This window comes from Humulus lupulus, chromosome 1 (genome assembly GCF_963169125.1).
Source record: "Humulus lupulus chromosome 1, drHumLupu1.1, whole genome shotgun sequence".
Taxonomy (NCBI): Eukaryota; Viridiplantae; Streptophyta; class Magnoliopsida; order Rosales; family Cannabaceae; genus Humulus; species Humulus lupulus.
The window spans coordinates 12,554,259-12,626,347 of NC_084793.1; the positions used below are offsets into that span (position 1 = coordinate 12,554,259).

Consider the following 72,089-nt stretch of genomic DNA (forward strand, 5'->3'; position numbering starts at 1 on the left):
ATTTTGGAAAATTTTACAGCAAGCCATGGGTACTAAGTTAAATCTTAAAATAGCTTTTCATCCTCAGATAGACGGGCAGCCGAGCGTATGATTCAGAATTTAGAGGATATGTTACACGCTTGTGTACTTGATTTCGGAGGATCATGGAATAAGTACTTGCCGCTGATAGAGTTCTCTTACAACAATAGCTACCAGTAAACGATAGGCATGGCACCTTATGAGTTGCTTTATGGAAGAAGGTGCCGATCACCGTTGCATTGGGACGAAGTAGGAGAAAGGCAGCTTCTCGGTCCTAAAGCTGTTAGAAAAGCTCAAGAAGCAATAGTGCTAATTAGAAAGTGTATGCTTGCTGCTCAAAGCCGTCCGAAAAGCTATGCGGATGCCAAGCGACGTGATGTGGAATTCAAGGTCGGAGATCAAGTCTTCTTGAAGATATCTCCTATGAAAGGTGCGAAGCAGTTTGGGAAGAAAGGAAAACTTAGTCCCCGATTATAGGTCCTTTTGAGATATTAGACAAAGTGGGAGCAATTGCGTATAGATTAGCCCTACCGCCAGCCTTAGCAGATAGCCACAATGTGTTCCACATCTAAATGCTACGCAAGTATGTGTCAGACCCATCTCACGTCCTCAAGTACGATACGATAACACTCCAGAAAGACTTGAGTTATGAGGAACGATCGGTTAGCATCCTTGATAGAGGGATGAAGCAGTTACGGTCCAAGAGTTTTCCGATAGTCAAAGTCCTATGGAGTAATAGTTCTGAACGAGAGGCAACGTGGGAGTTGGAGGAAGACATGCAAGGGCGATATCCGGAATTATTTGGTAAGTAAATTTTGAGGACGAAATTCTTTTTAGTAGGGGAGAATTGTAGAGTCCAAGAACTTTACTTAGCTAGTTAGATAGTATTAGTAATAGTGAAAACTAGTACTAGTTGTAGTATGTTTTTTACTATGGATTTTGGTTCAAGACGGGACTTAGTTGGACACTCGTAGTGACATTTGTAGATTTTATAAGTTTAACCTATAGTTTAAGAATATTAATTATAACCTAAGGTTTGATTAATATGACTGATTATGGAGATGATATTTATTATACTATAAGGTTTAGATAGACCCAATAAGATAACAACACTTGTCAAGTGTATATTTAATGAGAAATTAAGTATTTTTGAGGAATAGTTTATTAAGAGTAATATTTGAAAATCCTAGAGTCTGCCAGCAGCTTTGAAATCGTCAAAGGACTTAGTCAAGGTTGTTTACTCAATTCAAATTAAGCTGAAAAAGTGTAATTACGTGTATAATATTTCAGCGTATGCCGATATATCGCAGCTCTAGGGGGCGATATATTGCCATACGGGGATACGAAAAACGCGTAGCTTCGCACGACCACCTCGACGAGCCTCGGGCATATGAGCCCAGGCGATATATCACCTATGGTAGGCGATATATCGGCTCTAGGGCTGTATTTTCAAATGATTTTGAAACCGAGCTCATTTTAATCCTTAACCTCTTGATAAGTCCAGAATCTTTTTTACCGAGTCTTCAGCCTCTACTGAACGATTATTCAAATGTTTTTCAATTAAAAAGCCATTATTTTATTCAAGCTAAATAAAGATCTTTTCATTCTTGAACTCTATAAATAACCCAGCCATTTATTCATTCATCAAGCTGAGTTCAGAGTCTACAAGCTGCTAGATTTACATAGGAGTGCTAAACACTTGGGTTGGGGTTATAAGCTTAATAAATACTTGGGAAGTAAGGTTTATAGTGTATTTTGGTTTCGAGGTGTAGTTCGGTCATAGAAGCATTCAAGGTATTCCTAATTCTAGTTTCTTTCTGTATTATTCTTATAGTTTTTCTATTCAATTCCTAACTCGTCTTCTCTATTCTTGGTTAGGCATCTAAGTTCTTCGAACTTGAGATTTCTTATTGGTAAGTAGCTTTTCGATGGTGTAGTTCATTCTTTTTATCTATTTTCTTTAGTATACTCACCTCTTTATTATGGTTTTTAGGAGTGTTCCAAAGTCCCGATCTTGTTCTCACATTCCGGTTTTTGGTAAGGAAAATAGGGTAGATTTGTATGCTTTTATGTTGTTGACATATGTCTATGTTATAAGTATGATATGTTTTTAGTTGTTTTAGTATATGAATTGTTTAGATAACAAATCACATAATTTGTTTAGATAACAAATATATATAACTTGTTTAGATAACAAGCCCCAATAGTAGATTCCTTGGGCATATGATTGTTTAGATAACGAGCCCCATAAATTTATATGACTTGTTTAGATAACTAGCCCCGTAAATTTATGGGCATATGATTGCTTAGCTAGCAAGTCCCAAGAAGTATGATGGCCATTGTAATAGATGTTGTATTTATATAGTCATATGATTATAGTTTACAGTTTATAGTTTATAGTTCATGTGTATGTATATGTTTCATGCTTGTAGTAGATTTTCCTTGTTGTGCATTAGGCTCATTCCTTTATGTTTTAATATGTGCAGGAAAATAGTTATGGCGGCGGGAAGGTTCTTGGCAGCTTGGGGATGTGTATTGAGGGAGAATGGAAATCGGTGGACTGCGCGTACGATTCGAGGATGAAGTTGCTTAAGTATTTTAATCATATTTTCTATGTATTTTCCGCATTTAATTTTGTAACAAATTTATTTAAGTTATGTTTTGTTTTATTTTCAAAACAATGGGATCCCATATCCTAACTGAATTTTTATGTATTTAACCTTTGCTTTACATTTTTTAATAATGTTATGGTTATTTCATATGTATGTCTTCTTAAGGTTAGTGTTTATGTATAGTAGTTATTAATGGTCTAAAGTCTAGAATAGTTGGGTTGTTACAAGTTGGAACCATTTCTGGTGCGAACTTAGCAAAACGGTCGAACTGCCGAGCATACTTTGCCACTGATAAACTTCCTTGCTTCAGGCCAGCGAACTCCTCAACTCTTGAAGCGAGTACAGCCAAATTATAGTACTTCTTGTGGAACAGCTCCACAAATCGGGTCCAAGTCATGGTGCCAACATCATGCGTCTGCTGGACTAAGTCCCACCATATCCTGGCATCTTTCTTGAGCAAGGACGAAACACAGGATATGCGGTCCGCGTTGCTGAGGTTCATGTGCGTCAGGATTGGCTCCACGTTTCTTAGCCACTCTTCTGCCTCGAAGGGGTCTGTAGTCCCTTCCAAGTTTGGAGCGTGTTACTTATGGAACCGCTCATAAACTAGCTCCATGTGCTGTACTGGATACGGCGCATAATTCGCACTGGCCATCCCCCATATGGACCAACTTGTTGGGGTGCTAAGGCCATTTGCTGTGGCTGTGGCTGCTGCAGAGGCGAAGGCTGAGTCTGGGGCTGAGTCTGTTGTCGTTGTTTCTGCAACAGTTCCTCAACTTGCTGTCGCATTCTAGCGATCTCCGCAGTGTTGTCAACTAGTGGCGGCGGCACGTTGCGGCTGGCAGTAGCACGCACTCCCCTTCTGCAAACCGGAGGGGCTTCATTGTTCACCGAAGCAGCGTTGGAGGCGTTTCTGTTGGTGTGAGCAAATCTTTGGAGCGACATCGCAACAGAGTTCTAACAGTTGAGAGAAACATGTCAGAACTTCACCCTAATAGGATCTAAGGCAACAACTTAATCTAAAAAACATAAATCGGACCTATTAATTATGTCTTCTTATGAAAAATTATATAAGTCATCTTTATTATTAGAGTGGGTTTCTATACTTAGAAAAACAAGCCATCTTTATTATTTCTAAGTCTATTTCTAATCATCCTATATGACTTAATTCTTAGGCTCGAAACTTATCTTTGTTCCAAAGTTAACCATATTGAGGGAGGGCTGAGATCAGTAAAATCGTTCCCATTACTATGGCCCCCTAACTCTCAATATAGAAACTTGGTTCATTGATTTGTATCCACCCTCACCGAACTTAGTCATTATTTATTTTATTTATTATTTATTATGATTGCAAAAGAAAAATCAAACTCATACATGATAACAAAATAACCATGATATTAATTTGGAAAAATAAAATTTGCACTATTTACAACCATAAATTAAAACAAATAATGAAACTAATTATTCTAAAAATCGGGATCTTCTATATCCGATCCTTCATCTAGCATATCATCATTTAACTCCTCTAGTCCTCATTATCATGTGCCTCAAAATGCCCTCGAGGAAGGTTCGTAAAAATTCTATGCTTTTGCTCATTTGTAAACTGAAATTCCATTTTTGAAGTGAACCTAATTAAGAGAAAATAATATCTCATTGCTACCGGCAATTCATCTTCATCATCCATTGTTTCCCACATTTCCTCTAAGGCTGCAATTACAGTATGATAATCTCTAAATAGTCTAATTACTAAAACGTATTGCTCCATTGCTCTCATCATGATCTGCTTAGATTCTTGGAGGTGACCTATTTCTCTGTGGAACAAAAGCAGCCTCCGAGTGATTCTTTCTAGCACTCCTACGGTGTTTCTCGGTCTCTAATTATTTTTATAGCCTTAATGGCTCAGATATCCTCATAAGTTAATACTCCGTTCATTCTTAACTGAAAACATAAAGACTAAAATCGATAGCTATACATATAAACATAATAACTACAACTTAAACACTTACTTGGCGATCAGATTCAGAGCTTTGAGTGTGTGTATCGAGGAGAACTTCATGCGATTGAACAGTTGCTCTGATACCAACTGTAACGACCCAACTTATTCTAGACTTTGGACCATTAATAACTATTATTCATAGATACTAACCTTAAGAAAAATTACATACAAAATAGTCGTAACTTTATTAAAAACTGAAAAAAACTAGGGTTAAGATACATAAAAATTCATAAGTAGGATATGGGATCCCATTGTTTTGAAAATATTATAATAATCATAACTTGAATAATTTGGTTACAAACTTAAATGCGGAAAAATACATATAAATCATATTTAAAAGACTTAAACAACTTCATCCTCGAATCGTTCGTGCAGTCCACTGGTTCCATTATCCCTCAATACACATTCCCAAGCTGCCAAGAACCTTCCCGCCGCCATAACTATTTTCCTGCACATATAAACATAAAGGAATGAGCCTAATGCCCAGCAAGGAAAATCTACTACAAGCATGAACATAATCATACACATTATGAATATATATCATATACTATAACACATAATATCACAATTCTAACCCATGTACATGGTGACTATTTGGGGTTTGCGAACTACGCAACTATAAGCCTCGAACTATAATGAGGTTTGCTAGTTAAGCAACTATAAGCCCCAAACATACATATATCATAACACATAGAAACATACTATAGCATAATCATAACACTTTTTATATAAACATATATCTCACAAGAACTACCCTATTTTCCTTACTAAAATACTGGGATGATGAGAACAAGGCCGGGATTTTGGAACACTCCTAAAAACCATTAATAGAGAGGTGAGTTTTCTAAAGAAAAGAGATGAAAAGAATGAACTACACCATTGAAAATATACTTACCAACAAGAAGCTCAACTTCAAAGAACTTAGATGCCTAATCAAGAATAAAGAATACTAAGTTATGATTCGAGTAGAGAAAAACTATAAGAACTTAATGAAACAATACAGAAAGGAACTAAGAATAGGAATACCTTTGCAATTGCTATGACCGAACTACACCTCGAAACCGAAATACACTATAAACCTTACTTCCCAAGTGTTTGATAAGCTTAAGATGATAAAGCTTATAACCCCAACCCAAGTGTTTAACACTTTAAAGTAATCCTAGCAGCTTGTAGGCTCTGAGCTCAGCTTGAAGAATGAAGAAATGGCTGGGTACTAGGTCCTATTTATAGAGTTCAAGAATGAAAAGATCTTCATTTAGCTTGAATAAAATAATGGCTTTTTAATTGAAAAACATTTGAATAATCATTCAGCAGAGGCTGAAGACTCGGTTAAAAAGATTCTGGACTTATCAAGAGGTTAAGATTAAAATGAGCTCGGTTTCAAAATCATTCAAAATTTATGCCCTAAGGCCGATATATCGCCTACCAATTGCGATATATCGCCTGGGCTTATATGCCCGAGGTTTGTCGAGGTGGTCGTGCGAAGTTACGTATTTTTCGTATCCCCGTGTGGCGATATATCGCCCCTAGAGCTGTGATATATCGGCATACGCTGAAATATTATACACGTAATTACACTTTTTCAGCCTAATTTGAATTGAGTAGACAGCCTTGACTAAGTCCTTTAACAATTTCAAAGCTGCTGGCAGACTCCAGGATTTTCAAATATTACTCTTAATAAACTATTCCTCAAAAATACTTAATTTCTCATTAAACCTACACCTGACAAGTGTTAATATCTTATTGGGTCTATCTAAACTTTATAGTATAATAAATATCATCTCCATAATTTGTCATATTAATCAAACCTTAGGTTATAATTAATATTCTTAAACTATAGGTTAAACTTATAAAATCTTCAAGTGTTACTACGAGTGTCCAACTAAGTCCCGTCTTGAACCAAAATCCACAGTAATGAACATACTACAACTACTACTAGCTATTACTATTACTACTACTATCTAACTAGCTAAGTAAAGTTCTTGGACTCTACAGCAAAGCCAACCTATAAGCCACCTGACCAATCCTCTCTAGGATCTCAAATGGACCTACAAATCTAGGGCTTAACTTGCCCTTCTTCCCAAACCATCTCACCCATTTCCATGGCGAGACTCTAAGGAAGACATAGTCTCCCACTTAGAACTCCACGTTCCTGCGCTTGGGATCTGCATAGCTCTTCTGTCTGCTTTGAGAAGCGAGCATCCTAGCTCTAATCTTTTCAATGGCCTCACTGGTCCTCTGAACTGCCTCAAGACCCAAGTATCTCCTTTCACCTGTCTCATCCCAACAGATGGGAGACCTACACTTCCTACCATACAACATCCCATAAGGTGCAACTCCAATGGTAAACTGATAACTGTTGTTGTAGGAGAACTCTATCAAAGGTAGATACTTACTCCAAGATCCACCAAAGTCCAGCACACATGCCTACAGCATGTCTTCCAATATCTGGATCGTCCTCTCAGATTGCCCATCTGTCTGAGGATGATAAGCAGTACTGAACTTCAACTGTGTACCCATGGCCTTCTGTAAACTTCCCCATAACTTGGAAGTAAAAGTAGGGTCCCGATCTGACACGATCGACCTAGGCGCTCCATGGAGGTGCACGATCTCTCTCACATAGAGATCTGCATTCTGTTCAATTGTATAAGTAGTCCTCACTGGCAAGAAGTGAGCTGACTTGGTGTAGCGATCCACTATCACCCAAATAGAATCATGCTGACCAACAGTCTTGGGTAAGCCTACCACGAAATCCATCGTGATGTCCTCCCACTTCCACTCTGGGATATCTAGAGGTTGTAATAACCCCGCTGGCCTCTGATGCTCAGCCTTGACCTGCTGACATGTCAAGCACTTAGCCACATATTCCACTACATCTCTCTTCGTCCCCGGCCACCAATACAACGATCTCACATCTTGATACATCTTCGTGGTGCCTGGATGCAAAGAGTAAGGTGTAGTGTGAGATTCATCCAGAATCTCTCACCTCAAAGCAATGTCTAACGGAACACATATCCGCCCCTTGTACCTCAACAATCCAAACTCAGACACTGTATAATCTCTGGATGCTCCAGGCAAAACATTCTCTCTGATCTTGATCAGTTGTGGATCACCCAACTGACCCTTCTTAATTCTCTCTAACAGTGTAGACTATAGTGTAATATTATCCAACTGGCCCACCAGCAACTCTATACCAGCTCTGGTCATATCATTTGCTAACTCTCTGGCTATCAGCCTCGCACCATAAATCTGTCCCGGACCCTTCCGACTCAAAGCATCAGCTACCACGTTGGCTTTTCCTGGATGATACAGAATCTCACAATCATAATCTTTTACTAACTCCAGCCAACGCCTTTGTCTCATAGTCAAGTCATTCTGGGTGAAGAAGTATTTCAGGCTCTTGTGGTCAGTATAGATCTCACACTTCTCTCCATAAAGATAATGCCTCCATATCTTTAAAGCAAAGACCACTGCCGCCAACTCTAAATCATGCGTGGGATATCTCTTTTCATACTCCTTCAACTGGCGAGAAGCATAAGCAATTACCTTCTCTGACTGCATCAGAACACAGCCCAAACCCTGATGAGAAGCATCACAATAAATCACAAACTTCTCCTGATCTGTTGGAAGGCCCAGAATCGGAGCTGTAATCAATCTCTGCTTCAGTTCCTGGAAGCTGTTCTCACATTTATCAGACCACACAAATATCTAACTCTTGCATGTCAGCTCAGTCAATGCAGTAGCAATCCTTGAGAACCCTTCCACAAAACGCCTATAATAACCTACCAATCCAAGGAAACTTCTAACCTTAGAAGCATTCTTTGGCCTTGGCCAGTCTCTAACCGCTTCAATCTTCGCTGGATCTACCTTAATCCCCTCCTTACTAACAATGTGCCTAAGAAAGGATACCTGAGATAACCAGAACTCACATTTCTTGAACTTTGCAAACAATCTGTGTTCCCTCAATCTCTGTAGAACCAACCTCAGATGCTGCTCATGCTCTGACTCAGACTAAGAATATACCAGAATATCATCGATGAAGATGATCACAAATTAGTCTAGATAATCCTTGAACACTCTGTTCATCAGATCCATAAAAGCAGCAGGGGCATTTGTCAATCCAAAAGACATGACTAAGAACTCATAATGCCCATACCTGGTACGAAAAGCAGTCTTCGGTATGTCTCCCTCCTTGACCCTCAACTGATGATAACCAGAACGAAGGTCGATCTTTGAGAATACCATCTTACCTTGCAACTGATCGAACAAATCATCTATCCTTGGAAAAGGATACTTGTTTTTTATTGTTAGCTTATTCAGTTCTCTATAATCAATACACATCCTTAGAGAACCATCCTTCTTTTTCACAAACAGAACTGGCGCACCCCAAGGTGAGAAACTAGGTCTGATAATACCCAAATCCAACAGCTCTTGAAACTGTACTTTTAATTCTTTCAACTAAGTTGGGGCTATTCTGTAAGGTGCTCTAGACACTGGCTCCGTCCCTGGTGCCAGTTCTATCACGAACTTAATTTCTCTGTGCGGTGGCAACCTTGCAAATCTTCTGGAAACACATCCAGGAATTCACAGACAAATCTGGTCTCTTCTGGTCTCACTGGCACAACCTGTGTGGTGTCAACCACACTGGCCAAGAATCCAATACAACCTCCTTGCAATAGACCCCTAGCCCTCGATACAGAAATCATAGGTATGCGAGGTCCATGCATAGTACCAACAAACACAAAATGATCCTCACCTTCAGGCTCAAAGGTGACCATCTTCCTTCTACAATCAATGGTTGCTTTATACTTCGCCAACCAATCCATACCCAATATCATGTCGAAGTCAGTCATAACCAACTCTATCAAATCCACTGATAACTCTCTACCCTCCACTATCACTGGCAAATATCTGACCCATCTCCTGGATACCACTAACTCTCCAGTGGATAACAAAGTTCCAAACCCCACAACATAAAAATCACAAGGTCTACATAGTCTATCAATAATACTACAAGCAACAAAAGAATGTGTAGCACCAAAATCAATCAAAACATTATAAGGGGTTCCAGCACTAAGAAGCTGACCTGTAACTACTGAGGGAGAAGCCTCAGCTTCTGCTTGAGTCAATGCGAACACTCGAGCTAGGGCCGAGCTGTTCGCTTTTCTGGGTTCTTCCTTTCTGATCTTAGGGCAATCCTTTTTAAGATGGCCCACTGCTCCACATGAGAAGCAGGCCCTTGCCCTACACTCTCCCAAATGACGCCTCTTGCATCTAGGGCATTCAGGATAAGACTTCCAGGCTTCACTACCACCTGGACGACCCATTGAGATACCACGGGGCCGCCTATCAGGACCTGGAACTGGAAAGGTGTCAGGAACCTTCCTCTTCTGATCACTGGGGCCTCCACCCCTACTTGAACGCACAAATGGAGGACCTGTCCTCCTGAACTCCTTTCTAGCTGCACTGTCACGCCAGATCTTGTTCTCCGTACTCTCAGCTGTGAGTGCCTTCTCAACAACTTGTGCATAGGTAGTAACCCCAGCCACAGTGGTGATACGTACATCACGGGCTAATCTGGGCTGTAGCCCCTGAAGAAATCTCTCTCTTCTGGTCCCATCAGTGGGCACCAGCTCCATGGAAAATTTCGCCAAACGATCAAATTTTAAGGCATATTCAGTGACTGACAAACCTTCTTGAAGTAGCCTAATGAATTCCTCAGCCTTTGCCGCCCTGATGGCATCATTATAATATTTCTCATTAAACAGAGTTTGAAACTCTTCCCAACTCAGGGCATTAACATTTCTGGTTTAGGTAATAACCTCCCACCAAATTCGGGCATCCTCCCGAAACATATAAGTGGCACAGGCCACCCTCTCATTACCAGTCACCCTCATGAAATCAAGGATAATGGTAATCATACTCATCCACTGCTCTGCCTTGGCAGGATCTGCAATGCCCTCAAATACTGGAGGTTGTTGCTCCTAAACCTTTCATAAATAGGCTCCCATTTATTTCCAACCTCAGGCAGCTGCCCAGTTGCTGGCACCAACACAGAAGGTGCCTCTAATCCACTGGCAACTGCAGGTGCTTGATGTTGTCTCAGGAGACGAAGCTCTTCTCCTTGTCTCAACACTGTAGCCTGCAGATCGCTAATTATCCGCTGCTAGTTTACAGGGGCTGGCTGTGGAATCTGTCCTTGGTCATTTTCCTGACCCTGACTGTTATTATTCTGGCCTTGATCACTCTGGCCAGCTGAAGCATCTGTCTGCCCTAGATTCATTCTTATCTGTTATACCTTGCTGAAACAATGATCAATACAGCCAGTCAGGTAGTAATAACTAAACCTCTTGCCACCTTACGGTCCAAGAACAAACAAATAGTTATCATATTCCATAGTCATACAATTATACAAGCAGATACATGTTTATAACATTTAGCACTTAGCATGTATCACATAATAATTCACAATCAACAATACTAATAAGTATGTTCCAGCAATCTCAGTACTATTTAGCACATAGTTGCTGAGGATATAATATTTAGGGCACAGGTTTAACTGTTGGAATAGCGTATACAGGATCTTTATTTATTTTCATGTATATCTAATATTAAACAAATTAATACGAGATAGCCTAAAACATGTTTCTAAAATTGAATTCAAAGAGAAACAAAAAATAGAATACTTACAGTATACGCAGCGGAATTAAGAGTCCTACCTTCAGTTTCTCTAACTCTTGTATCATTTCTGTCGCAGAGTATTATCAAGAAACTGAACCGATCTTCTATTTTCTTCACAATCTTCCAATGTATCCTTAGAACCACCTAGACTAGTGTGGGCAATTCTCAACACATGAGATAGATATAGAGAGGAGAAGAGAAAATAACAAAGTGGCTTAGAAAATGACTTGTGTTTAGAGAGAATATAAAACTATCAGAAAATCTGACTTGTGACTTATCTGTCGTCTCTGAAATCTTCTCTCTAAGCACTCCTTTTATAGACTCAATTAGGCCATTTAATTTAATTAAAAAATCAATAAAATAACAGCCATTTTGAAGCCCTAGGTCGAAATTATCATGGGCTATTATAGGCCCGTGAAATTTCCCATTTGATTATAAGCCCATTGGACTTAAAATCAAGGTCTGTATTATTTTCTATTGATTTAATTAATTAAATAATTATTTAAATCCTTTATCAAATTAATTATTTATAATTTGAACCTTGATTTAAACTTATTTATTAATTTAGATACCAATTTATCTTAATTAATAAATCTGCCATAATTTCTTTTTTCTTCTCAAAATTACACAACTCTGTGAAACTATCCAAAATTGACCTGGTCAACTTTGATAATTCTAATTGATGATTAAATCAATTAATTGAGACTATCTAGATGGTTTTATCCAATGTACAATGGGGACCATGGGCCTATGAAATCAAGCTCCAATAAGTTATCATAAATTTAACAAATAAATTTACTAACTTATTAATTCCTCGTGACTCCACTATAGACTTGGAATTGCACTCTTGAATTCATAGAACGCTCTATAACAAATATAGATACGCTATTAATTATCCTTTGTTACAACCATAATTGTCACTCAATCCTCTATAGACGGTCTACAATGAGATAGGACTAAAATACCGTTTTACCCCTCATTGTATTTTATCCTTAAAACACTTAGTTCCTTGTAAATGATATTTCAGTAAACTAATTTAATTACTGAAATGAGATCTCTATCATTTAACACCTTGAACCAAACTAAAAGGAAACCATCATTTCACTTCTTCATCAGATGTTATAGATGTTCATATCTATGATTAACACTCCCACTCAATTGTACTACCGAGTTCCCAAGATGTACATATGGGCTAGTCCGTAGGGTAAGCTGGTAACGAACAAGTCAAAGAACTCAAATAATACAATCAGTTAGAATACTAACCACTCAGAATTGAGATTGAATTGACCTATGGTCAACTATATGATATGACTAGAATAGATAATAACGGTATGCTTACTTATCTTATCAACTGTCAATATCGGTCCTGTCCGATGTAACAAATACATCCGATCTTATCTACTTTGCTAATGTTCTGGAAAGAACATAACACTGTAATGTGTAAGTAGATCATATCGTAGATTGGAAAGTCAGTGTAAATCCGGTGCACTGACTAATCTTAGGACTAACTTATTTTTGAACATATAATCATATTTATATTCCACTGTGATTACGTCACTATAAATAAGATTAGCTATATGCTCGGGATTTAATAAAAGTTTATATTAAACAAATAATCATGAAAATAAAACATGTGAGCAAAGTGATTGACCAAGTCAAAAAAACATGATTTCTATTCTTTTATTGATAATAAAATGAGATTACAAAGAATTTGGGTTTTAATTAGGGCATAAAACCCCAACATTAACATGGTGTCTCATGCATACAGGTAAAGCATATATACTATATTTAAGCAGTTATACATATAACTATATAAATAGTTACCAAACTATGAGTCGAGCTTGACTTTAGTGATGTGTGTACATGCCCAACTAGTCTACAGGAACCCTAACCTTGGCACGCTCTGATACCAAGTTGTAACGCCGTGGTTACCCCAGATCAGTTACGGTGAACCGGAAATTTAACTCGCTACCTGAGTCCTTTGGTTAAAAACGTGCTTCCAAGTGTTATTAACAGGCTAAGGTGGAAAACCAATAAAAAGGAAATGACATATTTTATTTAGAACATAAAATTGTTCGTGGGCCCATAAAAAACATTTACAAGTTATTTAAAACTCAAAATGGTCATTACTGTTTCAAATTTACAAACCCGCCGACCCAGGCGACAAAAATAGGGTAAACCCCCTAGTTCCTCTGTTAACTCCTTGGCCGTGGTGGTCAAGCTGTCGCATATGTACACAACACCACCTAAGCTTTCCACTCAAGGTTGGGTGAGCTTTTCCTTCCCTTTACCTGCACCACATAGCACCCATGAGCCAAAGCCCAACAAGAAAACACAATATAACATAAATATAATATCAACAATGATCATAATAATCATTCAGGACTTTCAGTCCAAAACAGATGAGTGACAGTCGCAAAAGTCGCTAAAGTGGGTTCCGTTCCCATTAGCCATGTGACGGTAGGGTCACCAGGCTTTAGAAATAAGTTATCCTTTCACTAGCTTAAACAGGTTAGGTGCATGATGACTAGTCACCAACATAACCTACCTCATGACCATAGAGTCATAACCATGGGATTCCGCTCCCTAGCCATGTGACAAGCTGTCACCTAGGCCTTAGGCCCTGCCTCTGTGTAACTAGCTTAGAATAGTCAAGCGCTTATAAGATTCATCGACCTTAGGGTCGGTCTAGCATTAATGCTCTAGAGCCATTCAACGCTGATATCGATTAGATCTAATCTTTAATCGGCCCTGCGTTCAGGACGCTTATGCCGTTTCTGACTCTCAGGTCAGTAATATGTGACCAGTGTCATCCCTGACTAATCAGTGCCATACACAAGTAAACAACATTCGCTAGCATTTAATATGTAATCAATGTCCACATTAATCAACCAACATGCCTCAACAACGATCATGCATGTCATATACACAGAGTGCAGTTTTCTTACCTCTGGTTCGAGCGAGAAATATAATAAGAACGACTCCTGAGAACGATCGACCTTTTGATTCCTTAGCGGTTACCTAATCATAACCAATTATAACCTCCATTAATGAAAATCAACAATGAAAGGGTCTTAACCTAAACCCCATTCTCGGGACCTTGAAACGTGCCCACACGGTGAGTAGATTCGATCCCGGGCCTTAAGGATTGAAACCCCGAGCCAAAAACCCTTAAAAACACTCAAAATGGGATTATGAAGGAACAGAGTAGTGCTATAGCGCTGCTCAATAGCGTTCCAGCGCTATACTCAGAACCCCAAACTGCCCAACAGAGCACTGGGTAGCGCTATAGCGCCCTCTGGTGGGCGCTGTAGCGCCACACCCTGCCAGAAACTCCCCTGAAACCTCTTCCTTCAACTCCTTCAATTACAATTCAATTCCAATGCTTCCAAACCTCATTTTTGGTGCCAAATGAACCCAAAAACCATCCTCACATGCCCCAAGCATCACGACCACAAGAACCCTAGCCAAAAATCCCTACAAAACACATCATCCAACCTAGAAATCTCAACTGAAAACCAAAGCTAAAACAGAGCAAACCAGGGAATTTAATGGCTAGAAACTTACCTCAAGCTCAGATTATAATGCTCTTCAATGGTGGAACACACTCCCAAGCTCTCAAGACTTACTTCCCAAGCTTGAATCCTCAAGTTAGACTCAAAAATCCAAAGAGAAAATAAGGAAAAATAGGTACGGGAGAAGCTTTGATCTATGCTTTGTTTTCCCTTCTTTCTATAACCTTCAATGGCTTATATCTATCCTAGGGGTGAAAAGACCAAAATACCCCTAGGTCAAATAAGGGTTTCTAAAGGCTCCCAAGGGCAAAATTGGTATTTCCCACCTATCTCGTTAATCATAATTAATGCTCTCCAATTCCCGCTATTCTCAATATTCTCAAACATCAATAATTCATATCCCTTTACCCTTTAATTCCCGACAATGCTCTAATCATTAAAATCACCCTGAGACTCATTCCGAGCCTCGAACTTAAACCTGTTATGACTAGACCGCTAATTAATATTCCAAGATCGTCTCATGCCGAATAGCTCAAACAAACCCACATTATAATGTGGTCTCAACAATAGGTCACCGAAATGCATACAAATATACAATTACGCCCTCAACGGGCCAAATTATCAAAACACCCATGTAATGAAATGTGGACCCACATGCATGCATTTAACATCATATTATAATCTAATTCACATAAACATGCATATTATCATTTAATGGCATAATTAAACAGTTATGGCCCTCCCGACCTACTAATCCAGCCATTAAATCGCATTAGGGATTCCGGGGCATTACATTGGCGTACTCTGAAAATTGGGGCTCATAGCCTGTTTACTCTTTTTACGCTTGCCTCCGTCCCCCCCCATTAGGGACGGCTGGGCCTCGCTGGGAGCAGCACTGTACCCGACTGATGCCATCCTATATCCAGAAAATGGAGTGGACTGGGTTGGCGTGTATCCTAAGGAAGTAGGACCACAGACCGTCGGGGCTGCGAAGGTGATTCCATGAGTACCCGTCGACCTTGGCACCACCGGGGGTGTTGGATAGTGAGGGGCCGGATATTGCATCCCGTACCTGGAAAAAGTTTTGGCATTTGGCTGGGGAATCGGCTGCCATCCGAATGCTTTGATTCGGGCCTCCTCCTAGTTGATAAAGCCTTGTGCCCTCCTTATGAATTCTTCGAGGGTGGACGCCTTACTGCGCTGCATGTCATCCCAAAGAGGGGACCCGACTCGGATTCCGAACTGTAGGGCCACCGGGCGCTGTCCATCATCCACCTTGGTTTCTAAGGCTTCTTTCGTGAAACACTGGATGTAGGCTCTCAAAGTCTCCGTGGGGAGCTGCTTAATGTTGGCGAGGGCCCTGATTTGCATGTCCATCCTCATGGTAGCCACAAATTGCTTGTGGAATGCCGACTGCAGTCCGGACCAAGATTGGACAAATCCTGACTTGAGTCTCTTCCACCACTCTTTTGCAGGTCCATCCAGAGTGATCGAGAAACATAAACATTTACCATTGTCACAAATGTGTGCCACGGTCATCAACCGATTGTAGCGGGACAAGTGGTCCCTGGGGTTTGTGTTTTCGGTATAAGCGGGCAGATTCGACATTTTGAACCCCTTAGGAAGCACCAAATCCAGGATGTGTTTGGCACATGGTTCCTTTTCCTCTTCTTCAGAATTGGAACCTTCTCCCTCTTGTTTACGGACTAGACAGTCCGTGACTTTCTTTAACGCGACCAGCTGTTCCATGAACTATCTGGCCATTCTGTCGTCCAGGGCGACCCTCTCGTTCCTCCTGTCATTGAGGTTATTCCTCAGGTCTCCCCCTTGGGGGCAGATCTTCTCCTTGTAGGCCAGCTCCTTTCGGGCGTTTAGATCGTCGCGCAGGTCTATCCGGGACGTGTCATCCCCTAAACTAACGGCTTTCAGCTCGTCAGCACGTTGACGCCCTCGGTGATCTTTATTCACAGAGGCGCTGTGGTGGAAACATTGCTCTCCTTCGGTCTGTCTAGGGACAGCCCGGGGCTTGGTACCTTGCGGGCGCATCCCTTGCGGATTGATCGGATGATCCCATCCTGAGACGGGACGCATCTTCTCTTTCCTAGGGAGCGACCCTGGGTTGGCCCCGGTTTTCGGGACGGGATGAGTTTTCCTCTGGGGGTTTGCTTTTCCCACAGGGTCAGCCGCTTGGGCTTTCCTTATTTCTTGAGCTGGGTTAGATCGACTGACTCTGGGATCTTGTCCCTGAGAGGGGATCGGCCTCGTATTCTCGGGCATGCTGTTCCTAACTGTTAGAGAATATATGTTATTGCTCAATGGAAATATGGAAAAACCAAAAATACAACTCTATGCAAAAATACAATGGACAAGATGGTTGATTAAATAGAATTACAACTCAATGACCAATAATACAAGTAAATGTACAAATAAGATAAATAAGAGAATTATAAGAACTAAATTCTAAAACAAAAGGTACCAATAAATATGTAAATAGAAATAGAAGAAGAGGATTATAAACTCAATACAATAATAATACAAGAAGAACAACAGAATGAGAAGATCAATGAAAAAATAAACTCTCACACAACCAAAGTGTAGAGTAGTGGGGATCACCAACTTGAACAAAGATTCAAAACCTTTGTCCAAAAGATTATTTCCCCCTATTCTATAAGCACTAAGGGATCTCTCTAGGAAATAACTCTTTGGAATTATCAAGCCTCTATGGTGTATTTTCCAGTCAAGTGCTTTGTGGATGGAAAATGGTATGTCTTACAAGTGAGCATTAGGCTCCTATTTATAGAGTTTGAGATACCATTTGAATTTCAAATTCCACTAACCCACATGGCTGTTACCAATGTTTAATTGGATGTTTATGGAATTACAATGGAGATTTGGGAGTTATTTGGGATGTTAGAACTGTTCAATTTGGAAAAAAACTAAAAAACCAAGTTGGCTATCAGCCTCACTGGTCGCGGCCACTGGCCTCTATCCCCTAGGCCACGGCCAGGGAAAGTCAGTGGTCGCGGCCACAAGCCATTTTCAGCACAAAAAAGTCATTTTTTCTAAAACATTCCAACACGTCACAAATCCTTTCCCACATGATTTTGTAACCTCCAAACACCTATTGGGAGTTAAAAACATGTCTCCAATAGCCATATTTCATCATGGCTCTGTAAAATCCAATCTCAAATGTGTAACATATAATATACACATTATTGGGTAATATTTGGGAGTTACAAATTTGTAACTGATTTTGTAACTCCAAAATATGTCACATTTGGGCACACACATGTGTCTAATTTTGTGACTCTCAATAATATGTTACAAGGTGTGACAAATCACATTTGTATGACTGTCACATTATTATATCTAACATTATATTATATGAAATAATATAACATTTCCCCACTAGATTAAATAATCACTTTTGTAACACTTATTTAATCAATCAAACATTATATTAAAATATAATATTCCCCCACTTGATTAAATAATCACTCTCTATAGAAACATTTGCATTGGTGCATAAAGTAAAATGTCTTTCGACTTGAATTTTACCTTAGTGTAATTATCACAAAGTTTGTTGAAATTTTGGTTGCCAAAGCATTGAACCACTATCCCTTGATAACAAACCGGTGATAACACACACACACCTTTGATATGTTCACTTGAGACCTCAATGTCTCGCTTTTGCACCGTTAATGGTCATGTGCACATTCCATTCATAGACTTTTCTTGAGAATGACTCCCAATTCTCATGAGGGGCAGCACCACCCCTAGGTTTATATAGGTAGAACTCTTACAATATTTTGTTACCCTAAAATACTTGTCTTTTCAAGACTGAGTTCTATTAAAAAACCTTTCGGTTTTAACCCTCATTTGGTAACATACTAGTACTCATATCTCAGATGGGACAAAATTTGAGTACTACTACTATTCAATTGATTGACTTGTTATTACCTATTGAACCTAATACTAGTTTGGTTACTAGTATTAAGATATGTTACCATCAACTGTGAATCTCCTTAGGGAGTCTAAGTCTCATCCCTTGAGATGTAGAAATTATTCCATTTGAATCATTTTTCTCATGTGTGCATACTTAGACACACTCTCATTATTTTCTTCAAACTTTGTTGCTAGCTATAGTTTGATTAAAATAGTTACCTCTTTAAAATAGTGATTTTGACCATAGTCAACACCCCCACTATTTTATAGTTTAATATCAAAGATAATCATTTGAATATTAATTCTAGAGACTTATTTGTTTCTAGAATTCTCCTTTATGTTTTAAATTGATTCCTTCTTGAATCAAAATATTACAAAACAATAACTTTAGACACCAAACATGTCTAGATTTGTTAATTCTATACACTGTTGACCCTCAAATTGGTCAACGACACGGAGTTAGATATACGATATAAAGTGAGATGAAAACAAGAAGAAACTAAGACGAAAAGGTAAACGACACAAACAATTTAGAGTGGTTCGGCCCCAATGAGATGGTAATGATCTACGTCCACTTAGTGTTCTTATTGATATAGTATTCCAAGAACAATGATAAAAAATTTTAGGGTTCACGAGTTTCACTAGCTCTTAGACGAATATAATTGTGATGGATAACAACACTATTTTTTGCTCTTAGAATCTCTTAGCTCAAGCGTTCTCAAGCCAAATATTCCCCAGACCAAAAAAGTCTCATCTCTTGAGCCCTTTGATTCTTATTTATAGGCTCAAGGAGGTCTACATGGGCCAATGGGCCTTAATTACATTGTATACATGCGTATCTAAATAATGTGGGAAATTACAATTAATGCATAATTACAAGATTACATATTTGAAGGAAATTAGCGAATATAGTTGCCCATAAGTATGATGCTTGATAAGCCGATAATCTTCTGATCGATGGCTGAGCAAGATACATTTACTTAAAACAGCCACGTGCCTCCCACGTGTAGACCAATCCTGCCACGTCATCAGGAAGTCCGTTTTTGGGTAAACATACACATATAACAAAAATAATTTAGAATGTGAAATTCCAAATCACCTATTTGATATGATGACCAAATTAATCAATTATTATCAACAAAATAAATTGATTAACTTTGGATCACCACCCCCACACTTTTCTCATAGTGATAATCACACTCTTCATTTCTATTAAGTCATTTATCCTCCAAGATAAATCTAGACTTATGATTCTCAAAGTTCATCATGAGTCCTCTAAACCACATGATAAACTCCCAAGACAAAACCTCAATGTTTATCTTGATTTATTTACTTGCTAAAGCAAGACACATTTCTTTCAAAGCAACTTTTACTTAGTTTCTTTCTTTTATATATTTCACAAAATAAAATGTGAACACAAATGTAATGTGAGAATTTCTCAAACAAATAATCACAAATTTTCATTTTTAGTTGTCTAAATAATCTCAAAATCACTTAAACAACTTTTGTGTATTTCTTAAGAGTCTCTTTGAGATTCTTTTGAAAACATCAATTTGACATTCATTGATTTTCTCATCAAAATCAAAATGAAAATGTCAATATTTGAAACACTTTAAATCAAAGAAAGTAAACCCTCATTGATTTATTTAAATACTTTGATTTATTATGTTTTTGTTTAAAATTATCTCCTCATTGAGATTAATTTAAACATATCACAATCTTTAACCAAAATGAATAAAGTTATATTTTATTTACCATTGGTGTAAAGATTCAAAATTGCTTCTCCAATTTTAAAATATCTCCTCATTGAATATTTAATAACTATTGTCACTAAATAATTCTCAAATATATTTCATTTGACCACACTCTAGACTATAAGTCTATTGAGTCAATATGTCATCCCACAATTTTTTAATCCACTTTGATCCATTTTTCTTGCAATGACAAGACACAACCATTAAAAGATGTAACCCCCTTAGATTCATCTTTTCTTATCTCATAAAATGAGATGCTCATCTTTTAAATGAGAAAATTTTAAATTTTCAAATAATTCTTTTATTCACAAATCACATACTAACAATAATATAGGATAAAACATATCACCATCTCACAAATGTTTGCATGATTATATTTCAATATAATTTCGTATATTTCACATAATTTCACATACACATATGATTTCATATTTTTATTGATTCACAAAATCAATATATTTATGCATGTCATATAAAACTCATAAAATTGTCATTCTAATAATTTATCATTATCACATAATAAGACAATTGTATAACATGCTATCATATTACCCAATAATCTACTAGATTATTTATACATTAATCACATATAACAAAAATTCAAGATATTAAATTATCTTCAAATCTAACCACTATATTTGAAAAAACAAAGGATATTAGAAAACAATGAACCTCATTTATAAAATTTGCTTCTTCTCATTTCTATCTCCATATAAAAACCATTAGATCTTCTAAGAAAACAAAAGAAGAACAATACCTTATCTTACTATCTTTTCAAAGTTGGTTCCTCACAAGATTTCTATGGTTTCTCTTTCCATTGAAAATGAAATTAAGCTTTTGATTGTTAGAGAATATATGTTATTGCTCAATGGAAATATGAAAAAACCAAAATACAACTCTATGAAAAAATACAATGGACAAGATGATTGATTAAATAGAATTACAACTCAATGACCAATAATACAAGTAAATGTAAAAATAAGATAAATAAGAGAATTATAAGAACTAAATTATAAAACAAAAGATACCAATAAATATGTAAATAGAAATAGAAGAAGAGGATTACAAACTCAATACAATAATAATACAAGAAGAACAACAAAATGAAAAGATCAATGAAAAAACAAACTCTCACATAACCAAAGTGTAGAGTAGTGGGGATCACCAACTTGAACAAGGCTCAAAACATTTGTCCAAAAGCTTATTTCCCCTATTCTCTAAGCACTAAGGGATCTCTCTAGGAAATAGCTCTCTGGAATTATCAAGGCTCTAGGGTGTATTTTCCAGCCAAGTGCTTTGTGGATGGAAAATAATGTGTCTTACAAGTGAGCATTAGACTCCTATTTATAGAGTTTGAGATACTCTTTGAATTTCAAATTCCACCAACCTCCATGGTTGTTACTAATGTTTAATTGGATGTTTATGGAATTAAAATAAAGATTTGGGAGTTATTTGGGATGTTAGAACTGTTCAATTTGGAAAAAACTAAAAAACCAAGTTGGCTGTCAGCCTCACTGGCCGCGGCCACTGGCCTCTGTCCCCTAGGCCGTGGCCAGGGAAAGCCAGTGGCCGCGGCCACAGGCCATTTTCAGCACAAAAAAGTCATTTTTCCAAAACGTTCCAAAACGTCCCAAATCATTTCCCACATGATTTTGTAACCTCCAAACACCTATTGGGAGTTAAAAACATGTCTCCAACAACCATATTTCATCATGGCTTTGTGAAATCCAATCTCAAATGTGTAACATATAATATACACATTATTGGGTAATATTTGGGAGTTACAAATTTGTAACTTATTTTGTAACTCCAAAATATGTCACATTTGGGCACACACATGTGTCTAATTTTGTGACTCTCAATAATATGTTACAAGGTGTGACAAATCACATTTTGTCACATTATTTAATCTAACATTATATTATATGAAATAATATAACACTAACTGGTGGGGTTGACGGCCGTGTTCCTAGAGGAGGAACAACTGGAGGGTTGGCCGCCAATCCTTGGGCAGCAATGAAAGCCTGCAGGGCCAGTAGGGACTCTTGCATCTGGCGAATGGCTTCTTTCTATTCAGCTATCCTAGCCTTTTGATCCAGGACTTGTTGTATCAGTTTAATCACCTCTGGGTACTCTTTGTCGGGGTCCATTTATTCTTCAGGGATCGCAGGATCCTCAGCTTCCTGATCATGGTATCCCCCTTCATTTTCCTCATAGCAACCTTTCTTGTAATCTGCCCCGTCTTCATAGTTATGGGACTCGTCTGGCTAGGGCATTTGATAGGGTGTGTCCTCAGGTTGGCCTTGAGGGAGAGGTTGATTAGGCAATGACTCTCCATTGCCTTGTTCTTGGTGAGCAAGATTGAACGTAGTATATCTCGTGTTCACCATTGTTGCAAATATTCGATATCTTTTTTTTCTTTCTAAAAAGCTTTCTTCAGCTCTCAATGAAAGCACCAAAATGTTTACCGATTTTTTTCGGAAACTAGAATTATAAAAGATAAGTGAGCTTAAGAAGAAAGGATTAGAGATAATCACACAAGCGATTTTACATGGTTGGGGCGTTAAAGAGCCTTAGTCCACGAGTCTGTTGTATTAGAGCTTAAGGAGCTTTAGTAATGGAGTTTTCTCTGAATTTAAGCAGAGTGTATGCTTACAAGAGAAAACTCGAATCCCTTCCACAGTGCACAACTGTTCATATTTATAGGCAGTTGAGTGCTCTGGGTTTGGGCCGGACTAATCCGGGCCCAATAAGGGTATAAACACTATTTGCTCACTGATTGAGGCTTAATACAAATGATTTTATTAAATAAAATACACTAATCATGGCCCATTAGGCCGACTTGAGCATAACCATGTTGTAAGACTGACAACAGTACGCAACTTCAGTCTGGTTCGCGTGGGCTTCTAGGGAGATCTTAGGGACAGGATCCATCAGAGTAGTGGTGGTACAGTTATGAAATAACGACGTACATTCCATATGTAACCTCTTCTGCAGGTTAGTTGTGGAGATAAAACTCCGTGTTTCTCGGGGCGATGTCAATGTCAGAAACAGTTTATCATGCCCAACCCGGTCACCTGGTCCGAGTTCGTTTACTAACATCCTGATTCATTTACCAAGACCCTAGTTCGTTTATCAGAGCCCGGGTTCATCCACTATCGTCTCGGTCCATTTTTAGACTTGGAGGAAACATCATCCTTATCGCACCCCGGACGACACCTTACAAGGGGTCCGGGAAGATGAAACGAGCCAACTTCATGGTCCTGACTTACATTCCGGGACAATAATGGGCTTATTGATATTTGGGCCACCAGGACTCACTCCTTCCCCATCTTTGGGCTCAGTCCGGGCCTTAAGTCCCTTCAGGATGACCCATGGACTCAATGTACGTAGCTGCGAGTGTGGGGAGAAAATGGGGATAACAATTATGTTTTTAAAAAAATCAAAAATATTTATGTTCTTAATTTTTTCTTTTATTTATTTATTTATTTTGTCATTAAATGTATTTTTTTTATTCAAACATATATATAATAGTGAAATAAGACATAAATATAAATATTTTCTTATATTGTTGTCTAGAAAAAAAGTATTTAATTTTAAAAATAGAATGCAATATATCTTTATATATAAAAATTGTGTATCTAATGAATTTTTGGTTTAACGGAATTTTTTTAATCTATAAACAATATTTTTGTTTATTTATTTATTTTTTAAACATGTTTGTCATTCTTTTATCTTTTATAATATATGGCATTATTTATTTATTTAAAATTTATATGAAAATTAAAAAATATAATAAAAATAAATTAATATATTTTTTAAAATAAAATTACATTTACCTGGTATATATATAAATATATATTAAGAAAAACAAAATCATAACTCACCAAATTGTAAACAGTGAGATTAACAAGGACACATAACCACTAATTACCCTTTAACCATTAATGGTAGAGAAACTATAATGTTATGGCAAATCATTGATACCCAAAAGAAAATTATAAAATCAAATAATGTTACTCTATCAAATTAGATTTAATGAGGAAAAAAATAGATATATGTGATTTTTTAACAGAAAAATTAACAGTGTTTAGCGATAAGGATATATATATATATATATATATTAAAACTAAAAGGCTAGGGATCAACAAAAATTAGGGACTAGGTTGCCAAACTTTATAAAGTTGGGGACTAATGTTACAAATAAGCCGCAAATATAAAGAGCCATTTCTTTTTCCCATTTTTGGAAAAAGTACATTTCTTCTTTCTGTTTTAAAAAAGCGGCCCTTTTTCTCAACTTTTTCCTTTTATCAACTTGTTTATTTAATTACAATTTTTTTTTTTTAAATAAACAAAAAGAAACTATCAGATTCTCGTTATTCTTCTTTCCTATTCGGTCATGGAGGTTTCTCTATCTCTGTCTTCGGCAAAACCCAAAGTTTACTTACGCCCTTTCTCAACAGGTCTCTTTTTTTTAATCCACTATTTTTATTATCATAAATTTCGAAACTCGTAAAGTTATAAAATTGGGGGAAAAAAAGAAAGAAGAAGAAATAGTCTGATAAATTTTCTATCAAATCAATCTACTTAACTGTTGCAAAATTTGGGTTAGCATTGGTATATGTAGCAGATGAACATTAACTTTAAATGGGTATTCTCAGTTTTTAATTATGATGTAGCTTTTCGTGCTTTGAATTGAGTTTTGCACATAAATTGATGTGAATTTATCTATATGTGTCAGAGTCAAGAGCAAAGCTCTCTCAATGGGATCTATGTTCACTTTCCCAATCTCTAGCCATAAGAACGGGACAGCCTTTATTTGGCCATCATCACACTCTCTCACTGTCCCGGAAGAATAACTATGTGAAGGTGTTTTGGGGTTAAATTTACTTATACTCTATATTTGACTTTGGCAATGGGATTTTGAATTTTGTTGTTATCTTTCATGTTCTTGTTATAGGTTATTTGTTGTCAAAAGGAGGAAAATTTATTAGTGGACAGCAGGTTCGCCATATTTAATGTTTTAAGCTAGTTTGTTATAAGTTTTGGATTCAAACTTGAGTAGCCTTAAATGGTTCAACTTGAAAATTATTGATCCTTTTGGTTTCTTTGCTTGAAGGTCCATTGAAGAGATTTATGATGCCTTAGCATTACGTCTTGTTCCAACAGCGGCAGTAACAGCTGACCCCAATTTCAAGTAAGTTGAGGGTTCTTATAAGCTAAATAAATGTGAAATTTCTGCACATTACAAACTTCAAAAACTCATCATTGCCTTGTCCATTTGGAGTAGCTGCTTTTATCCTTATTGTTTAGTTTTTTTTACTTTGCTACTTTATTTCATTTACTAATTACCTAAGCTATGTTGCGTTCTCTTATTGATCAAAACCAAACTTATGTATCGCTTGAAACTTAATGTTTTCCTGATATAAGCCATTCATTATTTTTAAGCAATGGTGAGGCAATTGGATCATTTCTGTCGTAGTTGGGAACTATTTGTTATGCAATTTTGAAACTTATATGCACTGATCAGTCCCAAGATTAGATCAAAGAACACAAAATTTTACCTGTGTCGGCCAAGGTGACCTAAGCCTCGAGCAAGCTTAGTCCACTATGAAGAATTTCTCATGTACACACTCAAATCTTCTCCACAACTCTCTGAATTTACACTTAGTCACATATTAGTCTCGTTAGTTTGAGAATATGGATCATACATACAAGACTTTAACTAACATAATGGTCAAATGGCCTGTACATAGACTAAACAAGAAAAAGAGAGTGCAAGTTTTAACGGCCACTCTTCAGCAGTCCTCTACTTTATGTCTACATATCCGTATCTGAGTAACAGCCAAGCAGTCCTGTTTGTTTGATCCCTTGTCAACTGATAGTTGTGAATGCCTCTATCTTGCTCATTTTTGTCTTGATCCTTAGGTCCCTCTTCATTTGCTTGATGATTTTCTTGCTAGAGTTCTTCGTTTCTATCAAAGTTCTCCAGCTCAAGCTGCATAACTTCATTTTTTTTGGTGTCATGAAGTCCCTCAGATTGATTTTGTAGAGTATCCTTCTACATTTGATCTTCCCCAAACACAATATTCGCGCTGATGAATGTTTTATGATTCCAAGCTTCGGTACTCTACATCTTGTAGCCTACAAGGATGTATTTTTCAACCCTTGAGTCTAGTTTGTCTTGTCTTATGTGCGCATAAGTTGTACATAAAAAACTTTCAGATTTTCATACTTGGTAGGATGTCCAGACCGCAATGTCATGGGAGTTTTGTTCAGTTGATGCTGAGGGGCATCGGTTGACAAATGACAAGCAGTAGTCGCTGCCTTAGCATAAAATTTGTTTGCTCAACTTGAGAGAAGTAGCATACACCTAACCCTTTCTAGTATGGTCATGTTCCTCCTTTTGGCCTGGCCTTTTGTGCCATAACATGATCGCTTATTTCACCATTTCCTTTGAAACAGCAGCCATGCTCGAGTGTATTCCCTTGCAGCACATAAAGATTCATTTATCGGTGATCTTTTCTTGGCTGATCGAGATCCTCAAAATTCATTTCTTCGAAGTCTCTAAAGTCTTCAAAGTAAGTATTAGGCTTTTCCTTTTATCTTCTTTTAATAATCTTGTTTTAAGTTGTTCTTCTCATAAATTATGGTTTTCTTCTTTTCTCGTTGATCCACTTAAACCTAGACACTACTAGCCAAATTAGGTCAACAAAATAATTTTATAGTCATAGAAGAAAGTAGAAATCATCATGTCTCCTTGTCCTCATGTTGCCTAAATTCTTCCAAATTTCAAGTTCATAACATTGTATATATATATTTGATTATCACGCCTTAAATCCTGTCCTCGATAAATTTTCCACCCCAGTTATTAAAGAATTGCTTTATGAGTTTTAGGGAGTTACAATCTTCAACAAAATTGATCTCATGTTAGGCTATCGTCACATTCATGTTCACGCCGTAGATGTGCCCAAAATGGTGTTTATAACACATGAACGACATTACGAATTTCTCACAATGACTCTTAAGAACTACCAAGCTGTTTGCCAAGTTTAAGAAATGTGATTTTGCTCAATCCCATATCAAGCGTATTGAGTCTCTTGGACATATGACTGATGGTCATGGTGTTTTTGCTGATTTGACCTAAATTCAAGCTATGGTTGAATGGTGTACCCCAAAAAACTTGTGAGCTTTGGGTGGTTTTTTCGGTTTGACTGGATATTACCATTGCTTTGTTCGTGACTTTAACACAATTTTACGGCCTTCTACTTGGCAGCTTAAGAAATATGCCTTCAATTAGAATGATAAAGCAAAATACGTTTTTTTAAGCTTAAACAAGCTACTGATAGCATGCCTGTTTTGACTCTTTTTAATTTTTCTCAGCCGTTTATCTTAGAGACTGATGCCTTTGGCATTGGGATAGGAGCGATTCTACTGCAAGAGAACAAATCACTTGCTTTTTTCAGTCAAAAGTAAGTTCCATTGCTTGAGTCAAATTAGTATATGAACGTGAATCGTTGGCTATTGTCTTTGCCATCATGAAATGGTGACCTTATTTTTTGGGCAGGCACTTTGTGGTACACACTAACCAATGAGGTTTGCGCTATTTGTATGTACATCGTGTTGTAGATGTGTAGGCAAATCTTTTCTCTAATACGTGTATAATTCGTGTATAGCTGTAGGATAGAAATTGATAGGCCTAATATACGATTTACTTACTCTAGAAGGGGGCCAAAGAAGCACACGGGTCAGGGGTAGTCTTGGTCATTTGTGGGCTGAACTGGAGGTAGTTTGTTAAGGGGTAATTTTGGTACTGTTTAGGCATAGTGTCTGGGGAAGCTATTGTTGGGTTTTAGGCAAGAATTGAGTAATCTCTCTGTCTCAGAGAGGTTCCTTCTTCCATGTATGAGACTTGGTCTCTTTTTCTAATTCAATAAAGCTTCTGTGATTGTTTCCATTTATGCTACTGTTCTATTGAATTTTTTCTTATTCTTCTTCTCTGTTACTGTTTAGTATTACTGCTGCCACCATAATTTTGTCACAGGCTCATCAATTGGTATCAGAGACACCGTTCTTGGTGGATGCCGTCAACGCGGATGGAGAAAAATATTGAAGGCCTCGAGTCTGAAGTGCACGGAATCCGATCGGATATCAACAGCATCAAATCGGTGCTGGGGGAGATTAAAGCCCAAGCACGCTCTGTTTCAGTACTCACGGAACAGATGAAAACAGTGATGAATGGTCAAGCAAGATTGGCGGATGAGGTATTGAGTATACGGGAGATGATTGAGAACTCGCACGTCTCAGGTCGACGGTCCATTGGTGGTGATCGACCGTCTTCTCCGGGGCCGGCTATTTCTCAGCTACGAGACGGCAGCAACGGGCGACGCTCTGAATTCTGGCCAAGGAAGATTGAGCTGCCGGTTTATTTAGGCGAAGACCCCGATGAATGGGCGTATAGCGCCGAAAGGTATTTTGGTGTCCAGCGCTTAACTCCGGCAGAGCAACGCGAGGCAACGATTCTGTGTTTAGAGGGAGTGGCACTTAGCTGGTTTCGGTGGGAGAATATGCGCCAGACCATCGCTTCTTGGGAAGAGTTGAAGGCGATGATCATCAAGAGGTTTCAACCAGCACAAGGAGGGACGGTCTACGACCGATTCTTCAACCTCCAACAGGTGACGACTGTCCAGGAATACCGGAGGCAATTTGAGTCTCTGGCTGCTTCGATGGAGACGATGGGGGACCCAGCCCTACAGGATGCCTTCATCAAAGGGCTGAAAATTGAAATACAAGGCCCACTTCGTGTATTGGAGCCCGATGGGCTTATTAGGACCATGGAATTGGCAGAAGCAATTGAGGTTAATCGAGCCTTGGTAAGGAATCACCGTATTGGGCCAAGTAAAACCAATCCAGGCCCAATTCGACCCATGAGCTCAGTGAGTCCTTCAGACGCATCTAAGTCCTCGCACGTGACTTCCCAATTTTCCCCACAAACTTCCACTAACTCCAATCTCTGGTCTTCGTCTTCTTCGTCATCGACTCCGACTCGCTTCAAGAAGTACACAGAGGCTGAACTGAAGGCAAAGAAAGATCGGGGGGTGTGTTTCAAGTGTGATGGAAGGTGGTTTAGGGGTCACGAGTGCAAGGCAGCGGAGTTACAAGTGGTTATCATTCAAGCAGAACCGGAGGGGGAACCACCTGAAGACCCCATTGCAAAGGCCACGGGTATGCCTCCGTTGGAGCCGCCTGAAGCTCAAATGGTGGAAGTATCATTGAATGCTGTGGTGGGACTCACTTCTCCTAAGACCATGAAACTTCTGGGGTCCATTCATGGTCAAGAAGTGGTGGTTCTCGTGGACAGTGGTGCGACCCACAATTTTATCACCACGGAGTTAGCGCAGAAATTGGGGCTTCCCTTGTCCACTACAGAGGCTTATGGGGTGCAACTGGGGAGTGGTCAAGCGGTTCAAGGCGAAGGAGTTTGTCGGGCAGTTCCGTTGGTGTTACAAGAATTGGAAATTATTGAAGATTTTCTTCCTTTACAACTGGGCAGTACCGATGTGATCTTGGGTGTTCAATGGCTCGAAACATTGGGAGAAACTATCCACCATTGGAAGGAGCATACCATGAAGCTGAAAGTTGGAGGCAAAACTATCACTTTACGAGGTGACCCAACACTCCACAAGACTCGCGTATCGCTGAATAACATGATTCGTTTGCTGCAACATGAGAGACAAGGTGTTTGGGTGGAATTAGGATGTGTATCGGTTCACCAAGTAGTTCTTGAGCAGTCGGCAGCCATCAAACGGGTGTTACAACGGTACTCAGCGGTGTTCGAGACACCTACATCTCTGCCTCCTCCGAGAAGTCATGATCACGCCATCACTCTTCGTTCCGATGCCACGCCGGTGAATGTCCGCTCATATCGGTATCCTCATAGTATCAAGGATGAAGTCGAGAAGTTAGTGCAGGATATGTTAAATGGGGGTATCATTCAGCCAAGTAATAGCCCCTATTCGAGCCCGATTTTGTTGGTTAAAAAAAAAGATGGCGGTTGGCGATTTTGTGTGGACTATCGGGCTTTGAATCGAGCTACCGTACCCGACAAATTTCCCATTCCAGTGATTGAGGAATTGATTGATGAATTGCATGGGGCACAAGTGTTTTCAAAGCTGGACTTGCGTTCTGGTTATCATTAAATTCGAGTTAAACCCGAAGATGTTCACAAGACGGCCTTTCGGACTCACGAGGGTCACTACGAGTTTGTAGTGATGCCATTCGGGTTGACTAATGCTCCAGCAACTATTCAATCTCAAATGAATGAAATTTTCAAGCCTCATCTTCGGAAACGAGTGCTGGTGTTTTTTGATGATATTCTCGTATATAGCCCAGATGAGCAAACCCATCTCAAGGATTTGGAAATAGTCTTGCAAACACTGTCACAACATCACTTTTTTGCTAACTTTAAAAAGTGTTGTTTTGGACAGCGGCAGGTGGAGTATCTTGGGCACATTATTTCGGGTCAAGGAGTAGCGGTGGACCCATCTAAGATCAAGGCTATGATGGAATGGCCGCTGCCCAAGACGATTAAGGAGCTGCGGGGTTTTCTCGGCCTCACAGGCTACTATCGAAAGTTCGTCAAAGATTATGGGACTATAGCAAGGCCATTAACAGATCAACTCAAAAAAGACCAATTCGGTTGGTCAAATGAAGCAACCGCAGCCTTTGAATCTTTGAGAACAGCCATGACAACTGTACCAGTTTTGGCTCTTCCTGACTTTACTAAGCCCTTTGTGGTGGAGACCGATGCTTCGGGGTATGGATTGGGAGCTGTGTTGATGCAAGAGGGCCAGCCCATAGCATATTTCAGCCAGATTTTGAAGCCTAAGGCACGGCTGAAGTCCATTTATGAAAAAGAACTTATGGCAATTGTTCTTGCGGTTATTAAATGGCGGCCCTACCTCCTTGGACGGCATTTCATTGTTCGCACAGACCAGCAAAGTCTCAAGTTCCTGCTGGAACAAAGGTTAATCACTCCTGAACATCAGAAATGGTTAGTAAAATTATTGGGCTATGATTTCGAAATTCGGTACCGAGCTGGGCACACTAATAGGGCAGCCGATGCCTTGTCTAGGATTGGGCCAGTTGAATGCTCCTTGTTGACTTCTACCACTTGGTTGGATTGGGAAGTTTGCCGTCGGGAGCTTGCTAGTGACCTGTTTTTGTCGCGAGTAAAGGCTGATTTGGAGCAAGGGAAAATTGTCACTGGGTTTGCCATTGTTCATGAGCAGTTGCTGTATAATGGAAGGCTGGTTTTGTCGTCTACTTCTTCCTTGATTCCTCACTTTTTGAGAGAATACCACTGCTCTCCGGTGGGTGGTCATTCGGGGGAACTTCGTACTTACCAACGGCTGAAAAGTGATATTTATTGGGTTGGTATGAAAGCCAAGGTGCTGGAGTTTGGTCGAGCTTGCGAGATATGTCAACGTAATAAACACTCTTCGCTGTCTCCAGGGGGTTTATTACAACCGCTGTCGCTGCCCGTTCAAGTGTGGGACGATTTAACCATGGATTTTATCGAAGGCCTAGACACTATTTTGGTAGTGGTGGATCGGCTTAGCAAGTACAGCCATTTCATTGGCCTCAAACATCCTTTTACTGCCAAAACAGTAGCTGAAATCTTCACCAACACAGTGGTGAAACTACATGGGGTGCCACTCACGATAGTCTCGGATCGGGACCGGATTTTTCTCAGCCACTTTTGGTCTGAATTGTTCAAGCTTCAAGGTACCGAGCTCCGCCATAGTACCTCTTATCACCCCCAAACCGAGGTGGTCAACCGTTGCCTTGAGACTTATTTTCGTTGTTTTGCTTCGAATCGTCCTAAAGGATGGGCAAAGTGGCTGGCTTGGGCAGAATATTGGTACAACACCACGTACCACTCCTCCTTGGGATGTACCCCTTTCAAGGTGTTGTACGGGCGTGATCCACCCCCCTTGGTTCGGTATTCAGCCGGTTCTACTTCGGTGATGGCTGTGGACCAGCTGCTGGAAGAACGGGATTCCTTCCTAGATGACTTGAAGATGCATCTCTTGCGTGCTCAGCAAAAGATGAAGGTTGTGGCCGATGGTTCTTGCCGGCATGTGGAGTTCGCTGTGGGGGATAAGGTCTTTGTTAAATTGAGGCCTTATTGTCAAAAGTCTCTAGCCACTCGAAGGAATGAGAAGCTGGCAGCAAGGTACTATGGTCCTCTTTCGATTCTGAAACGTATTGGTAATGTGGCTTATCGTTTGGACCTTCCTTCTTCGGCTGCCATACATCCTGTTTTTCACGTGTCACAAATCCGCGTTGCCATTGGTACTTCTCACTCTTCCACTACAATTCCCCCGTCGTTGACCGCCGATTAGAGCTCATTGTTGAGCCCGCTGAGCTGCTGAACGTTCGCCAGACTTCAGCCTCTCAAGAGCAAGTTGTTGAGGTTTTGATTCGCTGGGAAGACCTGCCATTATTTGAGGCGACTTGGGAAAAGTTTGATGTTATCCGAGGGCAATTCCCAGCTTTCAACCTTGAGGACAAGGTTAAAAATTTTGGGGGGGGGGGGGGGGGGGTAATGATAGAATTGATAGGCCTAATATACGATTTACTTACTCTAGAAGGGGGCCAAAGAAGCACACGGGTCAGGGGTAGTCTTGGTCATTTGTGGGCTGAACTGGAGGTAGTTTGTTAAGGGGTAATTTTGGTACTGTTTAGGCATATAGTGTCTGGGGAAGCTATTGTTGGGTTTTAGGCAAAAATTGAGTAATCTCTCTGTCTCAGAGAGGTTCCTTCTTCCATGTATGAGACTTGGTCTCTTTTTCTAATTCAATAAAGCTTCTGTGATTGTTTCCATTTATGCTACAGTTCTATTGAATTTTTTCTTATTCTTCTTCTCTGTTACTGTGAGTATTACTGCTGCCACCATAATTTTGTCACAGGCTCATCAATCTGTCCCATACACGACCAGACATAGCCTTCTCCGTCAGTATGGTAAGTCAATTCATGCATTCACCTGGTTCAATGCATTTTGATGCTGTCAACAGAATCATAAGGTATCTAAAGGGAACACCTGGAAAAGGTCTCTTGTTCAAACCACGAGGGCATCTAGAGATTGAAGCTTATATGGATGCAGATTCGGCTGGAAGCATAGTAGACAGAAGATCTACATTGGGCTATTGCTCATTTGTTGGTGGGAATCTAGTCACTTGGCGAAGCAAGAAACAAAATGTGGTGGCTAGGAGCAGCGCTGAAACTGAATTTAGGGCTGTTGCTGGTGGCATATGTGAAATTATTTGGATAAAAAGATTGCTTGAAGAGCTGAAGTCATCTCAGACATCACCTATGAAGTTGTACTGTGACAACTAGACATCAATCGCGATTGCTCACAATCCAATGCTTCATTATCGCACAAAACATGTTGAAGTAGACAAGCATTTTATCAAGGAGAAAATTGAGAGTGGTCAAGCATGCATGCCTTATATCTCTCCTAAAGAGCAAGTGGCAGATATCTTTACAAAAGGGTCATGTAAAAAGCAATTTGATTTTCTAACTAGCAAGCTGGCTATGGAGAATATATTTAGTCCAGCTTGAGGGGAGTGTAGAAAAATCTTTTCTCTAATGCGTGTATAATCCGTGTATAGCTGTAGGATAGAAATTACAATTATTGTTCCATGATTTTAGGGTATAGTTATTCAATTTTATTCTGTAATTTTATTCAGTTTTTATTATAGGATTCTTGTACATGATAAATGCACAATTGTGTATATGGAATATAATAACAGAAATAATCCTTTTTTGTCGACTAGATGAGGAATTTCGGAAGTAGCTTTATAAATTGTTGAGCTATGAATTTGAAATTCAGTATAAGCCCTGACATGACAACAATGTCGTTGATACTCTATCTAGTGTAGCTATTTGATGGACTCTAGTCCCTTGTTGATGGTGATCTATTTTTGAGTAATATAAAGACAGTTGTCTAGCAAGACCCATTTGCATATCCTATACTATTGACGGTGGTCACTTATGATTCAAAGGATGAATAGTTCTTCTCTCCGACATGCCATATTTACCTTACTAAAAGAGTTTCATTCTAGTGCTGTGGGCAGCCATGCCAGGTTTCAATGGATTCTTTATCTTATTTCTGTTGAGTTTCATTGTAAAGGAATCAAAAAGGCTGTTCAAAATTTTGTGGCTGCTTGTGATACCTGCCAACGACACAAATATGAGGGTCTGTCTCCTGCCGACCTCTTACAACCCTTGCCATTGTTCCAACTTATATGGGATGATATCCAGTGGATGTCATCGAGGGACTACCTAGATCTAAAGGATTTAACACAATCCTTATGATTGTTTATTGACTGTCCAAATATGCCCACTTTATTTCCTTAAAGCATCTTTTCACGACCTTTATAGTCGCTGCTGAATTTTTACATGATGTTGTCCACTTTAATGGGATGCCTTGAAGTATAATCTTTAATCGTGATAAAAATTTCATGTGTTCTAGTGCGAGGTTTTGAACTCCGTAGGAGTTCTGCATACCACCCTTAAATGGATGGTCAAATTGAGGTGGTTTTAAAGGGCTTAGACTTATTTGTGATGTTTTATTGTAGCCACCCCTTCTCGTTGGTTTTCTTGGCTGTCCTAGGTTGAAAACAACTACAACACGTCCTTCCTTACTCCAGTTGGTATGTCGCCCTTCAAAAATTCTCTATGGTTGTGACCTTCTGCCCCTAGTTCGTTATGAATTGGGATCAGCTTCTAATGCTGCAAAAGAAAGCTAGTTGGTTCAAAGGGATATCATTCTCGTTGAGCTCATAATCCACCTGCAATGGGCCTGGCAGAAAATGCAAACTCATGCTAACACTAAATGAGAAGATAATTTTTATGAGCTTGGCGATTTTATCTCACTGAAATTACACCTTTATCATCAATATTCATCGGCTAGAAAGTTGAATAGGAACTAACACCTCGATTCTATGGATCATGTGAGATTCTCAAGAAGGTTGGACTGATTGCCTATCAGCTGAAGCTCCCTCCACCCACTTGCATTCTCTTTATCAAACTAATGCGTTGTTGGCACATATGCTTCTTCTCTTGAGTTTTGTGCCAATTTGTCTAGTGACGTGGAAATGCTGGTTGAACTGTTCGATGCAGCCAGTGTTTGCTCTTCTACTACTATCGGTTATACGGGTACAAAGGTTTTAACTTGGTGGAAAGATTGTCCAACATATAAGGGCTCTTGGGAGCATTTTGAGGTAATTTGCAATCATTTTCCCCATTTCAACCTTGAGGACAAGGTTTGTTTTTGGGCAATGATTAATGTTAGGCCCCTAAATTAGATTACCTATACTATGCCCAAGAAATTTGGGTGAGTGTAAGGGTTTTAGAAGCAATGGAAAGTGCGTGAGATTTTTCTAGAAATAGTTAAAACTATATCTTGTATTGATTCAGTGTAGGGGGTGTGAAAGATTGCCTAAAAATAGCATTAACATTTATTTAAATGGAGAAGAAGTTTTTGGGGAGAGACGGGTGTAGAAATCTTCTGATTGTGAAATCAGTTTAGGGGAGAAGGTAGTCTCGAATACCGCCAGTGTTTGTATTGTTTCCCTATTTTCTTAAAGTAACCCCAAAGTATTATTACTCCTTATTTCCTGTTGTTCTATTGAGTGTGTTTTATCTTCTTGCTGCTACCGTGAGTAAAAAAATTAGATCCTATCATCTTCCTTGTGCCATTTTGCAAGAATACAACTTCTGCTTTAAGAACAATTGATTGGCCAAAGACTTTATCATGTAAATATGCTCGCGTTATAACCTTGCAACAGATTTTTTCTTTTAGAACTCAATAAGAAACTTGTCATCAAGACTAAGAATGATGGCTATGCATGCTGTTTCTAGCAGTTCATTCTTATTCTTCGGTGACATGCTAACAGGTAGTTTTTTTTCCCAATGAGAGCACCTTGAATTTCTGTGCTGCACCAGCAATTCCTTCATCTTTACTCACCATAAGCCATCGATCCTTCCTTTTGTCTTTTCTTCCTCAAGCCATCAATCCTTCACCTGAACCATCTTCCTTCAATTATGACTTTCTTTTCAGTTCCTTTGACATCAAAGGAATATATACTTCTTCTGATGTCAAGGAATCATGGCCATACATCATTGAATCCACAAAGTGTTCATAGTTCTCTAAGAGAAGTGAATTCAATAACACAATTGCCTTGTCCTTGTCATCATTCTTGATCTCTGTATTCTCTACATTAAGAATTATCTTGTTGAAATCATCTAAATTATCGTTCATTGATTTTCCTGGTGCCATCTTGCAAGAATATAACTTCTGCTTTAAGAACAATTGATTGGCCAAAGATCTTGTCATGTAAAGATGCTTGAGCTTCAGCCATAGCCATGTAACAATTTTTTCTTTTGAACTCACAATGAATCTTGTTGTCTTGAGAGTTGAGACTAAGAATGATGACACTGCGCGCTGTTTTTATCAGCTCATAGTTACCCTTCTCTAACGTGTTAACATATAGGTTCTTTTCCCAATCAGAGCATCTTGAATTCTGTGCTGCACCAGCCACACCTTCATCTTTAGCCACCATAAGCCAAAGTCATTCCTGCCTGTAAACTTCTCTAGACTCAACTTTATGAGTTTACACATAATCACTTTAGTCTCTTTTCTCCGAGAATAATGACTATATACATGAGACTTTACAAATGGCTTAATTAACAATGGTCAAATGACTTTTACATGGACTTGGTACAAAATACAGAGTCCAAGTTCTAATAGATTAATGGCTACAGTTCAACACTATTTATGTCTTAACAGTTTCATATATTGCTTCCGGAATACTTTTAGGGTGATTTTTTTTCTCCCTCCAAATATTGCGTATCGTCCAGATTAAACCTGTTGTTGTTGTTTGAAGTTACATATATCTGTTTGAAACTGCCATGCAGATATATTGTTGGTCTGGCTGGTCCCCCTGGTGCTGGAAAGACTACTCTGGCATCTGAAGTGGTGCAACGGGTAAACAAGTTATGGCCACAGAAAGCTCCTTCGCTGGATTCTCAAGTTAACCCTCCAGATGTTGCTGCTGTTCTTCCCATGGACGGGTTCCATCTCTATCGCTCCCAGCTGGATGCAATGGAGGTTATCTTCCCTTCTCATTCATTTGAGTTTTTTCAACCAGAATTACATTCCAGTTTGCAGACTGCCAATTTATATAAGCCCTGAAATAGATTCAAAAAAACAGTCAAAGATGAAAGTGTTAAAATTTTGATCCAGATATTCAATTATATGGGTCACTGTAATTTTTGGAGGAATACTGCCTAAAGTATTCAAATTGTCTTGGATGAGTAAGCTATCTTTGCTTACATGTAACATTGAAAATAAAAGTTATCCTTACCTGACACTGCTGCATATCTACAATGTATTTTATATTCTGCTACATTTACTTGCTTGGAAGCTGGAAAGAAATTAATTGACAAATGTCCTAATTCGAGTCCTATGTAAAATAAATTTGTATCTTTCTGTGATATAATAGGCCGAGTCTGTGTGAAATAAATTTGCATCTTTCTGTGATATAATAGGCCGAATGGGACTCAATACGCTAGATAGATGCCATTAAATAATACTTCTGTATCTGTGACGAGTTTTGGTCATTTTTAATTATTGCTCTTGTTCTTGCTTCTAGAATCCAAAGGAAGCCCATGCTAGAAGGGGAGGTGAAATTTCTATACTTATTATTGATGGATTAAGACATTGTAGCCACTAGAAGTTTAATATTTCCAGTTGGTGAATACAGCTCCGTGGACATTTAACCCTGAGCTACTGCTTACATGTCTCAAGACTCTGAGAACTCAGGTGATTGGTTGATGTTGACAACTTATAATAATTTTATAATTATAAAAATCAGATGTAGTCTATTACATCATACGTTACTCCCTATTTGGTCACAAAAGTATTGCTTGCTCTGCCTAGAGAGTTGCAAGCTCGAGTTCACTAATATGCGTGTGCATTCTCAAAGAAAGGTTTTTTCAGGGATCAGTTTCTGTACCATCATTTGACCATGGCGTTGGAGATCCAGTGGAAGATGATATCTTTGTGACCCTTCAGTAAGTAACATGTGCCTTTCACATGAGTTTTATGTGGACAATTATTATGGACTTTGGCTGGAGAGAGCCTGTTTTATGTGGCACGTTAGTACGAACTGTTTCTAGTTCTTCATTCTTGTATATGATGTTTTAGCAACTTAATTTATCTTTTCAGGCACAAAGTGGTCATAGTAGAAGGAAATTATATATTTTTGGAAGATGGTACTTGGAAGGAAATATCATCTATCTTTGATGAGAAGTGGTAAGAGTTTGGTTTCTTCTATCAATTGTGTCTAAAGAAAGTACAGAGTTTTGTTTCTTCTATCTTTGCATATTGGAATAAGTCTTTTGAGGGTGTCACTTTATATGAATTTCCCACTTTGCTTCTATCTTCAAGGTTCATTGACATCGACATCGACAAAGCTATGCAAAGAGTATTAAAGAGACATATTTCAACAGGTAATCCAGTCCTAATAATTAAATTAGCTCAAGTAGTTGGGTGGTGCATAATTGCGTGCACACGAGAGTAGTCTGAGGTTAGTCTTCTAAATTACAATACTAAATACATATTTTATTTTTTTGTGTTGTAGGAAAACCTCCAGATGTTGCTAAATGGAGGGTAAGCTAGCTTCATGTTTTTTTATGGCTCTGAAGTAGTTTTACTTGGTGTATTTATTGGGCTAAATTTCCTCCAAATAAATGACTGAACTATACTTACAGATAGAATACAACGACCGGCCCAATGCAGAGCTTATAATCAAGTCGAAGGGGAATGCAGATTTGATAATCCAGTCAGTTGATTTCCAAAAGTGAAATTTGCTGGTGTTGTATACCAGCCAATAAAGGATGGTCAGCTACAGCTGAAGGAACACCATACCATAAACTGTGCATTCATTCAATTGCCAATTATATTATTTTACTTTATGGGGACTAAACCAGTCATTGTTTGGGAAGGATGGGCTTAAACTTTAAATGATGCAACTTTTCTTATCTGGGTTGTGTTAAAGTACATGTGAATTTTTTGTTTTCCCCGTTTTTTATGACGAACTTTTCGATAGAAAAAATAAAAAAAGTGCACCATTACAAGATCATAGATTTTCTATTTATAGGATGAGAATTATAAAGTCTAGAAAATATAAAGTTACGAGTTATAGGTAAATATTGAAAAAGTAAAATCACTTTTCGAAGAGTATGTTTTGGTTAGTATTGTGTTTTAAAATCAAATTCTTTAATACTGTTAATGTGTATTTATTTTATTTAACTTTAGTTATATATTTATTTTCTTTTAAATTATATATTGTAATAATATCTCTTAGGCCCGTTTAATATGAGAAGTTCACAGTTTTCATATTAATAGGAAAGTTGAAGAGGGTAATCTGATAGTCTGGAAACTTACATCATTGTGTTTGGTTGTGCATTGTAATCTTATCTATGATTACTGGGAATGTCACTTTCTGTGTTTGGTTATGCATATGAATCTGTTAAGTTTTAATATTTTCATAAAACTAATATAATAATATATTTTATCAAAATAATTTATAAACAATTTTACTCATGAAATATTTTTTAATAAAATTAAAAAAAATACATCAATTGAATACTAGAATCTAGTATAAATTTTAAAATTTCAAAAATACTCTTATTTTATTTTTAATAATATTTCATTTGTTATTTTTAAATTAAAGCAATGATATAAAAGCTTTACAAATCAATTTCTTTGAATAAATAAATATTATTTATCATTTTATAATTTGATATATGTATATTTGTTTTTATATTATAAGTTTCAAAAATAAAATAAGTCATTAACTAAAAAATTATTGGTTTAAGACTTAAAAAAAATAAATAATAATTTTGAAATGTTTCACATTCCTGGGTATCTGAAAAACACTTGTCAGATGGATTTCACTTGAACCTAGAATTAAGAAAAGTTAAAACCCCTAGAGTACAGATTCTCAGGTTAGAAAAACTCAAACACAGTACCAAACATGGGAAAATGTTCACATTCTCATTTCCGTGTCCAGATTTCTGCATATCAAACAACCCCTTAGAGCAACTTTAATGTCGTTGCTTTCAAAGTGGCTTGTTGACTATACTCTCTCACAGGGAATGTGGCCTTGCAACCAGAGAGTAGGAGAGCCCATATGCAACATTAATATTAAAGCACTCTTACCTCTCTTAAGCAATTGTGCTTTCCTCTTTTATTTTTATTTTTATTTTTAATTGTACACATATATATTTATATATAACGTAATAATCATATTTTTTTACCGTTGCAATGTTTTTTTTTTCAAACTATTTCTATAATTTATTTTCTTCTATAAATACTCATCAACTTTATCTAATTTTTATACCATTCATACATTCTTCTTCAAAATTGTCCCAAAATCCAAATTTTCAATATTCTCAAGTTAACCAAAGTTATCCAAATTCTCAAAATTATCTCATGTCCTCTTACCCTTTCCAAAATTTTGGCTCTTTTGAGACGCCCCAACAAACTCCATTATTCACATCAGCAAATTCACTACCATATGCCTTTCATACGCATTCCCTACACCAACCCGAAATGGTTTCAAGAAATTATAGGCCAAGTATGGAAAAGTCTAGTATTGATTTGAATTGTGAAATATCATCGGCATCTGTCTCTGAAACCCAACTTGAACATGGTGTTGAAGGGTTGGAAAATGTACTTCTACACAATGAAGATGAATCAAGACGTAAAAGTAAAGTCAAATGGAATGTTGGAGATTGCTAAAGGATGAGCTGAAATGGAATACAATGTACCAATCAAAAGGTGGATACAGAACAAATGTGTCAGAATCAGGGGCATGTACTTCTTCTTCTAATGCAGACATTAGTGATGATGAAGTACGTGAAGTGCGTCCTACTGGCCAAAAGGCAGCAAAGAGAAAAGGGAAGGAAAAAAAAAGACACACATACTACATTTATAGAGATTAATGAATGGAAATCATCTGCATTGGAGAAATTGGTGGCGATAAGGGAGAAAGAAGCAGAAGATAATAGGATGACAAAATACATGGATTATCTCATCAAGGACACGTCGCATACGACTACTGAGCAAAAGAAAGATAATGAAAACTTGTGTACTTATATTAAGACCAATATCCTGAAGTTGTAATTGGTAGGTTTTTATCAATCACATTATTATGTAATTTTTAAAAAAAATTATCCTTTATTATTTAGTGAGTGAATAAAGGCTATATTTTAGCACCTATCTTTTAATGACTATATTTTAACAACTATGTTTTAACGACTATATATGTTACCATGTCTATAAATACCAAATTCCAATCTTCATTTTACTCAACTCCCCATTCCATCCTTCATTTTACTCCTCATTCATCTTTCATTCTCAAATATCATCTAATCTAAGTTTGACAATAGATTCGCCAAATTCTTCGATTCTGTACGACAATATAAGTCTAGAGGATATCATAATAGTTGAGTGTATTGACGAGTATGATGATCAATGTATCAAAGATTTCATGGATGGGGTAGCTGTAATGCCCCAAATTTCCTAATAAGGTTTAGGACCTTGATTAGGAGGCTGGGAGGGCCATAATTGATTTATTATGGTATTTAATGATTATATGCATGTTTACGTGAATTATATTATTGTATGACGGTGGATGCATGCATATGGGTTCACATTTTAATTATGAGGGCATTTTGGTAATTTGGTCGCTGTGGGCGTAATTGTGTATTTTGGATGCATGGTTGTGATTAATTAATAAGGTCACCTTATAAGGTGGATTGGTTCGAGCTATTCGGCATGAGACGATCATAAGATGTAAGTGTTCGGTTTAGTCATAACAGACTTAAGCTCGGGGCTCGGGGTGAGTGTCAGGGTGTATTAATGATTAGAGCGTTACCGGGAGTAATAGGGTAACGGGATATGAATTATGGGTGTTTGATAGTATTGAGATTAACGGGAATTGGGAAGCGTTAATTATGATTAACGAGATAAGTGGAAAGTACCAATTTTACCCTTGAAGTGGTTTTAGAGGCTTTAAGTGACTTAAGGGTATTTTGGTCATTTAGGTTTGGGGTTGTATGACTTAAATTGGCTGCTGGCTGTAGAAGCATGTGGAATTAAAACAGAGCCAAAACAGAGTGTCTTTCTCCTTCCCGTGCACCACCCTTCTCCATATTCTTCTTTGGTGTTCTTGAGCTCAAAGTGGGGTATTAAGCTAAGAAATCCAAGGGCTGAGGTTGTGGACTTGGTTCAACCATTGAGGAAGGTTCAAAGCTGGTTTTAAGGTGAGTTCTAGTCATTAAATTCAGGTTGTGCTCTGTTTTTCCCTTTAGTTATTCAGCTTTTGATTCTTGTTGGAAGATTGGATTTGAAGAGGTTTTAATTGATGTTTAGGTTGGGTTTTGATGATGGGAAGTTATGGGTGATGCTTAGAGGTTTAATTGAGTGTTTGGAGAAGGTTTGGAGTTGATTAGAGGGTTTGGTTTCAAGGGAAAACGCAGGGGAACAATCTGGTGTGCGTGCTGTCATTTTGCCTGGTCTGGGCTGGGCGCCGCGGCGCAGCTGTGGTGCGCCGCGGCCCTTGGCATCTGGCAGGGTGGTGTGCCTCTGTCTAAAGGGTGCGCCGCGGCGCAGCTGGGGAGGGCCGCGACCCATCAGGTCATTTTTGGCCAAAATTGTGTTTTTAGCCTGGGGATTCAAGCTTTAGGCCTCGGGGTTGAACCTAGTACCCGATTAAATGGGGATTGATGTCCCGGAGGCTAGATATTGGTTCGGGAACCTATGTTGATCATTTTTATTGATGGTATCCTATATTTGGTTATGACTAGGTGACCGCTAAAGGACTAAAAGTTGATCGTTCTCAAGGGTCGTTCTTTTAATCATTCTAGCTCGGCTCTGAGGTAAGAAAACTGCACCCTGTGTATATGTGACATGCATGGCTGTTATTGATGCATGTTGGTTGATTATTGAGTATGACATGCATGGCTATTCCTGATGCATGTTGGTTGACTATTGAACGTGACATGCATGGCTATTATTGGTGCATGTTGGATTGTTGAATATTATGCATGTGATGCATGAGAAACATGTGATTAGGACATGCTTTGCGTACTGATTATGATACTGTTCAGAGCTTGTGCCTTTGGGTTTGTGCATGGTCCTAATTGTATTAATACTTGTTGAGTAAGCATGCTGAATGCCTTGTTTATGGATGTTGGACATGTGATATATGTTTGGTGGCATGGCTTACCTGTGTATGGCGCTGACTTATTAGTCAGAATCGGCAGTGGTGTTAGACTCGTCTGTGAAGCTGTGACTTATTAGTTAACTTCACCACGAGCTGAGCACTGGTCGTGTTTCACCGACCCAAGAATCAGAGTGGCAGTACGTTGTGAACGCCGGGCCAATTGAAGATTAGATCTAATCGAGGTTGGCATCGAATGACCCATAAAGGGTATTAATGCTGGACCGACCGGAAGGTCAATGAGAACTATAAGCACTTACCTGGTCTAAGACCATATGTTTTCAGCCAAGGTATATGACCCCGGTGACTGTTTGTCACATGGCTGGGGGACGCTGTCCTTAGTTACGACTCTAGAGTCGGGTGGATGGTTATGTTGGTGACCAATCACCATGCACCTATCCTGATCAAACTTACGAAAGAACCACTTATCAATTAAGCCTTGGTGACCCTATCGTCACATGGCTAGAGGGAGCTGTACCCATTTCTGTGACTTTTGGCTATTGTCACCTATCTGCTTTGGACTGTTGGTCCTGAATGGCTATTATGATTATCGTTGATATTATATCATGCTTTATTGTGTTCTCTTGCTGGGCTTCGGCTCACGGGTTCTATGTGGTGCAGGTAAAGGCAAGAGGAAGCTGGACCATCCTTGAGTTGGAGAGCTTAGGTGATGACGTGTACATATGCAGCTGCTTGTCCATCACGGCCGAGGTTTAAAGTGGAACTAGGGTTAAACCTTGTTTTGCCGCTTAGAGGAGCCTGTTGTAAATATTTTCTGTAATAGACTCTGAAACTATATTTTCGGGATCCCAATGTATATACTAAACGTTCTAGTGAAACGTTACATCTTAACCAAAATGTTTAATCCCTAAACCACTAATCGTACTTAGTTACACGTTTTTGGCCAAATGACTCGATTAGCGAGTTTAGCACTGTTTACAAGGCACACCGTAACGGTCCCTGGAGTTGGGGCGTTACAGTAGCTAACCAAGGCGAGGAAGAAAGAGAGCCCACATTGATAGGGGGTCATGTAGAAGGAGACCAACTTTTGTTCGGTGACTACTTTTCTGATGAACCAGTGTATACAGAATATCAATTTCGAAGATGATTTAAAATACATAGACACATATTCTTACGCATAGTGCAAGCTCTAGAAAATTATTTTGTAATGCCCCGAATTTCCTAATAAGGTTTAGGACATTGATTAGGAGGCCGGGAGGGCCATAATTGATTTATTATGGTATTTAATGATTATATGCATGTTTACGTGAATTATATTATTATATGATGGTGAATGCATGCATATGGGTTCATATTTTAATTATGAGGGCATTTTGGTAATTTGGCCGCTGTGGGCGTAATTGTGTATTATGGGTGCATGGTTGTGATTAATTAATATAGCCACATTATAAGGTGGATTGGTTCGCGCTATTCGGCATGAGACGATCATGAGATGTAAGTGTTCGGTCTAGTCATAACGGGCTTAAGTTCGGGGCTCGGGGTGAGTCTCGGGGTCACTTTGATGATTAGAACATTACCAGGAATTAAAGGGTAATGGGATATGATTTATTGGTATTTGATAATTTTGATATTAGCGGGAATTGGAGAGCGTTAATTATAATTAACGGTATAGGTTGGAAAGGACAATTTTTCCCTTGGGGTGGCTTTAGGAACCTTAAGTGACCTAGGGGTATTTAGGTCATTTGGAGTGGATTTATATGACTTTAAGGCTGTGGAAAAACATAACCAAAAAAGAGTCTCATCCTCATCTCCTCTTCTTCTTCTCCCGTACATGTTTTTCCCCTTCACTTTTCTTTGAATTTTGAGAGCCCAAATTGAGGAGTTAAGCTAGGAGATCAAAGGTGGGAGCTTAGGAACTTGATTCAGCCATTAAAGGGGATTCAAAATCAGGTTTAAGGTAAGTTCCAGCCATGCATTTTATGGTATACTCTGTTTTGGGTTTAAACTTTCAGCTTGTGATTTCATGGTAAATAGTTGGAATTAATGGAAGTTTAGTTGATGTTTAACTTGGGTTTTGATGTGGGTGAGTTGTTGATAATGTTTAGTGGTTGAATTGGGTGTTAGGTTGAGGTTTGGAACTGGTTTGAAGAGTTGGATCCGAGGGAAAACGCAGGGGAAAGCAAGCTGGTGCTTGCTGGTTTTGGTAATGGGCCGCGACACGGCTATGGTGAGCTGCGGCCTACGTGCGTTTTTGTGAGGGGATTGGCTCTGTCAGGAGGGTGAGCCGCGGCATGGCTCTGGTGAGCCGCGGCCCATAAAGGCAGATTTGGCCAGAATAGGGTTTTTGACTTAGGGATGCTTACCATAGGCCTCGGGGTTGATCCTACTACTTGGTTAAGTGTGGATTGATGTCCCGGAGGCTAGATATTGGTTCGGGAACTTATGTTGATCATTTTTATTGATGGTATCCTATATTTGGTTATGACTAGGTGACCGCTAAAGGACTGAAAGTTGATCGTTCTCAAGGGTCGTTCTTTTAATCATTCTAGCTCGACTCTAAGGTAAGAAAACTGCACCCTGTGTATATGTGACATGCATGGCTATGATTGGTGTATGTTGGTTGATTATTGAGTATGACATGCATGGATATTCTTGATACATGTTGGTTGACTATTGAACGTGACATGCATGGCTATTATTGGTGCATGTTGGATTGTTGAATATTAAGCATGTGATGCATGAGAAACATGTGATTAGGACATGCTTTGCGTACTGATTATGATACTGTTCAGAGCTTGTGCCTCTGGGTTTGTGCATGGTCCTAATTGTATTAATACTTGTTGAGTAAGCATGCTGAATGCCTTGTTTATGGATGTTGGACATGTGATATATGTTTGGTGGAATGGCTTACCTGTGTATGGCACTGACTTATTAGTCAGAATCGGCAGTGGTGTTAGACTCGTCTGTGAAGCTGTGACTTATTAGTTAACTTCACCACGAGCTGAGCACTGGTCGTGTTTCACCGACCCAAGAATCAGAGTGGCAGTGCGTTGTGAACGCCGGGCCAATTGAAGATTAGATCTAATCGAGGTCGGCATTGAATGACTCATATGGGGTACTAATGCGGGACCGACCGAAAGGTCAATGAAAACTATAAGCGCTTGCCTGGTCTAAGACCAGACGTTTTTAGCTAGGGCATATGACCCCGGTGACTGTTTGTCACATGGCTAGGGGACGGTGTCCATAGTAACAACTCTAGAGTCGGGAGGAATGTTATGTTGGTGACCATTCACCATGCACCTGTCCTGATCGAACTTATGAAAGGACAACCTACCAGTTAAGCCCTGGTGACCCTATCGTCACATGGCTAAAGGGTGCTGACCCCACATTTGTGACTCTTGTGTTAGTCACCTATTTGCTTAAACTGTTGGTCCTGAATAATCAATACAATTACTGTTGATATTATATCATGTTATATTGTGTTTTGTTGCTGGGCTTCGGCTCATGGGTGCTATGTGGTGCAGGTAAAGGCAAAAGGAAGTTGGACCATCCTTGAGTTGGAGAGCTTAGGTGATGATGTGTACATATGCAGCTGCTCGTCCGCCATGGCCGAGGTTTAAAGAGGAACTAGGGTTGAACCCTGTTTTGCCGCTTAGAACGGCCTGTTGTAAATACTTTTCTGTAATAGACTCTGAAACTATGTTTTTGGGATCCCATTGTATATATTAAACGTTTTAGTGAAATGTTACATCTTAACCAAAAAAATTAATCCCTAAACCGCTAATCATACTTAGTACACGGTTTTGGCAAAATAACTCGATTAGTGAGTTTAGCACTGTTTACAAGGCACACCGTAACGGTCCCTGGAGTTGGGGCGTTACACATTTGGAGTATTTCCAGATGAGGTTTGATGCAGTCGATAGAAGGGGGCTTTCACCATTACAGAAGTGCACCGCTGCTATGCGAATGTTGGCATACAGAGCGCTTGGCGATTATGTTGATGAGTATGTTCGAATTGGTGAAACCACCGCTATTGAATGCCTAGTCAATTTCGTTCGGGGAGTGAATGTGATTTTTGGGACCGAATATTTGAGACGGCCCAATATCGGGGACATTCGTAGCTTACTTCAAATGGGGGAGGTGCATGGTTTTCCACGCATGTTGGGAAGCAATGATTGTATGCACTAGGAATGATTTCCCAATTGCGTGGAAAGGCCAATTCACGCGAGGTGATCATGGTAGGCCAACAATCATGCTCGAAGCAGTTGCGTCACAAGATCTTTGGATATGGCATGCATAATTTGGTGTTCTGGGATCCAATAATGATCTCAACGTGTTAAATCAATCCCCGTTATTCATTGACATCTTACAAGGGCAAGCTCCAAGAGTTGAGTTTACGATAAATGACACACAATACAACAATGGGTACTATCTAGCAGATGACATCTATCTAGAGTGGGGTACATTTGTTAAAACTATCCCACTGCCTCAAGGAGAGAAAATAAAATTATTTGCTCGATGCCAAGAAGTGGTACACAAAGATGCTGAGCAAGCATTCAGAGTACTTCAATCTCGTTTTGCTATTATACAAGGACCAACACGTTTTTGGCAAAGAGATTCTCAAAGATATTATGTATGCATGCATTATATTGCACAACATTATTGTCGAGGATGAAAGGGATGCATATGAGAGTTTGTTTGATTTTAATTATGATGAAGGCCCGTCGACACCATAGCGGTTGAAGCATTGCATGAACCTATTTCTGACTTCCCGACAATGCTTCAAATAAATGCTGAAATTCGTGACAGAAACATTTATCGCAATTGTAACGCCCTACTTCCTTAGAGTCGTTACTAAGTGAGTTTGAAACGTGCTAATCACTCGTTGATCGAGGTTTTAGGTTAAAATAAGTAGCTAATTAAATGTGCAACTTTCTTAAATAAGATTTTGGTATAAAAAGTCGGTCGTTCCTTTAGAACATGAAAAGGGTTACATTGGGATCCCATATATATTATTTGAAAACATATCTACAACTCAAAAGGTTATTTAACAGTCAGCCTAAGCGACAAAATCAACGTTCATGACTAGTTCCTCAAACTACCCGAGTCGTGGCAGCCGGATAGGCCAAACATGTACGCACCGCTCCATGCCCTCTAACTCATGGTTGATTAATCTTTTCCTTGCCCTTACCTGCACCACAGAGTACCCGTGAGCCGAAGCCCAGCAAGAGAACCTTAAAGCACAACATACTATACTTTATTCCAGCAAATAAACACTTATTTAAACAGTTATTAAAATACGAAAGGCACAGTAGCACAACAACATCATACCATAGCAGAACAACAACACATAGGAACATCAAACTGTTGGTTTTTATTGATCAAATCAGAGATTATGCGCAGCGGAACAACAATCAAATTGTCAGATTAATCCCATAAGATTTCTAGATCTACTTCTTCACACTCATATATATATTGAATCAAGGACAAGAATAGAAACATTACCTCAGGTCCTTCCTTGCTGCTATCTTTTCGTATGGCTGAATCCTTGAGATCTCACACCAAGATCTTCCAAAATGTTCTCAGTTACCCAAAGAACGAGTGTGGGCTCGCTATACAAATAATATGCAATAACTATTTATCAGATATTCTCAACACATGAGATCTGATAAATTTTGGACCTAGGTTTTGTGAAGAACAATGACCTTTGTTTTTGTCACTGACCTTTTTCTCTGAGAGAATCCTAGATATTTTTCTATCCCTGAAAACTTACGTTCTATGAAAACTGATATCCAATATTTAATAATATCCAATATATTAAAATATTTGTTATTTTAAACAAATTCAAAATAACTGATCAGTTATCATATTTTTGTTTAAATAATAATATTTAAATCAAATCAAAATATCTCATTATTTATTTTATATTTAAATAACTAAAATTGTGGAATCAAGAGACCAAGTCTCTCTCTTATGCGTGTAGCACAGTGCATGTGCACTGTGCCACACGTGTACCACATGCATGTGCATGCATGTGATTTTTCCCAATTTTATTATTATTTAAATACCAAAAAATCCCAAAAAATAAATTAATTCAAAATTAATTATATTTTTGTTAAATCAAATAATTAATTAATTCTTAATTAATTAATTACACATAATTAATCAATAATTATGTTTGATACATAGAAAAATATTTTACTTATCACATAAGTCCTTTTTGCCCATTTTTGTATTTGCCTTTGACAGTGATTCTTTGAGCCATTTCGGGGACCATGGACCTATAACATTAAGCTCCAATAAATTGAAACTAAATAATTAAACTCTTTAATTATAATAGTTAATTTATTAATTCTGATATTACTCCACTATAAATTCATAATTGCACTCTTTATGTTATAGATATACTTTTACAGAAATCTTTTTCTTAAGTCGTCCATTGATATAACCATCTTACAATAGTTCAACCCTCTAATTAATTAGTTCATAAATTAGAATGGAAGAATTACCATTTTACCTTTCTAATTTACTTCTTATTCCTTAAGTACCATTAATTCACTAGTGAATAATTAATCTATAATCTAATTATAGATTTGAGCTCAAAATCACTCAGTTCCAGAATTAACCCTTAAGGGAACTAATATACGATCTGTTAGGAAAGATTAGATTCCGTATTGTTGATACATGTTCCCAGCCATCCATGATATTAAATCTCCAAAACAAAAGTCATTAGCCTCATTCTTTGAAGAGACCTTAACGAATGAATCAAAAGATTTAATAAACATGAACAGGAGTTCATGCACACTCAGGATTCAGGTTGATCTATAAATGATCATCAGTTATGATATGAATTACAAGTCTTTATTGTTAAATGGTTTTTGGATAAAGACTTTAATTCACATCGGTCCTTGTCATATATAATCATATTATATAAAGCACCTTTACCGAGATGTCTTACCACATCAATAATCCGAATCTAGATTATTTGTATCATAATGATACTCAGTAAACCGTACTTACAACTCCAATTAAAGAATTCCATAACTTTAATTTGTTGTTGTTGACTACTTTTATTCATTCATGTGATCTTAATTCTCTCGTACTAATACAAGATCACATCCTCAATAATGAATATGGAATTTTTCTGATATTTACAAAATTATTCAAACAATAATTTAACAATCTAAATATAACAATAATAATAAACCCATCGTATTTATTTATTCACAGAAAAAACAAATGTCTTTACATGCTTTTAGGACACACTCCTAACACAAACATATAAGCATTGTAGCACAACATCTTAGCAGTTCAGAAATACAACAACATATAACGAAGCAGCCAATAAGCTAAGCACAAAGCGGCCATGCCGTCCCAGGCGCTTTACCGAGCCCTGGGTTCGTGGTCCACACAGTGAGGGTATCCTAGGTATCCTTTAGGGTCTCACCCTGGCAACTCGCACTCCGCGTGCTAACGCTGCACCCGGCCCCTTTCCGTTCTCGGCTCCTGCCTCTCCCGGCTTCTGCCGCTTTCGGCTCTTGCCGCCTCCAGCTCTTGTCGATCCCGGCTCTTGCCTCTCCCGGCTTCTGCCGCTCCCAGCTCTTGCCGCTCCCGGCTCTTGCCGATCAGTCACATTCTCATAAATGACATGGAAAACCACAAGCAATACACACAGTACAACACACCACATAGTTCTATGGGTACAAACAATTCTCTTACCTGTGTCCCAAGCTACCCGAGCACCCTGATCACGAGCACAATCCTCTAACTCAAGCCTTGAAGAGAAATCTTAGTCACAACACATGAATAAAACCAACTATCAAGTTCTAACTCATTAAATAGTTTCGATTCTCAACTCTAACCTCCGAGACCTTGGTTTCTACCAAATTGGGTAGTAGAAACCTTCCCAAGCCTTAACGTTCAAGTTCCCGAGCTAAAAACCCTCGTTTTGCCAAAAATCCACTTTTGGGTCGCGGCCTAGCCTCCCTTAAGTGCCACGCCGCGCCGCGCCCCAAAACAGAGGCAAAATTTCCTCACATCGGAGCCTGGGAAATTTTGCCAAAGCCCCATATTGCCTAAAACTTAAGCAGGCCGTGACACTGATGAACAGGGCCGCGGCTCAACCCCGAAACCTAGAAATTTTCCTCCATTTCTATGAGCTAACTTCCCTAAAAATCATCAATTCAAAGCCCTAATCCTAGAATTCTGCCTAGGACTCACATCCAAACATCATAACCAGTAATTCACACAGAATTCCAACAACAATTCTCATAGATGCCTAAATTCAATCATCTAAGTTTCAACTCCCAAAGTTCCAACTAAATAGAAAGAAATTCAACAAAAAACCAGTTTTGATTCTTACCTTGCTGCTAATTTTCAACCTGGGCTAATTCCTCAACTCCTCAAACTTGCACCCCACCAATCCTCAGCCTAACTCTTCAAGCTTTTCTCCAAAATTCCCAAGCTTCCAATAGAACATATGTGAACCGAATGAGAGAGAGAAGAGAAAGGTTGTCTGATTTTTGCTTATTTCTTCCCCTTCTAGAATATGTTAGAAACTAAAGGTAACCCCAGCTACCTAACATAAGCCTGCCCTTTAACCAAAATGACCAAAATAGCACTTTAACTTATCCTTAATCCTTAAGTAACCCAAGGGCATTTTAGTCATTTAGCTTATCCCACTAATTCCTGTAGTGTACCTACAAATCCCCGTTTAACCCAGACATATCCAAATCATTACTAAATTACTACCCGTTACTCACTAAGTTCCGAAAGCATCTTACGTTCCCAAAAAAACCCTAAACTCCTCCCGAGTTGGGTATTTGACCCCGTTGTGACTTTCTAGCTAAACCGTTCCCTAGGACTGTCTCGGATCTTTCATCTCGAATATATCACCATTCACACGTGATAAAGATCACAATAATCACAAATATTATATTTATGTCCTCAACGGGCTAAAATTACAAACATGCCCATAATAATCAAACGGGGCCCACAAGCATATTTAATACACACAATCATGCATGTATAATCACATAGTCACCAAATTCATATATAATCATAATTAAATCAATTATTGACATCCAGGCACGCTAATCAAGGCCCTAAGCCTTATTAACAAATTTGGGACGCTACAACATTCTTCAGGCATACTTGGTGGAGCACATATGGTCACAATTTAGAAATCATTCTAATTAGCATTTTTTTTTAATTATTTTAGATTGAGTATTAATTATGATTATATCATTTTATGAGCTACTTTTAAATTTCGTCCAACTTAAATTTCATGCTATATTTATTTATATTAATATGTGAATTGAAAAAAATTAGTGTGATAATATTTATGATTACAAAATAATATATTAAATAATAATACGTGGAACCATGGTTGTCAATTTTTGCAGTGACTTAGCATTGAAGCAATTTTATGAAAAAAATTGACAAAATTAATATAGATGAGAGAGAAAATAAAAAATTATATTTTGAGATGATGTAGATATTTTGGGCAACCAACTGTGTAGCCACCATTAGAGATTTGCTTTTATACTTAACTAGTCCAATTTTTCACATTAGTTTTATATCTATGTGGGATCTTGTTTCTTTTCGTGTTTTTTTTTAAATAATTTATTATAGTTCATGGCTATATCTTTTTAATTTTATATTGATATATACTAAGGGCTGCAGTGATCGACTCAGTAATTTTGTTCAATGGGGTTTAAAATAAAAATTATATGTATTAGCTGATATTACTAAACATAAAAATTATAATTGTCTACTTCATATAAAATTTATAGTTATTTGTAGAAATTTTATGTATTTTGTGGGGTTTAAATGTTAAAAAAATATTTATAGGATTTATTTTGTTGATAATTTGTAAAAAAAATTAATAAAATATAATATATATTTTTTGAACGAGGCTCAAGCCCCCACACGGACTGGACTGGGTTCGTCCATGGTAGGCTGAGATAATAATAATATAAAGAGATAATTACATTATTGAACGTGATTTGATTTTTATTTATAAATATAACATATAATTGTGTATAATCTATACTGGAAAACACATTTTTTTTTCTATTTTTTTCTTTCTCTTTCTTCATCTACAATCAACCTAGACCACCTGTTGTTGTTCCAAGTACATTTATCTTTTTTTTTCTTTCTCTTCATGTCCAGCCAACTAAACCACCGCCTATTATTTTTTTAAGTTTGTCGAGAAAAAAAGTTTTAAGAAAATAAAAAAAAATTAAATTAAAGAATGCTAAAATGTGTATTTCTTTTACATGATTCAAAAGTAACTTTTATATTTCTTTTCTCAATGATTAATAAAAAAACTTATATTATTCACATCTAAATTTCATGAGTAAATTTTTTTAATGTGCTTCTAAAGTAACTTTAAAAGTTTCTTTGCAATTTAGTTAATAATAAAAAAATTTACATAATTCACATGTAAATAGTATAGGTGACTTAAAAAGTGTATTATAATTTTTCATTTAAAAGTAATTATGATGTATACTAAATAATATATTTTATCAATAAGCTATATATGGTAACGAGTAATTTATATGAATAACTTGTTATACTAAATAGTAGTTTATTAGTTTTTAAAATTGACTCGAAGATAATGTAAAATTATCTTAAATAATATGAAATCATAATATAACTTAAAAATGATATCATAATTTTTTAAATATAACTAACTGGTATCTTAAATAACCAATTTCTACAAATAAGTTTGAATAATCGAAATGTATCTGAAACACACTACAACAAAAATGTTTTTTTTACAGGCGGAAATATTACAGACGGAGAAAGTCCGCCGGCATTAATCCGTTTTTTATTTTTATTTTTTAAAATTATTTAATTATTACCGGCGGACAAACCACCGGTAATAATCAGAATTTATTACCGCGGCAAAACTGCAGCCCAATTAATATTTCGATTATTACCGGCGGATTCCGCCGATAATAATAATTAAATATAACCGTTATATATTATTGCCGGCGGAGGTCTGCCGGCAATAATAATCTATATATTTCTGCAACCCGACTCCCCTCCCCCATTTCCTTCTCCTCCAATTTTTTTTTCTTCCGATTCTCTCCTGCATCCGCCGAGTAGTGCTCTCTGCCCGTGGTGTTTTCCGGCGTTCCAGAAGCTATTCCGGTGGCCGGCAACTGCAATAACGAGGGAGGTACGTCTATATATTGTTCTGTTATAGTTTTATATAAAGAAAATGATTATGTTATTGTTTATATAAAAAAACTCAATTTTCTTTTATTGTTTTTTTTTTAGCCATTCGGATTCCTCTCTGCCCATCTCAGTGGACTCCGCTCTTCCTAAGTTTTTTCTGGCGTTCGGCGATTCCGGTGACCCGCAGTTAATGTTAGTAATGTTATTGTTATATTAGAAATATATGTTATTTTATAATAATATTGTTAGGTTATTAGGTTAATATGTTAGTAATATAGTTAATGTAAATCTATACAAAAAATGATTATATAGTAATATATGTTATTTTATAATAATATTTTGTTTGATAGATTGATAATATATTGTTTTTTTTTATTGTTAAGTTGTTAGAATATTAAAATATTGTTAGATATTATTAATGGATAATTTTTTATTATTGTTAAATTGTTATTATATTGGTAGAATGTTATAATGTATTTTTGTTATAGTTTAATTGAAATTATTTTAATATTGTGAAGTTTAGATTTTAATAAATTTGTTATTAATTATTAAAAAAATAGTTTAATGGTAGAGAAATAAAATATTAATAAATAATATAATAAATATTAAATTATAGAAAAGAGTTATTTTAATAACTTAGATAGTAATTGATATGAGAATAATAAAAATTAAATAATTACAAATTTATTTATTAAAAAGTAATTATTAAATAATATATATAAAAATGTAATGCCCCAGATTCCCTAATATGGTTTAATGGCCGGATTAGTAGGCCGGGAGGGCCATAACTGTTTAATTATGCCATTAAATATGTTTATGCATGTTTATGAGAATTATATTATAATATGATGTTAAATGCATGCATGTGAGTCCACCTTTGTTTACAGGGGTATGTTGGTAATTTGGCCCGTTGAGGGTATAATTGTATATCTGTTTGTATGTCAATGATATATTGTGAGACCACATTATAATGTGGATTGGTTCGAGTATTTCGGCTAGAGACGATCTTTAAATATGATATATCGGTTTGGTCATAACAGGTTTGAGCTCGGGGCTCGGGGTGAGTCTCGGGGTGATTTTAATGATTAGAGCGTTACCGGGGATTTTAGGGTAACGGGATATGAATTATTGATGTTTGAGAATATTGAGATTAGCGGGAATTGGGAAGCGTTAATTATGATTAACGGGATAAGTGGAAAGTACCAATTTTACCCTTAGAATAGTTTGAGAAGCTTTTGATGACTTAAGGGTATTTTGGTCATTTAGGTTTGGATATATATGACTTAGGAGGGCTGTAGAAAGAACAGAGCAAAACAGGGACATTCTTCTACCTTCCCGTACATCACCCTTCTCCATTTCCTTCATTGGAGTTTTGAGTTCTAAGTGGGGTTTCAAGCTAGGGAATTCAAGGGCTGAGGTTGTGGATTTGGTTCAACCATTGAGGAAGGTTCAAAGCTGGTTTTAAGGTGAGTTCTAGCCATTGAATTCAGGTTGTGCTCTGTTTTCCTTTTAGTTTTTAGCTTATGGTTTTTGATGTAGAAAGTGGGGATCAAGGGGAGTTTTTGTGTTTGTTTGGTTGGGTTTTGATGAGGGTGAGTTATGAGTAATGTTTAGAGGTTAAAAACGGTGTTTGGAGGAGGTTTTGGGTTGGTTTGAAGGGCTGGTTTGAGAGGAAAAACACAGGGGAGAATTTCTGGTGCGTGCAGCCCTTATGGCTGGTCTGGGCTGGGCGCCGCGCCGTGGCCCTTGGCGTCTGGCAGGGAAGGCCCTCTCTGTCTGGAGGGCGTGCCGTGGCGCAGCAGGAGGGGGAGGGCCGCAACCCTTAAGATCATTTTGGCCAGAATCATGTTTTTAGCTTGGGGATTCAAACCTTAGGCCTCGGGGTTGAACCTAGTACCCGGTTGGGTAGTGCTTGATGTCTCGGAGGCTGGGTTTTGGTTTGGGAACCCTCAGTTATCATTTTTATTGATGAATCCTATATTTTGGTTATGACCACGTGACCGTCAAGGAATTTAAAGGTTAATCGTTCTCAGGGGTCGTTCATATAATAATTCTCACTCGAACCAGAGGTAAGAAAACAATGTATGTATACAGTTGCACCCTATATTGGTATATAACATGCATGGTTTGTTATTGAAGCATGTTGGTTGATATATGTGGACGTTGATTGCATATTAAATGCTAGCGAATGTTGATTACCTGTTTATGGCACTCACTAGTCAGGGACCGACCCTAAGGTCGAGATACATGCATTGAATGGCTCTATGGCATTAATGCTGGACCGACCCTAAGGTCAAAGAACTTATAAGCGCTTGCCTGGTCTAAGACCAGATGTTCATAGCCAAGGTATATGACCCCAGTGACCGTTTGTCACATGGCTAGGGGACGTTGTCCATAGTTACGACTCTAGGGTCGGGAGGAAGGTTATGTTGGTGACCAATCACCATGCACCTGTCCTGAACAAACTTATGAAAGAACCACTATCGGCTAAGCCCTGGTGACCCTATCGTCACAAGGCTAGGAGGGAGCTGTACCCACTATCGTGACTTTTGGCTATTGTCACCTATCTGCTTGGATTGTTGATCCTGAACAACTATTATGACTATTGTTGATATTATATCATGCTTTATTGTGTTTCTTGCTGGGTCTTGGCTCATGGGTGCTATGTGGTGCAGGTAAAGGAAAAGAGAAGCTCACCCAACCCTGAGTGGAGAACTTGGGCGATGTTGTGTACATATTGGGCCGCTTGACCACCACGGTCAAGGAGTTCTCAGAGGGACTAGGAGTTTACCCTATTTTTGCCGCTTAGGCCGGCGGGGACTGTAAATTTGAAACAGTAGCGACTCTTTTGTATTATGAACAACTTGTAAATATTTGAAAGGCTCATGAGTAGTTTATTTACTTAATGAAATGTATCATTTCCTTTTACTGGTTTTTCACCTTAACCTAATAATAACACTTAGATCACGTTTTTAACCAAATGACTCGGGTAGCGAGTCAAATTTCCGGTTCACTGTTCACCGTAACTGTTCTGGGGTAGCTAGGGCGTTACAATAAACAATTATTAAGTAATTATATAAAAGAGTAGTTATAGGATTAATTAAATAAAAATAATTTCAATTAATTACATATTAATTATTAAGTTTTTAAAATAGTTATAATTAAATATGTTTAATAAATAATAAAATCATTTATTAATTAATTAAATAATTAATTTATTATTAATTAATAATTAATTAGGAAATATTTAAATTAATAATATGATAAATAAATAATTAAATGAATATTAAATAAATAAATAAATAAGTAATTAAGTATTAAATAAATAAATAATTAAGTATTAATTAAATAATTAATTTTTTAGTAAAGGAAAAATTAGATAATAGATAATTAATTAATTAAATAATAAGTAAACATTTAAATTAATAATATGATAAATAATTAAATAAATAAACAATTAAGTATTAATTAAATAATTAATTTTTTAGTAAAGGAAAAATTAGATGATAGATAACTAATTAAATAAATAAATAAATAAATAAATAATTAAGTATTAATTAAATAATTAATTTTTTAGTAAAAGAAAAATTAGATAATAAATAACTAATTAATTATTTACTAATTAAATAAATAAATAAATAATTTTAGGATAAATTAGATAAAATAGCATAAAATATTATGATAAAACATAAAATAGCATAAAATTATTAAATGTGTTATAATATAATATAAAATTATTAAATGTTTTATAATATAATATAACAATTATATTATAAAAACATTATAAAGTAGCATAAAACTATTGAATGTTTTATAATATAATATAACAATTATAATTGTTTATATTATAAAACATTTTAAAGTAGTTTAAAACTATTAAATGTTTATAATATGATATAACAATTATATTATAAATTATTTTAAAATATCGTAAACTTATATACTTTTATAACACTTTAGATGGCGATCGACAAGACTTGGACGACGTTGAGAAATCGTGCTTGTCGAGAATATTGGAATAGTCTACAAGCTTTTTTGACGATGGCGTCGGAATATAAGGATTCCTCTGGTAGAATTAGGTGTCCGTGTGTATTTTTAAAGACAATTTTAGTATTTCAAAGTTGTATTTTTAGTTTGGATATTAATTTAAATAATATTGATTTTATTTCTAAATTTTATTAATATTTTTTAATTATAAATTTAGTTATTTAATATTAATTATATATAATTTATAAAAATTAATTATTTTTTTAAAATATGTTTTACAATTACCGGCGGAAACCGCCGGTAATAATATGTCAGACATGAATTATGACCAAATTATTGCCGGCGGGCTCCGCCGGCAATAACGACATTTACCGACCGGTTTTTACCGGCGGAGCCCGCTGGTAAAAAGTATTGCCGGCGACTTTCCTAACTATTACTGGCGGTTTTCTCCGCCGGTAATAACCGTTTTTGTTGTAGTGACAATATTATTTAAAAATAAAGCTTTTATCCTTTAAAAAATAATAATAAAAACTTTTATATATAACAAAAAAAAATCAGAATCATTAATATAATAAGCAACCAAAATGTTAATCTTGAAAACTCAGAAAGCAAAATATCCCGAAAGTGAGTTTTTTTCTCTTTGTTTTTCCATATTCTGGTAGAGTATGTTTTTGTTTTGGTATGTTGGTGCTGATGTGACATGTTATATATGTAAATAATTTTTTTAAGGTATTTTGCAATTAATTTATATTATTCGTATATATATATAAGACAATTTTTTATAGGGTCTTCACTTTAAGCCCTATTAGCAGGGCTCTCAGTGTTTCTCGACTCGTGAACAGTTTCCAGCGTGAATTTTTTTTATGATCGTGTATATTGTAGCTATCTAGAGTATCTTGCAAATTTTCAGAAAATTCCGAATAGTTTACAGTACCGCAAACTAGGTTCAAACATGTTGCTTTCCACGCGCATAAAAAAAATTAGTCACGTGTACAACAATATGTTTGAACATAGTTTTTGGTACTGTAAACTATTCGGAATTTTCTGAAAATTTGCAAGATGCTCTAAATAGCTACAATATACACAGTCATCAAAAAATTTGCGCCGAAAACTGTTCACGGGTCGAGAACACTAAGAGCCCCACCGATAGGGCTTAAAGTGAAGCCCCTGTAGGAGAATTCTCCTCTATATATATATATATGAAAAAAATTCCTAATATTAAAGGGTGAGGATTTGAATTTTTCTAATGGGTAATTTTGTACTTATAAAAAATAAAAAAGTGTGAAATGCAATTTTTTGTAATTTTAAAATTTCACAAGAGTGTAACTAGAATTGGGGTGAGGAGATAAACATATATAGGGAGATTTTATTATAGGGCCTTTAAAAAAAGTCCTTATATATTTTTGACATGTGAACAGTTTTCGGCGTAATATTTTTATGACGGTGTATTTTGTAGTTATTTAGAGTATCTATAAATTTTCAGAAAATTTCGAATAATTTATTGTACCAAAAACTAAGTTCAAAACAAATTATTACACTTGTAATTAATTTTTTTTATATGCGTTAAAAACAACATATTCACCGTATATAAATAAATATATATGCTAATAGAAGTACTTTTAATGTGAAAGTTACTATAAGAATGATAAAGTGCAAATGTTTACTCTCACGGGCTATTTGGAATGAGTTATCCTTGCATGAAAAAAGTAATCTTCAATGTTCACGTGTTTGATATGAGATTTGTACTCTAAAAGTTGAGTTAGTGGGAATTAGTTTACTCTATAAAAAGATAATCAAAATTCTTTCCGAATTGGTTGGTTCAAAATATTCAAATCAATCACATTGAAACCCACATTTAATTAGTTTTAAAAAAAATAATGAAATCAAAATATGTGACCTCATATATTTAACTAATGAAAAAAATATAATGAGAATGTATATTTATTAATTTAAAATATAAATAATTAATTATATTATTTGATTTAGTATGTATGTAATTCATTTTTCTTAAAAATATATTAAACTAATAATTTTCTTTTTATTGAAAATTTTATATTAATTTTTCAAAATAAATAAGGTTTTCATGCTCAGTATAATTCAATTAATATGAATCTAAATTACTATTTTTTATGTACAATCAAACAAAATTTATAAATTTCCATACAAGCTACCTTTTTTTTTAAACTACTGATATCAAACAATTATTACATTAACTTTATATGGTGATCATAATTATTTTTTTTGTCGGTCTTTTTTACGAAAATTTGACTTGCTTATTGATTTTTATATCTTTCTTAAACTGTTCATTTTTGTATAAGTTCAAAGAATGTTGAGAAGTATCACTGTTTTTTTTTTGTTTTGAAAAGGAATTATTATCACTGTTACAATTGCAAAAAAAAGGAAGAAAAGAAGAATATATCACTGTAACAATGAGTGAATGACCCTTATGAAGTTATGATTACTTTCATGTAATTAATGGCCACTCGCCACAGAGTTAACATGTTCCCACGATTTTTATTTTAAAAAATTTAATACAAATATATAAAAATATATATTGTTGAGGGAAATACAAATATAATTTTAACACCAATAAATTATTACTTACGTACATTGTGTGATTTCTTAAACTATTATCCACTTCGACCACAACTAAACATGATGAGTGAAATAAAAAAACTTTTATTTTATTCTAAATAGGGATATTGGCAACAACAATATTCAAATTTTTTTTAAAATTACATATTAATACTTTTTTTTTTTTTTTTTTGCAGTAGTACATAAATCTACAATTTTTATACAACCGTTAGTACTCACCGTTAACTATCCACGTGGCACATATAAATTTTGGGATGGTTTTAAAGTAAATTATTTAAACTCTTTAAATATTATAAAAATTATTTTAAATTTTAAAATATATAAATATTATAAAAAACTAATTAATAATATGAATTTTGGAATGATTTTGAGTTTCAAGTTTAATTTGGGTTGTTTTGAATTTAAAAATTTTAGTTTTATTAATTACTTTTTAATAATCTTTTAGATTTTTTAAAATTTAAAATGATTTTTAATAGTATTTAAAGAATTTAGGGATATTGGCAGCGATAATACCCAAATCATTTATAAAGTTACACTTTAATACCTAAATTTACGAGTATAAAAATGTGTCATGTGGATATTTAATAACTTTATGTATTATTATCGCAAAAAAAAAAAGATTTGGATATTAAAGTATAACTTTTAATTTTTTTTTATTATCGCCGTCAATATAATTTCTAAATATATGTAGTATATCAATATTATTTGAGTAATTGGTGAAAATTGCCATCTTTTTTAAATCATTTTGCATTTAGGTCTAATTTTGATAATTTTTTTTAGAATGACTTTAGTTTAAAATTTCGACATGTCTGAATTTTTTTATTAGATGCTTGAAAAATTTCGACCAGCTGTCTCAAGTGTTGGATGTCATTTTATAAAAAATTATAAAAATTAGACTAAAGTGTAAAACAATTTTAAAAAATAGCTTATTTTGCCAATATATCCGTATTATTTTTATGTGTATATATATATATAGAAAACTTATATAATAAATATCAATATTAATTTGTATAGCTTTAAATAAGATCTCATTACAATATTGATACATAAAAATGAATTTCACGTACGGTGGTGATTTTTCATGTTATCGATCATAAAACTGTATACTAATATAAATATCAATTATATGATGAGACAAGAGTGGCAATAATTTAAAAGTAAAAGGAACATAATGGGAACATGTATTTTTTCGGAATATCAATATTATTATTATTGATTTTCTTTCTGTATTTTTTTTTTAAAGATGAAGCAACATTTATTTATTTATTTTTTTTGAAGAGAAAAAAAATGAAGAGATAATTATGATATAAAGGGTTTAAGGACAAAAAAAGACAGTTATTGACCGAATCCCAAGACGTTTGAATGGGAGTGTCATGGAAGTGAGAGACACTATAAGACAGTGATCAGATATTCCACAAACCCATAAATAATTGCTGAAATTAATAAAGAAGAGAGAAAGAGTAGTATTATAAATACGATAATTATAAATACGATAATTGTTAATGCGATTGTTTATGTCCAACGTCATAACAAAGTGACATATCGTTATTAATAGACATGTTTCGGTAACTATTAAAACAAATATATTTTTTTTAATAAAAATCTAAAAAAACAGAATGTGTTTTCATAAATTGTTCGGTAATTCATCTTTACCAAATGTATTTTCTTATTGTTTTTTCAAATTTTTATTAAAAAAAATAAAAAATAATTTTTTTAATAGTTACCGAACATGTCCAATATAATTCAATATTAGGTCTTACATATTTGAATTTAATAAATATTAAGAGATGTAACTAATCAATTATAGAATGTCATCTCGTGTAGTATTAGATACATTAAGGTGTCAAATAGCAATACTCTATAAATAGAATGGTACCTTGAGGTGTCAAACACTACATGAACTGATGCCTATAATACTTATTAAATTCAAATAAGTAAGATCCAATATTAAATTCTATCAATAACAATATGTCACCTACTTATGATGTTTAGCAATTCTTTTATAAATATTGGAAAATTCTACTATTGGGTACACTTTTAGCCCGTATGGGAAAGGGTTTTTTTTATCCAATAAGATTTTTACATTCGTCTTATTTGTTTGAGTGTAATTTGAGATTAAGTGCATATAATTTGTTTTTGCAACAGACCCAAGTGCTCCAGCTTTTTCATTGTACATCGAACTCCATGCCTTTATTTCTCTCTTTCTTTTATTATCATTCCATAGTTCCATATATATACCTCCTCCTCTCACTCTACTAATCATTCATAGATTTATACCTCGGATTTTAGTAAGCATGTTTTTTTTAGGTCTAACATTTATGAGATTATTTTCTTACTTGCACTATATTCTAAATGAGTTTTTTTTCTTACTTTCAAAGGAAATAATTTCTCCTGATTTTGATATGTGCCGAACCAAAGTGTTCCCTTTTATGACAAAGAGGGCAATTTTTGAAAAAGGGAAAAATTTTTGCATGAGTTTTGAGAGGTTGTGGGTATGGATGATCTCTGGCAAAGAATCAATAGGCGATAAGTTTCTCAAAATTTTGTACCCAATACAACATTAAACTCTATGGCTACTTTTGTATAAGAACTCAATATCAAGGACTTGATGTATAGTGAAAAACGGCAACAGATCTGTTGCAAAAACTAATTAGAACAAAAAATTATATGCACTTAATCTCAAATTACACCCAAACAAATAAGACAGGTGTAAAAATCTCATTGGATAGAAAAGACCCTTACCCATACGGACTTAAAGTACACCCATATGTATGACAATTCTCTTATAAGGGCTTTCCTTTAAGTCCTATTGGTGGGACTCTTAGTGTTCTCGATTCGTGAACAGAGTTCGGCGTGATTTTTTTTATGATTATGTATATTGTAGCTATTTAGAGTATCCTACAAATTTTCAGAAAATTTAGAATAATTTACAGTACCGAAAACTAAGTTCAAACATATTGTTGTACTCGTGACTAATTTTTTTTATGCGCGTGGAAAGTAACAATTTGAATCTAGTTGTCGATAATGTGAACATTTCAAAAATTTTTGAAAATTTGCAAGATGCTCTAAATAACTACAATATACACGGTCATAAAAAAATCGTATCGAAAACTGTTCACGGGTCGAGAACACTAAAGAGCCCAAACTGATAGGGTTTAAAGTGAAACACCTTTACGAGAATTGTCTTTATATATATAATAGGTATAACTCATCGTCATCTTTAGGTGTCATTTGACAAGTCCATCCACCAATTATATTATTCATCCTCCTACCTTCCCTTATCTTATTATAACTTATTAAATATTGTCTACTCTTGTCTACTCTAGCTAGTGTGTGAAATGAAAGATGTTAAGTACTCTAGTCCTTTCTATTTTTTCTCTTCTATATATCTTACGTCATGTTATATAATCTAATAAGATGCTCTTATCTTAAGGAGTATTTGCTATATAATCTAAGATTCTTTTTATCTTAAATGAGTATTTATATTGCTACGAAGCACTAATAATGTGTTCAACACTAATTGACATGACATATCGTAATTGATATAGAATTGGACTTTAGTAAATATAAAGTTGAGACAAAATAAAATCATGGGATTTTTTTTTGTTTTGAAAATTATGGTTTTTTAAGTAAAGCTTGCTATTTTTATATTTTAATTTAAAATAAAACATGCGAGAGTCAATGTTAAATTATATCAATTACATTAAAAAATGTTGGACACTGTGTACCCTATCGTAATGCTCTTATCTTAATTAGTTGTAGTAGTTTGTGATCGATGAGATGAACAATTTTCTTTAAAGGAAATGTCATTCACAACAGCCACACATGTCAGAGTCAGATATATCCAAGATTTGAGAGAGAAACACCCAATATTATTATATATTACCTTAGTTTTGACGATATGTAAACACATATATATATATATATAAAAAAATTTATTACATATTAATTATTAAATAATTAAGAAAAAATTGATAAGGATACTACTGGTGCCCAATACTACAAAGATGGGACGCACCGATATTAGTATAATTCAATATCGGGTCCACACATTTAAATTTAATAAATATTATGAGATATCGCTAACTAATCATAAAATGTCATCTCAAGTGGTGTTATACACCTTAAGATATCACATAATAACTCTCAATAATTTAATATACCAAACAAACAATAACGCTAGAGTTAGAGCAGCACAAAATTCCGACCATGCAATTAATGACATTTTGCATCTTAATTTGCATTATATAGTTCAAAACGTAACCATTATTATTTGTCAGTTATTAATAACAATAGTAATAAAACGATATATTTTTTTCTTTGTGACCTATATGTAGTTATGGTATGGGAGCAGAAATCTTTCGTACACGATCCTTGCATGTATGAATCTTTTAAACAATGATTTTTTTTTTTTAAATAAGAAGAAGAAGAAGAGAAAAAAATATATATAAGAAGGGAGCTGACGGTACTTAAATGCTTCGTATAAACATTGCACATGTTCTTGTTCCCCATTTTCATTCAACCAGGCCATCATCAAGCTTTTTCAAATGAAGTTTATCACGCAAAATAGAATTATATATGTATATATATATATATATATCACAAGGGGATTTACTTTAAGTCTTATCGGTGACTCTTCAGTGTTCTCGACTCGTGAATAGTTTTCGGTGTAATTTTTTTTATGACTGTGTATATTGTAGTTGTTTAGGGCATCCTGCAAATTTTCATAAAATTCCGAATAGTTTACAGTACCGAAAACTAGGTTAAAATATGTTGTTTTTCACACGCATAAAAAAAATTAGTCATGCAAGCAGCAACATGTTTGAACCTAGTTTTCGATAATGTAAACTATTCAGAATTTTCTAAAAATTGCGCCGATACTCTAAATAGCTACAATATACACTGTCATAAAAAAAATCGCACTGAAAACTGTTCACGGGTTGAAAAATACTGAGAGTCCCACCAATAAAACTTAAAGTGAAACTCCTATAAAATTATTGTCCTGCATGAATTTCCAATTAATATATACACATATATTTCCCACAGTGAAAAGTAGAAAATTTGTGAGGAAATTGTGCTCTAAGGTATTATATAAGTTAAGAGTGACGTCATAATTAATTAACTAAATAAAATTGAATAGAGAAATAATAAACACACCAATAATTAATAATAATAATAACAATTACTAGAACAAACCATAATACACATATATTGTCATATATGTTTTTATTTGGCAAACCATTAGACTAAACAAACAAGCAACACACACATTAATCAACATAGCTGATCGATCAGTATCTTGAAACATAATAAAACTTTGGGATTGTTTCTGTCCACATTTAAGACCAAAAAAAAGAAAATAAAACCAAATTAATAATTCTCACATTAGTTATATATATATATCAAACCATACATATATATCTTAATCAATACAAATAATAATAATTAAAGACCCTAACAACCTGCTCAATCCATCTGCACGCTTTCAGAAAGAGTCTGCTTAATTAATCTTAATGATTTTATTGCATTGATCATTGATTGCGATGAGATCAAAGGAGCAGGCCGCACGTACGTACGTACGCACGTGCCACATATATATAGCTTAGCTCCTATTCTTGCACTTCTCCATGGCTCTTGGTGCTGACACATCAAAACAAAAAGATCAAAATCAAATTGTCTGTTAATATAACTTATATAATTACTTAATTAAAGTATTTGAATTAGTAACTGATATGATCAGCAAAGACTAATTGATCAATATATATATATTGGAATTGGAGGTTTTCGATATGACATTGGACTGTGTCATTATATATATTTAACTGAGAATTATGGTCTATATATATATATTTGAATTTATAATAGAAAGAAAAGAAAATAATGCTAGAAATAATAATATATGATCGTAATATCTGAGCTGATTATTCTCAAACAGTTGCGATAGAATGTAATCCTATATATATATATTGGAGTAATTTATAGTATATTGTTGAAGTAATTTAAGAATAATAAGAGTGTAGTAAGATTATCCATAATAATAATTTGGAAGAAGTGATTACCGAGTCCAACAGCCTCTTTTCCCTTCATAATGCGCAACCTCTTGCATGATTCAACGAACATCCTGTTAAAAGTTAACCCAATAATTATTAATAAACAATATATATATATTAATTAACATAAAAAAGAAAAAGAAAAAGATAAAATAATAATAATAATAATAATAATAATAATGGTAGGTAGCCAGCTTACTCCCAAGGGACATCTCCAACGAGCATCCAGTCGCCATCTTTGTCTTCATAAGTAGGGACGTAATCAGAGCCGTTCAAGATATCCATCAATTTGCTCTCATTCATAAAGTCCTTCATTCCTTGGGATCCACAGTTACCTTTAATGAAAATCCAGACCAATTAAGTTACAATCAATACCCTAAAATACTGCTGCTCTACGACTACGTACGTCTATTATATACAGTTAATAATAATATATAAATTTCAGCTGTATGAGACTTCAATTCCAGCTTTATACAGAGTTGTTTCTATTTGGTATCTTTGCATGTCCAATACTATCGATGTTACATCTTATATTCGGTTAATGCTACCTTATAATAATTATTAAATTATAATGTGAAACTTGAAATTGAATTACACCAATAACATAACATTATGTCACATTTACTTGTAGTATTATGGTGCCCCTTAGCAATACTCTTACATATAAATATAGAGTGCATGGCTACAACGGTGTACGCTTTTATGTACTACCATATAAATCCAGTTTTTTTTTTTTTTACATAATAGTGTTTATTGTAGTCGGAACGAATCTCTTGTAAATTTTAAAAAAAATCTAAATAATTTAAGGAACTGAAAATATGCTCTAAAAAAATATTTGTGTATATGATACGATACTAAAAATTTAGAACTCTATTTCACCACCCTAAAATATTCAAATTTTTATGAAAATTTGCCAGATATTTACTCACAGTCATATAAAAAAAAAAAACTAACACAAGTGTAAAAATGTAGTATAGTGCATAAAAAGTGTCACTATTGTTGTAGGCATAACCTATAAATATTTATAAATAAATATAGGCGTTACTTCAACATAGCTAGCTAGCTAGGTCGTTGACAAATGTTGAATTCAAAAGTGAGTCTATAAATCAGAACATGTTGACACATTGCACAGTGATGAGTACTATATATGTTCGGTTTATTTTTAGTAAAAGAGTAAAACTAGTGAGATAGGTAGCTAGGTAGGTTTTGTAAAATTTGAAATATATATATACATATATGAGTTAAAATAATAGTAAAAGTAGTTATAGCTAGGTTAGGTATCGTACCAATGGTAGAGAAGGAACTGAACATTTTGGTAAGAGCATCAGAGAGGTCATGGTAGCTGTTGTACATCCTAAGGTCAACCTTTCTGAGATAAGGGGCACCATCCATGCTCACCTTCACAAACACTGCTCCACTTTCTGAGTCAGTACTGCTGTTGCTGTTGCTGCTGCTCTTATTATTCTGCACAGCCAACATGTTCTTTCGGAATGATCGCACCGGTGGCCATCCCACAACTTGTGCCCTACGTACCACCCCATATAATAAGTGTTAGACACACACACAAATATCAAAGTTAATATAGATACGATTGTTGTTATTTGGCATCTTAAGTTGTCTAACACTACATAAGTCGACTCTCCATGTGATATTAGACACCAATTTCATGTGATGTTAGACACCACCCGTGCCAAAATTTAGTAAAAACAAAAATATAATATTGATAATTATATAGTAATTTCATCTTAAAATCAAATCGGTGAAGAATTATAAGAAAAAGAATATGTTAAGAAACATAAAATTTCATTATAAGTGATACAATTTTCTTTACATACTTTTCATGTAGAATACTCTAAGAATAATAGAGTTAATACAGTAATTAATCATCAGAGATATGTATATGTGTGTCCATATATAATATAAATTAAGAATTGTAATTTACGATGGAAAATATTATGGAAATTAATTGGGAAATTTTAGATCGATTTAGAGGGGAATTAGTTTTTTTTTTTTTTTGAGAAATTAATTTATTTTTCACGGTTATTGATAATAGGGTTATACAAATATTGGACTAGTTGGTTGATAGTATTTTTTATAATGACTAATCTGAAGAAAAAGGAAAAAAAAAACGTTGAAGATAAAATAATTTCTCAGAAATGTATGTATATATGTTTTGTCCTTTATATATATACACAGAAATGTATTCAAATATAAAATAATGTATATACACGTGTTATTAATTATTTGAGTAACTAATAGAACCAATTAGTATAAGTAACAGTAACTAGTCAATAAATTTGGTTACAATATATACCAATTTAGATATCTGAGAAGAGATCGATGTGGCCAGTAAAGACCCAATTCTCTTCTTCCTTTTATTGGGAACGATAACTATAATTTTAAAAGAGAATATTTTTTTAGTGTGTAAAAGAGACAAACGTTGTCACAAATACTAATTGTTGAAAGGGAAAGAAAAAGTTGATCAGGTGCATCTCCATACATATAGTCAACTAAAAAGGGTTCATTTTTCCATAGATTATCTTAAATATTATTAAGAGGCTATAAATAACAGAAACCCATCACCTTGAATTAAAAACTAATTAAAATAATTATATGTATATTGGGTTTCCGGTTTTCATTTCCCAATTTTGATCAAGAGATCTATTTACTTATAGGTCTTTAAACTAAGAAATTCAAAGTATTAACTATATAATCAAGAAAATCAGTGATGAATTGACATAATTAATTAAGAAGATTTATGCCACAAGTTTTCTCTGAAAAATCCATCCATACACACAAACACAAGTACTATATGTTTACACATACATGATATAAAAACACATCTGTATATATATATATATAAGAGGAGAAAACTAAGAAAATAAAAAGATGTAGAACATATATATATATATACTTACTTGGCAGGAGGCTTGGCAGGATCAGGTGCAGAAAGAAAATTGTTCTCCTTGTGGATGAAGGAGGTGGTCTTAGATGCCTTGTCAGAATCAGTAATACTGGCATCAGTGGTTTTGGTCTCAGTGGCAGACCTATCCTTGGAAGAAAGATTAAGCTTCAAATCAACATGAATACCATTATTGTTGGCACTGTTGACACTATCATCATTATTATTATTATTCTGATAATGATTATTAGTAGTAGTACTACTCTCAGTCTCAGAGAATCCTCTCTTCCTCATCAGAACCACCTCGCCCGATCCCTGATCTCCGGCTCCGCCGCCGCCGCCGTTTCCCGGCAGCCCTAGTCTCAGCTCCGTCTCCATTGTCGCACGCGGTCGATCTTAGCTAGTTTTTGTTTTTGTTTTTTTGGGGTTGTGAAAAAAAGCGATGAATCTAAGGGAGGGAGTTTGTAGTAGAAGAAGTAGTAGTGGTTGTGTCGTTGGTTTTGGGGAGTAATATAATAAAGTTGTAGCTAGGTAGCTAGGAAGGAGAGGGGAGTACTTGGTGTGTGAGATGTGTATTAATATACCGTGGATGGAAGGGAGAGAATGGCCATTTAATTATTTTCTAAAATATTATTACAGTCTCTATTATTATTATTAATAAAATTATTTTATGGGGAAATGGGACAGAAGTTACACGTGGCAGAATGTGTGAGCTGGAGTTTTAGAATCTTGCCGGGGTACGTGACGACAGGGTGATGTTATACATCCTATGATTGTTGGGTGAAAGATGGAGAGAGTGGAAACTCTCGCACTGGAACAAGACACCCCATGTTGCTTTATTTTCCCATAAATTTATATAAATATAAATATTATATTTTTTCTTTTAATTAATTTATTATACTTATATGTGCATGTGTTTGCTAATATCAATTATCAATAGATGTCTCTAATTTTAATAAATATTAGTTTACTATTTTTTTAAATATATATATATAATAGAATAAATTATAATTCTATAGTATATATAAATATTTATATCAATAATTTTTAGATATGTCACCTCTAAACATAATGTTGATATATATATATTTACATGGTTACGTGATATATACGTAAAATAAAATAATATTTTAAAAAATAAAATAAGAATAGAAAAAATTATAGTGTAGACAGTAGTATATATGCATTAATTATTTTTAGTTTCTAATATATTTCGTAATGTTTTTTGGTGAATTTGATGAAGAAAAAGAGCTACAATCACTTGATAAAAAATAAACTATCACACAAATTTATAAGATAAAAAATAATATGTATGCATTTATTATTTTTAAATATATATGATTTAATTATTTAAATTATCATGAAATATCTTTAAAATATCATATTTTAATTAATTAATTAATTTTTGTTTAAGTTTATGTTTGTTCTAGTTTTTGAATTGGACAGAGACAATAAAAAATTATATATTATATGTTTAATATAATATTAAGTTTAATTAAATTTTATTTAAGTTATAAAATGTA

The 72,089-nt window shown here is 35.8% G+C and overlaps 2 protein-coding genes across 2 annotated transcripts; one reads left to right on the plus strand and one right to left on the minus strand.

Annotated features, from left to right (window-relative positions):
• Positions 1 to 24,824: 24,824 nt before the first annotated feature.
• Positions 24,825 to 39,735, plus strand: LOC133785665 (putative uridine kinase C227.14). Its single transcript, XM_062224888.1, has 12 exons — positions 24,825 to 24,984; positions 25,263 to 25,390; positions 25,482 to 25,525; positions 25,641 to 25,718; positions 37,508 to 37,700; positions 38,245 to 38,275; positions 38,356 to 38,414; positions 38,592 to 38,665; positions 38,820 to 38,906; positions 39,042 to 39,103; positions 39,235 to 39,263; positions 39,365 to 39,735. The coding sequence occupies exons 1-12, from the start codon at positions 24,921 to 24,923 to the stop codon at positions 39,455 to 39,457; spliced, it is 942 nt and encodes a 313-aa protein (XP_062080872.1). The 5' UTR covers positions 24,825 to 24,920; the 3' UTR covers positions 39,458 to 39,735.
• A 27,039-nt stretch (positions 39,736 to 66,774) lies between these two features.
• On the minus strand, positions 66,775 to 71,130 carry LOC133785672 (auxin-induced protein AUX28-like). The gene is made up of 5 exons (XM_062224894.1): positions 70,583 to 71,130; positions 68,951 to 69,189; positions 67,864 to 67,999; positions 67,674 to 67,735; positions 66,775 to 67,254 (listed from the first exon to the last, which is right to left on the minus strand). The coding sequence occupies exons 1-5, from the start codon at positions 70,942 to 70,944 to the stop codon at positions 67,217 to 67,219; spliced, it is 837 nt and encodes a 278-aa protein (XP_062080878.1). The 5' UTR covers positions 70,945 to 71,130; the 3' UTR covers positions 66,775 to 67,216.
• Between the last annotated feature and the right edge of the window lie 959 nt (positions 71,131 to 72,089).

Excerpts from the sequence above, each read along its gene's own strand:
- LOC133785665 (XM_062224888.1), top strand. The coding sequence starts at position 24,921 with ATGGAGGTTTCTCTATCTCTGTCTTCGGCAAAACCCAAAGTTTACTTA. Across the intron at positions 38,276-38,355 it reads AGCCCATGCTAGAAGGGGAG|CTCCGTGGACATTTAACCCT; the intron begins GTGAAATTTCTA and ends TGGTGAATACAG. Across the intron at positions 38,666-38,819 it reads GATATCTTTGTGACCCTTCA|GCACAAAGTGGTCATAGTAG; the intron begins GTAAGTAACATG and ends TTATCTTTTCAG.
- LOC133785672 (XM_062224894.1), bottom strand. The coding sequence starts at position 70,944 with ATGGAGACGGAGCTGAGACTAGGGCTGCCGGGAAACGGCGGCGGCGGC. Across the intron at positions 67,736-67,863 it reads GTTGGAGATGTCCCTTGGGA|GATGTTCGTTGAATCATGCA; the intron begins GTAAGCTGGCTA and ends AACTTTTAACAG. Across the intron at positions 67,255-67,673 it reads AAAAGAGGCTGTTGGACTCG|CACCAAGAGCCATGGAGAAG; the intron begins GTAATCACTTCT and ends TTGATGTGTCAG.